This window comes from Camellia sinensis, chromosome 6 (genome assembly GCF_055761805.1).
Source record: "Camellia sinensis isolate YWXY chromosome 6, ASM5576180v1, whole genome shotgun sequence".
In the NCBI taxonomy this organism is placed as follows: Eukaryota; Viridiplantae; Streptophyta; class Magnoliopsida; order Ericales; family Theaceae; genus Camellia; species Camellia sinensis.
In genome coordinates, this window is record NC_138966.1 from 154745442 (window position 1) to 154817530 (window position 72089).

A 72089-nucleotide genomic window follows, 5' to 3' on the forward strand; every position below is an offset into this window, starting at 1 on the left:
AAATGAACAGAACGGGATTCCCTCCCGGGACGTTCGGGGACGTCTACAACATTGCAATATGACTTGTCAACTTGCCAAGTTGTTTTGGCATACATGCATCAGATGGATTTTGAACAATACAAGTGGCTCATTTTCATTAGACCAAATTGATGGCTTAAGCTCATTGGGCAAAATGAGTGGCAAGTTAGCCTATATAAATGGATGTAATCTTCAACTCCTGGGAGGGTATGCCTAAACTATTCTATTTACTTATTCAGTTTGATTTAGATATATGTTATCTAACTTCATCGTCGGAGTGCCCTCCGGTCGGCAACTGTCGGTCAAGAGGCACTAACTGTTTATTCTTTTTGTAGATTCAGAACAATGCGCCTCAATTCTTTGTTAATCTTTCTATTAATATATGTGGGATAATTTCTACTTCCACACACATTAAAAAACATAAATAACTATTTGCAATTAAAAAAAAAATTACCCTAAAAAAAATTAAGGAAAATTTTAAATATAAATAAACCTAAATCAATTTCAAAATATAACTCAGAACTTTTTTTCAAAACTCATAACCAAACAAATTTTCTCTTTTCAAAATTTATTTCAAAAATTTGTTTTTCAAAACACAACTCAAAATTCAAATTTCATTTAAAAAACTAAATCAAACGGATTATTTGTAAGATTTTTTTTTAATTTTTTTATTTTCAAACACAATATCTCTAAGATTGTTTCCATGAAACAACACAAAAGATTAATTTAAAAACATTAATTGTCCTAAAACATAACAATATAAAAAATACAAGATATCGTATGAAAGAACCAACTATTGATGGTACCAATTAAGTCATATCTCTAAAGATTGTTTCCACGAAACATAATAAAAAATTTATTTGGTTTAATTTTTTAAGTAAATTTTGAGTATAGAATTGTATTTTAAAAGATAAATTTTTAAAATAAATTTTGAATAGAGAAAACTTGTTTGGTTATGAGTTTTGAAAAGAATTTTGAGTTTCGAAAAGAATTTTGAGTTTCGAGTTATATTTTGAAATGGAAAATTTATTCATAAATCCTATATGGGGAATGTTGATCCATTTAGTTAGAAAAGTTTTCTTATGAACCAATTAGTCATTATTTTTTTTTTTATTTGTATTTATTTGACTTGGTATCATTTGAGTTTAAGTGAATGTCTTTTTGTGATTCATTTTTCTAATTTTCTAATTTGTTATGGGGATGAGAATGAAATTGTGAGACGTAGAAGATTCTTTTTAGAGAGATTGGTGGCAGAAATCTTGGTTGTCGAGCATGTAAATCTATATTTTGTTAGTGTGATTTTTTGGTGTTACATTAAAGAGTGCTACGTTTGGAAAAAAATACCCTAAAGAGTTTTTCTGTGCTACATTGACTGGAGCGTTACATTTGGAAAAAAAAATACACTGGGGAGTTTTTTTGAAATGTTACGTTATTACGTTTAAGAAAAATATATTAAAGAGTTTTTGTGTGTTACATTAATTGGAGTGCTACGTTTGAGAAAAGTACACTAAGAAGTTTTTTTTAGAATGCTACGTTAGAAAAAAGTATACTAAAGAGTTTTTTAGTGTATTATATTGGAGTGTTACGTTTTTCGACTATTACATTGAAATGTTACGTTTGGAAAAAGTCCATTAATGAATTTTTTTTTAAGTATTACATATAGTAATTTCAACATTTTGAGAAAACCAACATTTGTCACTCAACACATAACACATGCACGTTTATGTTTGACCCTTTATGTAATTTACAATAGAATGAGACCTTTGAGACTATAAGAAAAAAAGGAAGGACCAAATAATTCATAAGATTACTATTTGAAATTTATTGGCACTTCACCAATTTTAAAATTGTTTGGGTTTATTTATTTTTTTTAAATATTTAAAAATTTTCTTAATTTTATTTTTTTAGGGTAAATATTTATTTATTTTTTAAATGTACACTGTATTTATTACATTTATGCATTGTATTTTTTTTTAAATATTAAAAATTTGAATTTTTTTACTTTAAATATATAATTTTTATTTTTTAAATAATTTTTTTTTTGAATTTTTTTTTGAATTTTAAATAATTTTAGATCACCTATATATATCTAAATCATAGCAAATTATTTAGTTAATACTTAAAAAAAAGGGGTAAAACACTAATAAATCCCAAGTTTAGATAGTTTGAACCATTTAGTCCTGCAATTTATTTTGTAGACTGATTGATCCCATGTCAATGTTAATTACACTTGAGCTCACGAATGTAACGCATGGGTTGGTTATTTGGAGGAATATATTGACTGTTTAGATGATGTTATAGTTACCAAAAAGCCTAAAAGTATACTATAGCATTTTTTTCCTTTTTCCTCTATTGTGAACAAAACTAAAGCTCAAAAATGGGAACATCAACGTTTCCTTGACGATGTTGCAGTGTTGATCCTTAGTTTGTGTGAATTGAACGCTAGATTTGGGAACATTACACCTAGAATTCGTTATTTCCCAAATTACATTACAAAACCCCAAAAAAACCCTAGAAAATCATGGAAACCCTTTCTATCAAGTTTACAAAGGTGAAGCGACGTAGGTACTGAGACATCTTGGAGTACGATTAACATTGAGGACGTAACGTCGGCAATTTAAACTTAATCCGTCGACGGCATCATTGATCATGTGTTAGTGCGATGACAACAAGTATGTGTGTCTTTGATGTTAGTTTGGTTGTTTGTGGAACAATACGACATCAAGGTCAATACTCAAAATGGGTTTTTGTTTAATTGGTGCGTTATGTGGGGTTTTAGGTGATCTTGTTCACATTGCAGATTTGGGATTTACCATTGATTACAAATGTGATGTTGTGCATGTTTGTAATGTGACAGACACATGGTTTTGTTGGTTAATGTTGTAATATTTTCACGGGTTTGGGAGTTACCAGTGATTGCAAATGTGATGTTGTGCATGTATGTAATGTAACAGATGCATGGTGTTGTAGCTAATGTTTGTATGATTAGGTGTGTATTTTGTAATGTTGGGGGCTAGTGGGAGAATGTATGCCTAAAAGTGTTGGTGGGGTTTGGTGGTAATAGAGGGTAGTGGCTGTTAATTGTCAAGGATTGTCAGACTATGTCGATATTATGTTATGTAGTTGGTGTTTGGTGCTAATGTTATAGGTTGTTAGTGGGAGGCTTAATGGCACGACAATGTTATTTACGTAAATGTGAACATTATAACCCACACACCTCCCCAGAGAAACGCAAATGATTTAACGTCAATAATATAACACCAAACAAGTAGCATCAATAATCATTACAATCACTCATCGACATCCTTAAAAAAAAAAGAAGAAATGTTAAACCATACTTTATCCACATACACTCAATCCCCAAAAATAATAAAAAACATAATCACAATAAAGGACAAACTAGTAAACTCAAATATTACTAAATCAAATCGATAATACATACTACAAATAAAAAAGACTATTTGGTTTATAAAAAAACATTTAAGACTATGGACTAACATTTTCCCAAATGGGAACTATGAGTAATATTTCCTAAAAAAATGACAAAATATTTTTCTTCAAAAATAAAAATAAAAATTATTTTTTCAAAAATCTAAAATATAATTTAAAAAAACAAAATAAAAAATATATTTTTTAAATGTAAAATTATTTAACAAAATTGATATCGTTGAAACTACATGGATTAATCAAGTAATAATCCCAATACACAATAGTGTAGTTCAAATAGCAGATTGACAAGCTTTTGTTCACTTTATTGGGTATTTTTTGAAAAAAAATAAAAATAAAAATTATTGACTTATTAACTTATGAAAAATACTTAGTTGTCGATGGTTCGAATGTGTTAAAATAATGTCGTTTTACAATGACGTCGTTTTGACACATTAGAGCAATGAAATTTCGACCCACTTAACATTGTTGTTAACTTATTTAATTCATATTATTTTTTTATTTTTTTTACACATTTTTTAATGATACGCTGTTAAATTTAATAAATAAATAAATAAATAAAAAGCAGCTTCCAAAATAGGCCTTAATAAACAGTAATGTTAGGGATTATAAAAAAATATCATGTAAATGATTATAAAAGATTCTCTATCTTTAGATTATCCATATAATAAAACATCATACATTAATTACACACTAAGAGAAAAAAAATCTTCGTGATGAATTTTTTGATATATTTTCGATGATCTTTAGTATTATTGCTTAATAAATTGTTGCAGTTGGACTTGGAGCTACTCCCAAGCGACCATGGCTCTGATGCACTTTTGGCAAAGCTGTTAATCAGCTTCATCTCCTCCTGCGAGCCAGACTCTAAAACTACATTTATGACAAAACCCATACTTCCAATCCACCTCAAGTTCTTGAGAAATTGCCCAAAGCTCAGTTGCCAGCAACTTCAATTCTGTGCCAGAAACCAAACCCCTTCTCAAGGCAAAAAACTGCATGCCCACTTAATCAAATCAGGTTTAGACCAATGTGGTACTCTTCCCAACAACCTCCTTGACATGTACGGCAAATGTGGTCTCATTCAAGACGCCCTTCAATTGTTCGACGAAATGCCCCACAGAGACCTAATTTCATGGGCTTCACTTCTCACTGCCCACAACCAAGCCAATATCCCCCATCGTACTATCACCTTGTTCCCCAAAATGTTCGCTCTTGATGGGTTAAAACCAGATCATTTTGTCTTCGCTTGCCTCGTCAAGGCCTGTGCTAGCTTGGGTGCCTTAAAGCTGGGTAAACAAGTCCATGCTGGATTTTTATTATCGCTGTTTTGTGATGATGATGTTGTTAAGTCCTCCCTCGTTGATTTATATGCTAAATGTGGGTTACCAGATAGTGCACGTTTAGTTTTCGATTCAATTTCTAGGAAAAATTCAGTTTCTTCGACGGCTATGATTTCTGGGTATGCCCGAAGTGGACGAAAATTGGAAGCTGTTGAACTCTTGCGTGGTATGGCGGAGAAGAATTTGTTTTCTTGGACGGCTTTGATATCTGGGTTGGTACAGAGTGGACAATGGATTGATGGGTTTAATCTCTTCATTGAAACGAGGAGAGAAGGGGTTGATATTGTAGACCCTTTTATTCTTTCGAGCATTGTTGGAGCCTCAGCTAATTTAGCAGCGATGGAGCTTGGAAAACAGATTCATTGCTTAGTTTTATCTCTTGGTTATGAATCTAGTTTATTTGTTAGTAATGCACTTGTTGATATGTATGCTAAATGTAGTGACATACTAGCAGCAAAAACCATTTTTGATACTATGTGCCGAAGAGATATAGTTTCTTGGACTTCAATTATAGTTGGGATGGCCCAGCATGGACAAGCAAACGAATCATTGTCTCTGTATGATGAGATGATTTCAGCTGGATTAAAGCCAAACAAAGTGACATTCGTGGGACTCATATATGCTTGTAGCCATGTCGGGTTAGTTAGCAAAGGTCGTTATCTTTTCAAATCCATGGTTGAGGATTACAAATTAAGTCCTTCTCTGCAGCATTACACATGCTTATTGGATCTTTTTAGTCGATCAGGGCACCTTGATGAGGCTGAGAACCTCCTCAAGACAATGCCATTCAAGCCTGATGAGGCTGCTTGGGCTGCTTTATTAAGTGCTTGCAAGCGCCATGGGAATACCCAAATGGGAGTTCAAGTTGCTAATCATCTGTTGAGCTTAGAACCCAAAGATCCGTCAACTTATATTCTGTTATCTAATACTTATGCTGGTGCTTCTATGTGGGAGAATGTATCTAAGGTTAGGAAGCTGATGGGTGTCATGGAATTTAAAAAAGAACCCGGTTATAGTTGTATTGAGTTAGGAAAAGAGAGCCTTGTGTTCTATGCTGGAGAGACATATCATCCTATGAAAGACGAGATATTTGGTTTGCTTAAAGAGTTGGATGAAGAGATGAAGAGAAGAGGTTATGTTCCTGATACTAGTTTGGTTTTACACGACATGGAACAGCATGAGAAGGAAAGACAACTATTTTGGCATAGTGAGAGGTTAGCTGTTGCTTATGGGTTGCTTAAGACTGTTCCTGGGACAGTTATAAGGATAATGAAGAATCTCCGTGTTTGCGGTGATTGCCATGCTGTTCTAAAACACATTTGTAGCATTGTGAAAAGGGAAATTATTGTTCGTGATGCCAATCGATTCCACCATTTTGTGGATGGTAGATGTTCGTGTCGCGACTTTTGGTGATTGCGATTTTGGTTGTAAAGCTATGCTGCTTCTAAATGTAAAGAGGAATCGAAAACAATCATTTAATTACAAATTTTGTAATTAGTTTTGTGGTTAATTTGGTGCGAATGGTATTGTCGCATTAGTAACCATCAATTCTAGAAATATAAATTTTACTTATCCTATGAAGTTATATTAGCAAAACTTAAATATAAAATTTTTTAATTAGTAATTTTGTCTTAGGCTCATTTTAGAAAGTGGGTTAAAAGTCAACTTTTAACCCACTTCTCATCTCACATAAAAAAAGTCAAACAGTTAAAAAAGTCAAAAGAATTAATTTTTAACCATCTTTTCAAAACACTCTTAACGTCTTTTGGCTTTTTTTTTATAGCTAAAATTAAAAAAAAAAAAAAACTAAAATATTCAATAAGACAAAATGTCACATCAAACTCATAATTATTTCACTTTTTTCTTCACAAATATTACATTCAACTATAAAAAAATTGAACTATTTTTCTAAATACTAAAATAGACAAAAATTAAAATAATTAACTTCCTAAATGAAGTCATAATATAAAAATTCATATGGACCCACATAAATCTTTTGCGTAGAGACTCAAATAAGATAAGAGTCGTGCAGGACTATCAATTTGCAAGCATCAGCGAGATCGCCAAGATGGGAGGTGAGAATGAGTGGTTGGGATATATATGTTTGGGATAATATATATAGACTTTTTTTTAAAAAAAAATTATGCAATTTAATAAAGGAAGAAGATAAGTTAGAATTCAAAAAAAGTTTGAAAATTATTTAGAGCAGTTGCTCAATATGAAATTTACATTTAACTGTTTATGTTGGTGCTAAAGTAGTTTCATACCCGAATTGGTTATTTTAGTTGGACGTTTTAGTTTTTTGAATTTTTACAAAAGGACATGTAAAAAAAAGTAATGAAAGTAATGTGGTTTGGTGTTTTGTTTTAGGGGCAGCTTGTCTTTAGTCCACTGGACGGTATTGTTAGGCTTTTGGGGCCTATCATAGGTCTTGTTTCAATAATTCGAACCGTGAAATGTGTAGACCTCGTCGAGCTTTTTATTCTTGAAAAAAATCACATTAATCGGATATCGATAGCTATTTGATCGAATCACATTTTTATCAACTATTTATTTTGAAAATTATATTTACCGTTGACAGAATCTGATCCGATCAAGTAACTATCGATATCAATCAATGTGATGTTTTATAAGGATAAAGTATTTGATAAGTTCTACACATTAAACGATTCAAATTATCAAAACGGGACCCGTAAAAACCCCCACAGACTGAACAACATACTATAATCTAATCACGGACTGAAGAGAAGTCTAGTCTTATTTTATTGGCTATTTTAGTATGGCATAATCCATCCCAAAAAGGTGTTATGGCAAATGCTAATAAGTATTTCCAGACACTAATTAAATATTGATATTGAAATTAAAAAATGTTTTAAAAAAAAGTAAGAATATTAAAATTTTATGAAATTCATGAAAAACATTTTAAAATGAAAGAAAAACATCTCATACTCTTTTATGGATTAATCAGTGAAAAGTTTATTCTTACAGGCCAGGCATTATTTGGTCTAATATTTAATTTTTTTTATGATAAAGACAAGCATTGAAAAATTATCAGAAAAGTTGTTAGTGCCAAAAAAGTCATCGAAAATTGATCAGAAAGTTGGCAGCAGTGGCAGTGAGGTAAACATATAGGTGATATTGAATAAATAAGTGAATAGATATGTAACATGTATATAGATAGAAATATTTGAATATATATAGCTGGACAAATAGGTGATACATGTACAAATATGTGGTAGTTAAACAAATAGACAGATAGATAAGATTTGAATAAAAAGTATGTTTTGGGACAGCTAATGTTGTTTTGGCCCAAAAAAATTTAAATTTTGGTCTATTGGCCTAAGAATTTCAAAAATGAACTTCGGACCTGAATGGTTTTTTTTATTATTATTGTCTTAATCTCGCGCCCTAAGTGCACACAGAATAACATCAATAAATTTAGTATTTTAATAAGGCAAATGCTAGCAAGTACTCCCTAGTCATTGTTTAATGTTAGAAAGTGAGTAAAAAGCATTTTGAAAATATATGAAAATCTTAAAAAGTATATTGATTTTAATAAAAAACGAATTGTGTTTTTAAATTTTTATATCTATTATTTGTGTCCAATGAATCTTGTTAACAAGACATTTTTAATAATTGAACATACAATGAAGTTATTCTTTGGATTCAAAAAAATCCCAGTAGAGATTTTTGTTGGCCAAATCTTATGTAGTATTATTATTAAATAATGATGAGTTTGAGATTTTGCTATCCTATTTGACGCATAAAACAATCACTAGTTCTTATCTGTATTTCCAAAGACTGCATTGTAAAAAAACTGCCTCTGAATTCAAGTTGCCTTTAAACTTAAATTATTCCAAAGAACTTTATAAAACTCGTTAGCATTAGATCATCTTTCAATCGTTTTTGCATTTTACTAGGGAGGAATTTTTCAAGTTGAAAGTCAAATTTGACTCACATTAGAAAAGAAAAAATAGTCAGAATAGAGAAATAGAATGATTCAGATTTATCACCTCTATCCAAGAGTATTAATGTTTAAATTACATGTTCATACTGTATGATTTATATGCCATCATTCATTAATCAAGTAAATCAAGTAAATTGAGATTTATTATTAGAAGAAAAAAAAATTTAGTCAAAATATCAAAATTTATGACTCATTTAATTGGTGATAAAACTAAGTGAATTTTACTTCCAATAGTAAAATTCATGAGGTCTCTTTGAAAAATCAACTTTGTTAGTATTTGATTTAAAATACTGGTTCGTTGATAGTATCCATGAATATTTTTAAAATTAGAAGAGAAAAGAAAACTGACTTCCTAAATAAAATAATATATAATAATGTGGAGACATAATTTTTGAATGATAACACGTGGCCGAGGTGTCACCAAAGTGCCAGCTGAGGTGCCACGTGTCCTGATCATGATGCTGAGATCATTTCGCCTAGGCTGAGGTTATCTGCGAAGATATCGGAATCCGGGATAAGCAGATAAGGGACAAAAGTCTTAAAATGAGAGAGAACTTCAGTTTGGGTAAAGACAAGACTCTTAGAGAGTTAATCCTAACCCTACTGGGAGTCCAAGATTAGCAGTAACTCTAAATCCATTAGAGTTAGGCTTCTATTGGGATTAGGATTGTGTTAGCTATAAAAGGGAGGCACCCCATGGGTCTAAGGTACGCTTTTTTATATTCTGAATAGTAAGTTAAGCACTTTTGCTATCTTTGAGAGATATTTTACTGACTTGATCGTCGGAGTGTCCCCGGATGGACGAATCACCGCCGAAATCTCTTTTTTTTGTTGACAGGTCGTTCAGGTTTAATTTATTCTACCAGTGCTCTCCAGCTAAGTACTAGTTTGGCAGTGTGGTCAGAAATCAACACACACAAATAATATGGTCATTTCTTGATAATATGTATGATACTCTCAAATTTAAAAGTGAAAAAATACTTGATAAGAACAGACCGATTGAAATTAAAGAATTTAAATTGATAAAATTAGAAATTTAATTTAATTTAATTTAATTTAATTTTTTTTTTTGGTTATAAGATTCAAATTCTAATTTTTTTCATCAAATTTTTTAGTAATTACGGCCAATCAAGGCTTTAGTCAAATTCGTAAAGAATAAGTTTGACATCATTTACAATTTTATTCATAATAATATGATAACAAATATGTTAATTTTTAATTTATTATATATTTAATAATAATAGGTCCAACTCTCAGGATCTTACTATAAAAATTTATTAACACAAATATATAAATCTCTAACCTTACTGATTGATAAAAGGCCCTCACACCTTACTTTTTTCATCGATTGATGCCCGCACACTTTGCTTTCATCGATTAATTTGCGTCTCTATCTTAAAATGTTAACCTTTGATGGTGACAATATCCAATGATTAATCAATGAGAACTTGTCAAACAATCATCTGTATCCACATCATTAATCCTATACCTCACCCAGTTTAATTTAATCCACAAGCGCCACAAGGTGCACAAACAGAATCACCGTTGTCCACATACGTGGAGCAATCACAATCGTCTATGACACCAGATAAGGATGGGTAAGGAAAACTATCAGAACAATTCATTACAGTGGATACATCCCCTCTGGACATACTCAATATTCTGTATGAAAATAAGGTCAAGTTTGGCATATTTTAAATAATTCATCTTTTTATCTTTTTTCTATCACATCACCTCTCTATTTTTTTATCCTAAAAAAATAAAAAGTATACTTATTTAGGTCATCCCAAAAATAAATAATTCTATATATTCGTTCAAAATAAACATTTATCAAAATAATTTATTATTTCAAAAGGTCATGTTAATGATCACTCATTAGTGACTAAATAATACTAAAACAATTAAAATTTTAATTTTAATAAATATTAATAAATATATATTTTATATACTTATATCAATTTTAATTTCTGATTATTAGATGATAATTAAAAAAATTTATTTAAAAATACCACTCTTAAGCCTTTTCAATATCACTTTTCTATATAATTTTTTTATTAGTAAATTATTTTAAACATAACTAAAAATATACAAATTAAAATTATAGATTACTTTTTACATAATAATGCGACTTATAAATATTCATTTGCAAATAAAATATTTATAAAAATGATATTAACTTACAAGAATAATAATATTATCACATCTATATGATGAGATTTTTTGTAAAATATTATTATATATAAATAAAAAAATTAAATTATTTTCTTAAACATGAAAAAAATCACATTAAAATGTGATCAAAAAAGAAATGCATAATATTTTCTTCTGTAGCTTGAAGGTTTTATTTTATTTTTTTTCCTTAAAGATCTATTATGTATTTTGATATATTTATTGAAAGATTTATTGTCGAATGTACAATATATTTAAGTCGAAAAATTTATTAAGAAATCATCTTTTAAGTACTTATATCTCAATTAATTGATAACATATCATTATATTCTAATAAGTCCTATTATTTAGACATTTGATCCAATAAATCCTAATTATCATATTTAATATATTTTATGAATAATTTTACCTTTATAAATATTTTTTTTAATCCTTTAAAAAAATTTTTTTGGAACAAAATCTTTTAATAATTTGGTAATGTGAACATTCATGTTTGACAGTGTGAATTATTGGAAAAGTTACCGACGCCAAAAAAGTCATCGAAAATTGATTAGAAAGTCGGCAACAATGGTGGTGAGGCAAACATATTGGGTGATATTGAATAAATAAGTGAATAGATATGTGACATGTGTATAGATAGAAACATTTGAACATATAGCTGGATAAATTTGTGATACATGTATAAATATGTGACATTTAAACAAATAGACAGATAGGTAAGATTTGAATAAAAATGATGTTTTGGATCGAAGGAGGACGGCCACTCCGCCTAACACTCGGGTGCAGGTCTGTCTTATTTGTCTTATTAGTGATCGTCTTTCATTGGAGGAGGACGACCACTACGTCTGACACTAAAATGTAGGTCTGTCATGTGTAGGCCTTGTCTCTCTATACCTCCATGTCTCTACGTTCTGTTCAGACAGAGGGAGAGGAGTAGAGTTGTTTGTCTCTTGTGAGCCTAAGAAAAATCTTCAATGAATCGGCCTTCTTTAAGTTGGGCTACTCCAGAGTGGTTGTCCAACCAGGAGGTCCAACATGTTGCTCAGCCCACCTCAGAGTGGTTGTCTATCCATCCAGGAGGTCTACTATGTTGCTCAACCCATTTTGGAGTGATGCTCGTACGTTGGGCCAAACTCCTATGATTGTCTTGCTTCGAAGCAAGTGTTAGCCATAGGGCCGAGGTCCAACCTAGCTCAACCTCAGAGTGAGCATCACATTGGGCCTAACACCAAGACTTGATTAATTTTTATCCATTTCATTTGCCCCCTGGCTTGCGCTTTATGTTTAGCGAAGTGGAAGCCAATTTCGTCACCAACTTCGAAGTTTGGTTAGTCACAACTTGATTTGAGCTTCACGGGTTGGATTCAAAATTATTGTTCGACCCAAAATTATTGTTCGGCCCAAAATTATTCAAAATTATGAAGTGGGTAAAAATTAATCAAGTCTTGGTGCTAGGCCCAATGTGATGCTCACTCTGAAGTTGAGCTAGGTTGGACCTCGGCCCTGTGGCTAACACTTGCTCCGAAGCAAGACAATCATAGAAGTTTGGCCCAATGTACGAGCGTCACTCCAAAGTGGGCCGAGCAACATGGTGGACCTCCTGGTTGGACAACCATTCTGGAGTAGACTAACTTAAAGAAGGCTGATTCATTGAAGATTTTTCTTAGGCTCACAAGAGACAAACAACTCTGCTCCTCTCCCTTTGTCTGAACAGAATGTGGAGACATGGAGATATAGAGGGACAAAGCGTACACATGACAGACCTACATCTGAGTGTCAGGCGGAGTGGTCGTCCTCCTCCAATGAGAGACGATTACTTATAAGACAAATAAGACAGACCTACTCTCGAGTGTCAGGCGGAGTGGTTGTCCTCCTCCAATGGGAGATGACCACGAATAAGACAAATCGAACAAATGGCGGAGAGAAAAGGTCTTGGAGGACAAGCAACCTTCTCCTATAAAAGGTGAGCACTATTCATTCTCAAGGGATCCGAAATCCACACACTTAACATATATACACTCTTTGTATTCTCTCTTCTTGATCTCCTTGAGTCCCAGACTTTACCATCGGAGGGGTTTTCGACCAAACCTCGGTCGGACAGCCTCACCGTATGTTACTCTGTGCAGATCTTCAATTCCTAGAGCACGTTGTTTATCTACGAAGTTCAACCCTTCTTCATAGTGAGGAAATCACCCCCGCACAATTGGCGCCGTCTGTGGAAAAACCACTGCTTGCCCCATGTCGAACTCTGGCGATGGGAATCGAAGATATACCATATTCTGGGTTACTAGAGAGGACTCCAATGACGGAGAGGACCAAAGATAAGGGTTTGGCATTTCCTTCAGCACACGATGACCCTATGGGCTATGACGATCAGACACCCAACACAGCAGAGCGATGCCGTGTCATTGCCGTCGAATTGTCTCAGCTTCTTTTTGTTGAGAGAGACCACCATGATCGCATCATTGACTCAATGGGTTTGGAGATCACTAAGCTCGCACCTAATTAATACAGTTCATGACGACCCCCACGGAGCCAAGAAAGTCCACTAGAGGACCGTCGTGAAGGAGACGTACTCCTTCGCCGCCTCACAAGGAGCACTCCAGCCGTGGCCCTACTCGTGGAGAATGTAGCCGGTCAATTCCAGTGCGCAGTGAAAGGGCTAGCAGTCGGACAGATAACCTCTGAAAAAATAACCTACAAGAGGATTCTCATAAAGGCAAAGGACCGTCAGTCGCCTATCCGAAACTCTTTCTTACCGTCACTACGAGCGGCCGCACGATCTGAGAAGTTGGCTAAACGACAACAGAGAAGAGGAAAGATGGCTATGTAAAGAAGAGGAGCATTGGCGAGATAGAGAAGATGAGCGTTGGCTTGACAGGGAGAGGGACCACTTGGATCGGTCCGTACACCAATGAGAGCGTCGTGCTTTGGATCAGTTGGTGGCCACCCCCTTCTCCGCTCTGCCTTGAGATTGAAGCTGTAGAAGCTCTCTCGAAGTACAGTCCGTCAAAATGCATGCCCTAGTCCCTTGGTCACGAATAGGGCGCCAAGTGGTATAACTTGGTGGAATTTGTGCCAAGTATCGTTACTTGAAAGCATGGTCCATGGTAACAACTTGCACTTAACAAAAAGCCAAGTTACACTCTCTGATAAGTTTCTTTTTCATGTGTTGTACATATTTCACTCAACAATTGAGCAAGCATGGGTTACGGGTCTTAACCTACGCCCCAGCCCGAAAGCTCGGCCCTTTGGTCGGAATAGGGTGCCAAGTGGTATAGCTTGGTGGAAGTTGTGCCAAGTATCATTATTTGAAAGCATGGTCCATGATAATAACTTGCGCTTTACAAAGAGTCAAGCTACACTCTCCAATGAGTATAACTTGCCCAAAATTTTCTAAGGCACAAAGCCTAGTCTGACCGATGAGATGCCCCGTTCGCCTTTAAAACTTTTGATCGGCTAGGGGCATGGAAAATTCTTTCCTCAAAAATTTTCGAAGGCACAGAGCATGGTCTGACCAATCAATCACCCTGTTTGGTCTTGGAGCCTCTGCTCGAATAGGGGGCATAAAAAGTTCTTTTTTCAAAAAATTTCTAAGGCATGAAGCTTGGTCTAACTAACCAGACGCCTCACTCAACCTAGGAGCCTCTGCTCGGTCGGGGGCATGGAAAGTTTTGTTTCTTAAATTTTCCTGAGACACGATGCCTGGCCTGACCGATCAGACGCCCTACTTGCCTTCGGAGCCTCTATTTGGCCGAAGAGCACGGAGCCCAATTTGACCGAGCAGATAACCCTTATTGCCAAGAATCTTCTGCTCGGCTAGGGGCAAGACAACTGACTTCAGTTAAGGCCAAACGGACAATTTTGCAAGGTTCCCCTATTACTGCTCGACCGGAAGAGCAACTTGACTTTTCAAAGGCATAAGGTGAAGTCTGGCCGAACAACCAACAATGTAGGGTTACATCCTTGATACTTAGTTAGAGGGCAAACAACATAAACATAAAGAAATTGAAAGTGCAAGTTACAAGTCTAACACTTGGCAAATTTCAAAAATACTTCATTAATTTAAAGTTTCATTACAAAAAAAGGAGCTTAGCTTAGTGAAGGTGCTACGAAGCGGAAGAGCTACGAAAAGGAATGAACAACAGAAGTTGGTTAGACGCCTAACACTTGGGCCAAGCAACAGAAGTTAGAGATACACCCAACATTTGGGCCGACCAATATAAGTTGGTCAGACGCCCAACACTTGGGCCGAGCAACAGAAGTTGGTTAGACGCCCAACACCCATTCCGAAATGGGCCGAGCAACAGAAGTTGGTCAGACGCCCAATGCCCACTCTGAAGTAGATCGAGCAACAAGAGTTGATTGGATACCCAACGCCTACTCTGAAGCACGCCTTGAGCAACAGAGGTTGGTTGGACGCCCAACGCCCATTTCGAAGTGGGTCGAGCAACAAAAGTTAGTCGGATGTCCAATGTTTGGACAAAACAACAGAGGTTGGTTGGATGCCGAATGCCCACTCTGAAGCGCGCCAAGCAATGAAAGTTGGTTGGACTCTGAACATCCACTTCGAAGTAGGCCGAACAGCAGAAGTTGGTCAAACGCCCAACGCTTGGGCCAAGCAATAGAAGTTAGTTAGACACCTAAAGCTTGAGCCGAGCAACGGAAGTTGATTGGACGCCCAACACCCATTCCGAAGTGGGCCGAGCAACAGAAGTTGGTCGGATGCCCAATGCTCACTCTGAAGTAGACCGAGCAACAAGAGTTGGTTAGACGCCCAACGCCTGGGCTGAGCAACAGATGTTGGTTGGATACCCAATGCTTATTCTGAAGCACGCCTCGAGCAACAGAGGTTGGCTGGACATCCAATGCCCACTCTTAAGTGGGCTGAGCAACGGAAGTTAGTCGGACACCCAATGCTCAATCTGAAGTGGACCGAGCAACAAAATTTGGTCGAACGCCCAATGCCTGGGCCGAGCAACAGAAGTTGGTCGGACGCCCAACGCTTCAACCAAGCAACAGCAGTTGGTTGGATGCCCAATGCCTACTTTGAAGCGCACCGAGCAACGGATGTTGATTGGACGCCCAACACCTATTCCGAAGTGGGCCGAGCAACAAAAGTTGGTCGGACACCTAATGCTCACTTTGAAGTGGACCGAGCAACAAAAGTTGCTTGGATGCCCAATGCTTGGGCCGAGCAATAGAAGTTGGTTGGATGCCCGATGCTTGGACCAAGAAACAAAAGTTGCTTGGACGCCCAACGCTCGGGCCAAGTAGCAGAAGTTGGTCAGACGCCCAACGCTTGGGCCGAGCAACAAAAGTTGGTCAGACACCCAACGACTGGGTCGAGTAGCAGAAGTTGGTCAGACACCCAATGCTTAGGCCGAGCAACAAAGGTTGGTTGGATGCCCAACACCCACTTTGAAGCACACCGAGCAACGGAGGTTGATTGGATATCCAACACCCATTTCGATGTAGGCTAAGCAATGAAAGTTGGTCGAACGCTCAATGCTCACTCCGAAGTGGACCAAGCAACAGAGGTTGATTGGACACCTAACATCCACTCCAAAATGGACCGAGCAAAGGAAGCGGGTCAAAACTAGCTAAGGCAAAACCGAGTTTCATAGCTCGAGTAAACAACCAAAAGATTGACAATAAACAAAGTTGGAAGTGCAACATTCTACCAAATAAATACACTACAAACAACAAACAAAGGTCGAAGGAGTGCAGTGCCTGACGAGAGTCAATATTATCGAAGTTGATACCAAGACTATAATGACTATGTAGTAGACAACTCTCAAGATAAGAGGTGCTAAGGTTGACAGTAGCTTAGTGGTAGAGCAACCAAATTAAAAAATGCAAACTCGCAACGCCAAAGCTGCTAGGGCTGACCAAGCAACTCGGTGATGAAAAATAAAAACTATGCAAACAAGCTTCTACGGCCGACTAACTAAGTGATAGATAATTCTTAAGCCAAAGGTAAAATGACCGACCAATATATGAAGAAACGAGCTGAACAAATAAACGTGCTAATCATGTCCAAACAAGAAAATGGTGCAGGATCCGCATGACCGAGCAATGTTAGCAAGCTATGCTTCGAGACTGAACAAAGTGGAGGGGCAGGACTTGGCCGACCAAGCATTGAGACTAACACCAATTTATCTCCTACAAGTAGGACCGAGCAAAAAGATAGCGAATATGTCTTTCAAATTAGAACAAAGTTGTGATAAAGCACACTTGGCCTGCTTTGAAGCGTCGCTGTGTTGCTCGGCCCAGTCAACGAACACCGCAAATATATATATATATATATACTATTCTGCATATATATTTTCAAGTCAAGCAACGACGCTCGTCCGACTGAGAAAGAACTGAGCTAGGCAATTACGAGATTTATGATGATGCACATGTTCGGTTTGGGGACACCACCAAGCTACGAAATACTGAGCAAAAACCAAGCTAAACCCAACACAATCTTGAATCCAACCCGTGAAGCTCAAATCAAGTTGTGACTAACCAAATTTCGAAGTTGGTGACAAAATTGGCTTCCACTTCGCTAAACGTAAGCGCAAGCCAGGGGGAAAATGAAGTGGGTAAAAATTAATCAAGTCTTGGTACTAGGCCCAATGTGATGCTCACTTTGAGGTTGAGTTAGGTTGGACCTCGGCCTTATGGCTAACACTTGCTTCGAAGCAAGAGAATCATAGGAGTTTGGCCCAACGTACGAGCGTCACTCCAAAGTGAGCCGAGCAACATGGTGGACCTCCTGGATGGATAGATAACCACTCCGATGTGGGCTAAGCAACATGTTGGACCTCCTGGTTGGACAACTACTTTGGAGTAGACCAACTTAAAGAAGGCCGATGTATTGAAGATTTTTCTTAGACTCACAAGAGACAAACAACTCTGCTCCTCTCCCTCTGTCTGAACAGAATGTGGAGACATGGAGATATAGAGGGACAAGGTGTACAAATGACAGACCTACATTTGAGTGTCAGACGGAGTGGTTGTCCTCCTCCAATGAGAGACGATCACCAATAAGACAAATAAGACAGACCTGCACCCGAGTGTCAGGCGGAGTGGCCGTCCTCCTCCAATGGGAGACGACCATGAATAAGACAAATCCAACAAATGGCGGAGAGAGAAGGTCTTGGAGGACAAGCAACCTTCTCCTATAAAAGGTGAGCACTATTCATTCTCAAGGGATTCGAAATCCACACACTTAACATATATACACTCTTTGTATTCTCTCTTCTTGATCTCCCTGAGTCCCTAACTTTACTATCGGAGGGGTTGCCGACCAAACCCTAGTCGGGCAGCCTCACCGTTTGTTAGTCTGTGCAGATCTTCAATTCCCAGAGCACGTTGTTCACCCATGAAGTTCAACCTTTCTTCATAGTGTAGAAATCACCCCGCACAAATAATGTTCTTCTAATCCAAAAAATTTTAAATTTTGGTCTATTGGCCTAAGAATTTCAGAATTGAACTTGGACCTGAATGGTTTTTTGTTATTATCATTGTCTCAATCTTGCGCCCTAAGTGCACATAGAATAACATCAATAAATTTAATATTTTAATAAGGCAAATGCTAGCAAGTGCTCCCTAGGCATTGTTTAATGTTAGAAAGTGAGTAAAAAATATTTTGAAATTACATGAAAATCTTAAAAAGTTTATTGATTTTAATAAAACTATATTGAATTTAATAAAAAATGTATGGTGTTCTTCAATTTTTTTAATCTATTATTTGTGTCCAATGAATCTTGTTAACAAGACCTTTTTAATAATTGAACATACAATAAAGTTATTCTTTGGATTCAAAAAAATCCCCCAATAGAGATTTTTTGTTGGCCAAATCTTATATAGTATTATTAAATAATGATGAGTTTGAGGTTTTGCTATCCTATTTGATGCGTAAAACAATCACTAGGAGACTTTGTACATTTGTAGTTCTTATCTGTGTTTCCAAAGACTGCATTATAAAAAAAAAAAACTGCCTCTGAATTCAAGTTGCCCTTAAACTTAAATTATTCCAAAGAACTTTATAAAACTCGTTAGCATCAAATCATCTTCCACTCAATCATTTTTGCATTTTTACGAGGGAGGAATTTTTCAAGTCGAAGTCAAATTTGACTCTCATTGAAAAAGAAAAATAATCTGAATAGAGAAATAGAGTGATTCAAATTTATCATATCTATTCATGAGTTTTAATGTTTAAATTGAGAGTTCATATGGTATGATTTATATGCCACCATTCGTTAATCACGTATATGAGGTAAATTGAGACTTATTAGTAGAAGGAAAAAAATTTACTCAAAATATCAAAATTTACAACTCATTTAATTGTTGATAAAACTAAGTGAATTTTACTTCTAATAGTAAAATTCATGATGTCACTTTTAAAAATCAACTTTGTTATTTGATTTAAAATGCTGGTTGGTTGATAGTATCTATGAATATTTGAAAAATTAGAAGAAAAATGAATACGGACTTCCTAAATAAAATAATGTATAATAATATGGTCATTTCTTGATAGTATCTATGAACTCTCAAAATAAAAGTGAGAAAATACTTGATAAAAACAAACAGATTGAAAATAAAGAATTTAACGTGATAAAATTAGGAATTAATTTTTTTTTTTGTTATATGATTCAAATTCTTTTCTTTTTTTTTTTAATTATAATTTACCTTCTTTACTTATTAGTATGTCATCAAATTTTTTAGTAATTGCGGCCAACAACGGCTCTAGTCAAATTCATAAAGAAAAATGTTTGACATCTTGAAAAAGTGTTCATAATTTTATTTATAATGATATGGCAAGATATATGTCAATTTTTAAATTATTACATATTTAATAATAATAGATCCAACTCTCATGTCACTACTTTATTGTGAGTGAATTTATTACTCATTCCGTCCTAAAATATTAATTTCTTATTTTATTTTGTATTGTCTTAAAATACTAATTTCTTTTTAAAAATTAATGATTAAAATAATATAAAGTTCTTATTTTATCATTCTTTTAAATCCATTAAAAATATAAAAACTACAATTATGATCATTAATATTCTTAAAAAAATATATTATCAAATATTAATTTTAGAAAATTAATATTTTTAAAATATAATAATTATATTATTAAAAAAATAAATTTCATAAAAGAAACTATTATTTTGAGGAGTAATGATATACAACAATGTTAGAGGGCTATAATTTTTGTGGTCACAATGGCTCAAAACTGTCAAAACGATGTCGTTTTGGGTGCAAAACATGCCAAAACGATATTATTTTGGCAATTTTAAGTCATTGTGGCCACAAAAATTGTAACTCTCAAACATTTTCTAATGATATATCTCTCTAATTTTAAAATTCTAATTAAATTCTAATAATGTGATAGAGAATAAAATAAATAAAAATAAATAAAACCAACATTAAAATATTACATCACAATAATATTAACTCCCATTAAAAACATATGAGCTCATTTAAAGCTCCTCATTTTTTTTATTTTGAGACGTGTGAATGTCTGTCTACCCTACTCATTGATAAGAAGCACTCACACCTTGCTTTCATCAATTGATTTGCGTCTCTATCCTAAAATGTTATCCTTTGACGGTAACAACATCCCCGATGGTTAATCAATGAACTTGTCAACCAATCATCTGTATCCACGTCATTAATTCTATGCCTCAACCCATTTGAATAATGTTATATGTGATAATTAATGTACATATCAGTTTATTAATCGGTGATATGATATTATTGGTATGATTTTAAATGTTTTGTAATTTATATAATAAATGTGATCAATAATAATATCATAATACTAATTAATACACTAATATATATATTAATTAATATTTATAATACCACTGCAGTCTATTTACATACATCATATTTAAGTGTAATGATAGAAATTTTAAATATTTTATATAAATATGAGATTTACATTAAATTCATCTGATATAAATTTCACAACTTTTAATAAAATGTTCAGAATTTTAAACATTTTTTCAAGTTTAATCCACAAGCGCCGCAAGGGGCCTCGACAAACACAATCGCCGTTGTCCACATACGTGGAGCAGTCACAATCGTCTATGATAAACCTTAAATAATTTATTAAATTTTTTATATGAGGTAGGATTCACATAAATCACACGTGTATAGATTTTACATAAGCAACAATGATTCATCCCACTAAAAACATCACCACTAATAGCACTAATGCATTAAAAAAGTAAAAAAAAAAAAAAAAAATACAACTCCAAGACCAAAACATCACATCATTACTGACGGGACCCACTGCCACCTAATTAGTGGGAGCACTAATTAGTGCTCCCAAGCATTATTCTTTACATAAGTTTGATAGAAAATTTAGTAAATTATTTGGATCTCTAGTATAACTCTATTTTATATATTGTATGAAAATAAATAAAAATAATGGCTGAAATTACAAATATATCATGAGATTTGATTAAAATACAAATCATCCTCTGTAATTCTAAAAATTACATTTCACATCTGAGATTTCTAATTTCATAACAAATCGCCATTTTTATTAATAAATCACCAAGTTAATTAACAGTTTTTAATGATATTAAAAATACATTTCAATTAACAATTTAGGTAATTTTATTATTGTACAAAAGAGCAATTATGAATTTCATTTTTTAGTTAATTCTGTTAAATAACAAATTCGAACAAGGGGGTATTTATAATTTTTGAAACTATATGGGACAATCTGTATTTTAAGTAAATCTCAAAAAATGTATTTGTAATTTACTTATAAATATTTCTATATATTCATTCAAAATAAACAGTTATCAAAATATTTTTTTTTTATTTTAAAAGGTCGTGTTAATGATCACTTATTAGTGACTAAATAATACTAAAACAATTAAAATTTTAATAAATATTTTTAAATATATATTTTATATACTTATATTAATATTAATTGTTGATTATTAGGTGATAATTAAAAAAAATTATTTAAAAATACCACTCTTACGCTTTTTCAATAAAACTTTTCTATATACTTTTTTTATTAGTAAATTATTTTAAACATAACTAAAAATATACAAATAAAAATCATATATTACTTTTTACATAATAATGTGATTTATAAATATTCATTTGCAAAATAAAATATTTATAAAAATGATATTGACTTACAAGAATAATAATATTATCACATCTATATTATGAGATTTTTTGTAAAATATTATTATATATAAATAAAAAAATTAAATTTTTTTCTGAAACATGAAAAAATCACATTAAAACTTGATCGGAAAAAAAAAAGCATAATATTTTCCTCCGTAGCTTGAAGGCTTTTTTTTTTTTTTTTTTCCCCTAAGATTTATTTTGTATTATGATATATTTATTGAAAGATTTATTATCGAATGTGCAATATATTTAAGTCAAAAAATTTATTGGGAAATTTTCTTTCAAGTACTTGTATCTCAATTAGTCGATAACCTATTATTATATTGCAGTAAGTCTTATTATTTGAACATTTGATCTATCAAATCCTAATTCTCATATTTAAAATATTCTATGAGAATTTTACCTTTATAAATATTTTTTTTAATTCTTTAATAAATTTTTTTTGAACAAAATCCTTTTAATAATTTAGTGATGTGAACATTCATATTTGGCAATGTATATGTTCACACTGTCAATGTGAACATTAATGGATATTTTACCATATTATTATTAGAGATATTTTAATTACTATGTAGACTTATTAGATATAAAAAAAAATTCATACCAAATAAAATATAAATAAGTGAAGAGATACTGTATTAAGGGGTGGTTTGAGATGATCTAAATAAGTGTACTTTTTAGCATTTTATGAAATATGGATTGGTATGAGTTGGGTTTGAAGTGATGTGTTAGAGACAAGATGTGACTTAAATAAGATGATGTGACTTAAATAGAATAGTGACTTTTTGACTTTTTATCTTTTTTAGATCATGCTAAACAAGGCCTAAGTATGATATTTAGGCCTCGTTTGGAGACTGAGTATTTTAGTCAAAAAGCCATTATAAATTATTATATCATTTTTTTTTGCACATTTCTTTTTAAATAAATTCAAAAAATTATTAAAATAACTTATTTTTAATCATAAAAATAAAATTAAAAATAGAAGAGTTTACTTTCCATTTATATATTGTACTGTATTGTGTGCATAATTCCGCCCACATGCACCCAACAACAATAATAATAGGCAATCTGCCTCCGAACGTGTGGCCAATTATAATTGTTCACCGTGCCACCTCAGACCAGCGGTGGTTATAAATAAAAGTTCACATTTTTCCCCAGAGAGAGTGAGAGAGGGGGTTATCAGTGATTTCAAGTGGGTTTTCTGATCTAGTGTTGCAATTGTACAGAGAGAGAGAGAGAGAGAGAGAGAGATGGCTACAGATATGGTGGTGATGGAACATGGGTCAATTGCAGAGAAGGAGGTGAAGAACAATCATGGGTGTTGCGAGGGGGGACCTGGGTACTCATCACCACTGGCCGCTATGTCTGGTCCCAGAGAATCGCTCATCTATGTCACCTGTGTCTACACTGGTAATAATCTTCCCTTCCCTTCTCTTTCTCTTCATGTTTCTCAGATCAGCTCAGATTCAGAATTTACTTTTTTAATTTTAATTATGGGGATTTTTTTATTTTTTTATAGTTTATCGTGTATGTTTTGTTTCATGATTGGTGTGGGATCATGGTTGGTAGAAGTTAAGGACATGTTTGGGTTACTAGTTTTTTAAGTGTGTTTGTTTTATATCTATGTATCTCAATTTGTTTCAGTGATTGTAATTTTAAGGATATTTAAGTCATTTTAGCTATATGCTTTACCATAGTGGGTGAGATTTGATGCCAGTTTTTTAATGATTATTTCTTTGTTTTTCTTTTTCAAAAAGATTTTCTCACTCTCTATTTTTCCCAAAAAAATAGTCTTGGAGTTCTTGGACCCATGTCAATTGAAATCTTACAGGATTACCTAATACCATTCAATTATTGATTGTCTTTTCTAGTTTGGAATATGAGTTTGTTATTGAATTTGCCAACTTCATACTTATATCCTCATAATTCAGATTTCTGTTGAGTTTCACTCGTGATTGTGCTAATTTACTTGTCCCAATTCTAAGTTTTTAAGCAAACAATATATATGTGTGGCAGCAGACAAATTGAATGAGTGAATTTTCTTAATTTTATTTAGCTTTTGGCTAAATTTCCCAATTTACCCTGTTATATCAGCATTCCCAATTCACCGTGATTTTCTTTCTAGCTTAGATTAGGTGAATTTACCAACTTCATACTCATAAAAATAGAAAAGTATAAAAAAAAAAAAAAAAAAAATTGTGGCTTTATTATTATTATTATTATTTTTTTCATTTTAGAAGTTAATTAGTACTTGGTTACCCAAAAGTGGGGTATGAATACAGTCTACTGTTCTGGTTTCACTACTGTTTCATAACCACAATTGTTTTAGCCTATTTCTAATATATAGAGTGGAACAAAATTTGTTGGCACTATAGAGCAGATAAGCTGGATTTAATTCTGCATGATTAATAGAAAGGAAAATATAAAAGAAACGAAAAAAAATGTATGATTGCCCTGTTGGTGGTATTTTCTTCAGTTTATGGCATTTAGAGTTAGCAATATATTTTGTCAGTTTTTTTTATAGAAATGGTATAATTGGAGAGCTTAATTCTATATTTTCTTTCGCAAATATGTGTATATGACAAATATACATCGGAAAACTATTAAGGGAAAAGATCACAGAGCAATCATATATTTAATAACTAGATGGAATAAATTAGAAATTTTTTAGAGTTAAACGTGAAATGAGATGTATAGTACTCTTTCTTCATGGAACTTGGTTGGGATTTAATTTTTATGGGGCTATGGAAACCATTTTTGCCCAAGGTGAAAGTGGATCTTCATTAGCATGATTTTAAAGTGGCAAGTGGTGGCAGACAGGTGGTTGGAGGTGGCCCGGTGGTGGGGGTGGGTGGGTGGTTGACTGGCATCTTTTTTTAAGGTTGTGTTTTTGGGTGTTAGAATAGTAGAGAGAGAGGAAATAATATGTATAGTATTCAATGAATTTATCCTATATAATAGAAGGCCTGTATATATAGGCTGAGAAAGTGTATCCTACTAGAAACCTAATTATAAAAAAGAGTATCTTACAAGAAACCTAACTATGGATATTTCCAAATATATCTAGGAAATCAGTACCTGATATATTTAGGAATATATACCATATATACATTAACATCTCCACTCAAACTCAAGGAGGATAATTTAACATCTTGAGTTTGGAGAGAGAAACTAAAATATGAAATAAAACTAAATAAAATAAAAGACAAATAGATTGCAAAATCCGAACGGAAGTGCAAGGGCGCTTGAAATAAATCAGAGGCCGGAACTAATGCCGGGAGACAGTTTATGGTCGTGTCGGACCATTGTAGGAACTGACCGAAACTAATGCAGGGACAGTTTAAGGTCGTGCCGGACCAATATAGAAACTGGTTGGAACTAATGCCGAGATCAGAGGCCGGAGCTAATGTCGGGAGACAGTTTATGGTCATGTCGAACTGTTGTAGGAGGTAACCGAAATCAATTTCGAGACAGTTTACGGGGTCATGCTGGACCGTTGTAGAGATTGGCTAACCGGAATCAATGTTGAGACAATTTAAAGGGGTCATACTGGACTGATGTAGAGAACTAGATGTTGAACCAGAAAACGTGACACACACATAACTTATGACGTGGTGTTGAACGATGATGGCAACAGAAGACTCAGTGCGCCAGGGGCGGCTTGGATGGTGCGCAAGGAGTAGCTTAGGTTATGCGCCAAAGGTGGCGGTTTGGGGCTTAGGTGGTTCACATGGTATATCACCATGCTCACCATAATATAGGTATAATACTCCTCTCAAACTCAAATAGGTTTGAAGATAGAAACCTATTAGAGGTTGAAATAGAGGGAAAGACAAAATAGAGCAAAAACACACAAAAAAGTGGATTGCGAGTAAAAAAAATATGGTTAAGATATTTGGGATAGGAATAAATTAGTGGACAAAGGAAGGGATCACCACAAAGCAATACTGACAAGAAAATATGACAACGAAATAGGCTGAGGTCTACGCGGGTGGCACGCCCTCCGGTAAGGCGAAGAACATCAAGAGCTTAACCTATAGCTTTTATACCATATTAGAATAGTAGAGAGAGAGAGAGAATAATATGTATTGTATTCAATGAATTAATCTTATACAATAGAAGGCCTGTATATATAGGCTAAGAAATAGTATCCTATTAGAAACCTAACTATAAGAAAAAGTATCCTACAAGAAACCCAACTATGGCTATTTCCAAATATATCTAAAAAATCAATTCCTAATATATCTAGGAATATACTATGTTACATGGACTCGTCACTTTGGGGCGAAGTACCCGTGTCGACACGACACAACACGGGTGCGGGTGTGAGATCTGTGTCGGATTCGCTTCGTCTCTCTCGGACACGGCACTTTATAGATAGCAAAGAAATGAAAGAGGAGAAAGGAAGAGAACCCGGTCACTGTTGGCTTCAATCATCGATCACGATTAGGGCTCTCACTATTGATCACGATTGTCTTCGTCTAGGGCTTCAATCGTCTTCGTCTAGGGCTTCGATCGTCTTCGTCTAGGGCTTCGATCACTGTCGATCTCGACCTCGAGCTCGATCGTCTTCGTCTCTCTCTTCGTTTCTGCTTCTCTCTCTCTCTCTTCGTCTCGTCTCTGCTTCTCTCTCTCTCTCTTCGTCTCTCAATCTGTTCTGTCTCTCTTCGCCTCTGTTTTAATGATCATATATATTGATCATATATAATATATATAATATAATTTATATAATTTATCATATATAATATAATTTATAAATTATAATTTTTACCATATATAATAAAAACATCTAATTATTATTTCTTAAAATATCATATATAATAATAATTTTTATAAATTATTATTCATATTACATTTACATTAATATATAATATATAGTATAAATTACATTAATATAATAATATGTAATATTATTCATCTAAAAAAAATTATATAATACAATAGATATTATATAAATTATATAGATATTATATAATAATTATTGTATAACATATAAGATATTTATAAGATAATATATACTTATATATATTAATAAAAATAAATAAACACATATATGTAAAACAATTATTTGTTATTTATATAATATAACTCATCTTAATAACTATATTTAAAAAATATATATATTTAACGTATCCCCGTACCCGTATCCAAATTTAGATACATATCCACGTATCCTTAATTTTTAATTTTGAAGTGTCCGACCCCTAGATACGCACCCGCACCCGATCCTCGTACCCGCGTCCGTGTAACTTAGGGAATATATACTATATATACATTAACATTGGGAAAACAGAATGAAGTATAAGTTAAATTTTGTTCACTTTTCCCTCCCTATTCCTTTCCCTTCACAAATCTCTCCTCAAATTTAAGATCTAAACACTACCTAAAGGATAGATCAATTGACCAGGCATGTCTTCCTCTAGTTGATCACTAGTACTGTAATGATTTTTTTTTTCCTTCTCATTTTCTTTAGGTAACTTATTCTGATCTTATTTTACACAGGAACAGGGATGGAGAAGCTTGATTACCTGGCTACAGTAGATGTAGATCCGAACTCTCAAACTTATTCAAAAGTCATCCACAGACTGCCTATGCCTCATATCAGTGATGAATTACATCATTCTGGATGGAATGCGTGTAGCTCTTGCTATGGACCGAAGCCATAGTAACTCACATGTCCCATGAGCCATGGCGCGGTATTTAGCTTCAGCAGATGATCGAGAAACTACCGCTTGTTTTTTGGCTTTTCCATGACAAAAGATGGGTACCACGGAAGGTGCATACTCTAGAAGTGGAACGCCTATCAGTCAATGAACTTGTATAGTCTGCATCCGTAAAACAGGACAATCCTGTCTGAATCCCACCATTGAAGAATAAATCCAACCTTGGACATGACTTGAGATATCTCAAGATGTGGTGAACAGCATCAAGGTGAGCAGTACGAGGCGAATGCATAAACTGACTAACCACACTTACAGCAAATGTCAAATCTGGTCGTGTATTAGTCAAATAGATCAAACGTCCTACCAATCTCTGGTAGCGAGTTGGATTAGAAAGCAACTCACCAGACTTAGCTGAAAGTTTCAAATTTGGATCCATAGGAGTAGATGCAGGCTTGCACCCCATCATACCAGTGTCTCGAAGAAGATCCAAAGTATACTTCCGTTAGGACAATGATATCCCACTGCGAGAACGAGCTACTTCAATCCCCAAGAAATATTTGAGAGGACCCAAGTCGTTGATGTCAAAAACTCGACTAAGCTCCTATTTTACCTTAGCAATACCAATGGTGTCATCTCTTGTAAGGATGATATCATCCACATAGACCAACAAAGTAATACATCGACCAGTAGGCTGATGACGAATGAAGCATGTATGGTCGAAGTGTCACTGAGTAAAATCCATGGATAGGATAACAGAGCTGAAACGATGGAACCATGCACGAGGAGATTGCTTCAAGCTATAGAGAGACTTACGCAGACGACAGACCTTTCCAGCATACTCCCCCTCAGCCCGGAACCCGGGTGGAGGATCCATGTAGATCATCTCAAGTAAGTCCCTATGGAGAAAAGCATTCTTGACATCAAGTTGATGAAGGTGCCAAGAAGAAGAGGCAGCCAAGGAAATAAGTAAACGAACAGTGGTCAATTTAGCAACCGGTGCAAACATAGCCCCAAAGTCCTTGCCAGGAACCTGTGTAAAGCATTTAGCAACAAGATGAGCCTTATGGCGGTCCACTGTACCATCGGTCAAGTATTTGACAGTAAAAACCCACTTGCACCCAACAATCATCGCACCGAAGGTAAAGAGACAAGATCCCCAGTGTGATTATGCTCCAAAGCAGCTATTTCAGGTGGCAGAGCGGCGACCCATTGGGGATTCTAGAGAGCCTCAGACACAGACCGCGGGATAGAAACCGATTCAAGTTGGCCAAGAAAAGATCGATGAGAAGCTGAAAGGGCATCATAACATAAAAACCGGGAAATAGGGTGATTAGTACTACTAAACCAACCAAACCGATTAGGGGGACGGTGTTCACGGGTTGGATAGCGGGAAGGAGCTGGGGAGGGAATAGTAGAGGGTGTACTTTGGCCTGAGGGCGAAGAAGATGCTTGAGGGGGTGGAGCACGAGGGCGACGAGAGTATGTCTGTAATGGCGGAGGACTAGCCGGTGCAGATACAGGCGATGAGGAAGGAGCAAAGGAATCAATGATAAGAGCAGGGCGAGCACTCAGTGACATAGCAGGAGGCAGTGCACGCGAGGCAGAATCCTAAAACACAAGGTTAGAACCAAAAAATGACATATCTTCGCAAAATGTGACATCCATAGAATGATAAAAACGACGAGACAACGGATCATAGCACCTATAGCCTTTAGAGTGAGCGAAATAGCCCAAAAAGATGCATTTAAGAGACTTGTTATCTAACTTGGTCCGAGTTGGACTACGATCTTGAACAAAACAAGTACAACCAAACACACGAGGCACAAAAGGAAATAACATGGTATCTGGTCGAAGTAATTGAAAAGGGGTCAATCCGTGAAGAATCCGACTAGGTGTCCGATTACTGAGGTAAACAGCAGTAAGCACAACCAGTAGGACTTAGGGACATTCATCCCACAAAGAAGACACCGGACAACAGACATAATATGATGGTTTTTATGTTCAGCAATCCCATTTTGTTCAGGGGTGTAAGTACAAGTGAGTTGCTGCAAAATTCCTTACTGATTAAGTTGGAAGCGAAATACATCAGAGATATACTCCCCCCCCCCCAATTATCAGAACGAACATTGCGTACAACGGTGTGGAATTGGGTTTTGACCATTTGGAGAAATTGAATAAAAAGTGGAAGCACATCAGACTTCTTTTTAAGCAAATAAACCCAAGTATACCTAGAATGGTCATCTATGAATGTTACATAATAGCGATGCCCAGAAAAAGCCAAAAGAGGAGAAGGACTCCAGATATCAGAGTAAATAAGGTCAAACATACAGGAGGCACGATACATGCGAGAAATATAAGAAGTACGAGTATGTTTAGACAGTTCACAAACAACACAATGAAACTGATGATCCTTGCAAGCTTTATTAAGTGACGGAAAAAGTAAACATAAATAATTAAAGTTTGCATGTCCTAAACGAGCATGCCACAAGGCTAAAGTTTGAAAAGAAAACATATAAGAAGACGACTCAGGTAACACAGCTGCTTGCAGGCCAGAAGTGGTAGGATGAGAAGGTGGTGGGTCCCCAAAGTAGTATAGCCCATCGCGCTCAAACCCCTTGCCAAAAATCTTCTTCGAAGTCAGGTCCTGTAATAAGCAATGAGTAGGTAAGAAAATAATAGCACAATGAAGGTTTTTAGCAAGGCGATTCACAGAGAGAAGATTATAAGCAAAACGGGGCACATGTAAGACAGAAGTAAGTGTAATATCAAACGACAAGGACACATCACCCTTATGTTGGACATGTGAAATAGACCCATCAACAAGACATATAATCTGAGCAGTAGTAGAGACAGGAGAGGATAAACAAGAGAACTCACCGGTCATATGATCATTGGCCCTAGAATCCAATACCCAAGTAGGTGCAGTGCGAACATGAAAGGCTGTAGGAGTACCTATAGCGAGTGTAGCAGTGGAATGAACACTTGGAGACATGGTAGTGAATGAACCAAGTTGCTCTTGAAGGCGACCAATCTAAGATTGAAGCTGATGAAGATCAATAGGATGAGTCGGTTGAGCAGTACTAGAGGGGTCTGCAATGATAGCAGTATGGGGAGAGCCTAAAGGGCGTGTCCTTGTAAAGCATTGCTTTAACTCAGGATGAAGCTTGAAGCACCATGCTTGGACATGGCCAGCTGCACCACAATGATGACAAATAACCTTGCTACTAGAAACACGAGAACTAAACTTGGCAACAAGAGCCATCTAATCTGAAACGGAAGATGAGGCAAGAATAGAGGAAGGAAGTGGAGCCACCGGTTGAATCAATCAACGACTACGCTCCTCACTGTCAATAGTAGCAAAAACCTCATAGAAGGATGGCATAGGTGATGTGTTCAAAATCTGAATACGAAGATACTCGAATTCAGGTTTTAAACCCATCAGAAATTGATAAGTGTGCTGACGAGCAAGACGAGCAGACACAATAGAAGCGGCAACAACTGGAAAATCACTTAATGGCTCATACTATGCTAACTCCTCCCAGCGAGATTGAAGATACCCAAAAAATTCAGCAACGGTAAAACCCAGTGTTGTGAAAAGCGCGCCTAGGCGCCAGGTGAGGCGAGGCGAGGCGCACCGTTTGTGCCTGTGCAGGTCCTAGGCGAGGCGACTTGAGGTAGGCTCGCGCCTTAGCTGCGACTTGAGCCAGGCGACAGAGGCACAAGGTGCACGACTAGGCGCGCTTGATTTATTAGCCGCTAGATCTGATCTAACGGCTACGGGGTGTGTGTTCGAATGGCTGTTAGCCACAGAGGATAACAACTCATGTACAATATGACCAAATATGACTGAAATGAACCCTAATCTATGTCGTTTTACCTCTCTTACCTCGCCTTCGACTTCAACAATGACTGGGCTTGCTCGATTCGACTTCGACTTCACAGCGACTTCGACTTCGCACAGGTATGCTTCGCTTCGCCTCGCCTCGCCTCGCCATCTTCTTCTTCTTCTCCTCCTCTTCTGGTCGTCTGGTCTGGTCTTCGACTTTGATTTTTTTTTTTTTTTGCTTCGACCTTGGATGGTCTTCTGATCTCACTCTCTCTCTCCCCTTCTTCTTCTTCTTCTTCTTATGGCTTCGATTCGACTCTGTTTTATTTATTTTTTTTATTTTTTTTCCTGAGTTAAATAAATAAATAAAGAAAGATTCGACTCTGTTAGGAAAAAAATAAATAAATAAATACAAATACAAAATAAATAAATAAATACAAATACAAAAATAAATTCTGAAAAATAAATACAAATACAAAAAATTTATAAATAATTAATTATCTGTATTTATTAAATTCTGTATTTATCTGTTAGGGAAAAAAAAATTCTTTATTTATCTGTATTTAATAAATTTTGTATTTATCTGTATTTATTAAATTTTGTATTTATTAAATTCTGTTTTTATCTGTATTTAATAAATTCTGTATTTATGTGTGTTTATTAAATTCTATATTTAATAAATTCTGTGTTTATGTTTATGTTTTTAATTTATTGAATGTGGATTATTTTATCTTTGAAAATTAGAATGTTATGTAATATGTATTTTCATGGCTTTGAGAATTATTTTATATTTTGTCTTGAATCTTGATTACCTTTTTATTTTAAAAAAAATTATCTTAGTACTATGAATGATTAGTCTATGTTAATTTTTTTATTTTTTACTAAGACTATGCGCCTTAGTTAATAAAGCCCGCGCCTCGCCTTGCACCTAGGCCCTGAGAGACCTTCAGCGCTTTAGTGCACCTTAAGCCTTTAAAAACACTGGTAAAACCCAAAGCTTCCTGAAAGGCATGAGAAATATCCTGATAGAGCAAGAAAATCCTAGCATCATTGTGGGCATGTGCATACATCTGGGTAAGAGCACTCCACAACCGAGTAACTGTATCACAGTACATAAACATGTTGTAGATGCGTTCTTCCATGGAGTTGAACATCCAACCATGCAAGGTGCAATTGTCAATACCCCATTGAACCTGCTTAGGATCATCAACGGGAGGTTGTATCTCGCTATCCAAAAGCCATCCAGATTTGCCTCTACCCTCAAGGTAGAGACGTATAGACCGACTCCAAGCAGCAAAGTTGCGACCAGTGAGCAACACACTGGTAATCCGATGAACCGGAACATGGGAGGCCAAGGAAACATCTGAACAAGGCATAATACTCTGAGTTTGTGTAACAAAGTTAGACATGCTGAAACACCACGAAGCCGAAGTAGCAGCGTCACACAAAAGGGATGCTACCGAACACACCCGTAGCCCAACATAACAGAAAATCAAACTGGAAAGTGCTTACCACATCAGCACATGAACCCTAGAAGGGTAAAGAGAGAAGAACAACACCCAGGAGGGGAAGCCGCACTAGACCCAAGGCAGGGAGGGTTTAGTCGGCACCTAAGGAAGCTGCGGCAGTGAGGAAAAGGGACTGTCGAGGGGCTAAGAAGGAAGAGGAAAACTTTCGGCTGGGTGGAGGGAAGAAGAAGGGCTGTCGGGTGGCTAGGTAGGTGGTTTAGGGCTGCCGGCAATAGAAGACAAGGGTGGTGGGTGGCTAGGGTTTGGCTCTGATCAGTGTTGTCAAAGGCGCGCCTAGGCCCGCGCCTAGGCGCAAGGCGAGTCGAGGCTCAACATCTGCGCCTGTACAGGTACCAGGTGAGGCGAATTGAACCAGGCGCTCGCCTTAGACGCGACTTGATCAAGGCGAGAGAGGTGCAAGGCGATCGCCTAGGCGCGACTCAGTGTTCAAGTCGTAGATCTGATCTAACGACTCAGATAACCTTTCGAATGGCTCGTAATCACAGAGGATTACGACCCATGTACCATATGAGACAAATAGGACTCAGATAACCCTAATCGATCGATTACGAACCTGTGTTCAAAAAAAGAAGTCGTCTCTTCCTCTTCCCCTGCAACTACGACTTCGATCGACTTCTCGCAGGTTCGACTTTGCAGGTTCTCAATCGACTTCGCAGGCTCGAGTTCGACTTCGATCGGCTTCGCAGGTTCGACTTTCTCTCCCCTTCTCCTTCTTCGTCTTCGATGAATTTTTTTGCTCTTTTTTTTTTTTTCTTTCCTTTTACCTTCGTCTTACGAAGCTGATCTGTTTTTATTTTTTATTTTTTTTTCTTTTCTTTTCTTTTGATTATGATAAATAAATAAATAAATAAATTCATAAATAACTTAATTAATTGATTATGATAAATTAATTAATTCATAAATAAATAAATTGATTATGATAAATAAATAAATAATTTTTTTTTTTTAATTATTTGACTTTCATAACCCTGATTATTACATAAACAAATAAATAAATAAATTAATTCATACATACATACATAAATAAAAAAATAGATATATTACATTTATTATGATTATACTAAAATTGATTCATCATTATACTGAAATTAATTAATTCACCATTAATTAAAAAAATAGAAAATTGATTCATAACATTAATTAATTCATACATTACATACATTAAATTACATACATTAATAGAAAATTGAATGTAACATAGGAATAAATGTAATGGAATGTAATGTACATTAATTAATTAATTCATCATTAATTAAAAAAATATAAAATTGATTCATACATTACATTCATTGATTAATTCATCACATAACATGCATTACATTCATTATACTGAAATTGTTTTTTTGTTATTTATTTTTTGTGTTGTGTAGTAAGTACTAAGTAGAAAATAACATCGGAAAGTAATAGAAAAGATCCGGCGTGGCAATATGCTCATTTGGTGGAGGAGAATAATTTAAACAAGTTTGAGTGTAATTTTTGTGGTAAAGTATCAAATAGAGGTGTTTATCGGGTGAAACAACACCTTGCGGGAGGTTATAGGAATGTCACTGCTTGCCCGAAGTGTCCTTATTATGTAAGAGAAGAGATTAGAGAGTTCATGTCCAAAAAAAAGACACAAAAAGAAGAAATGAACATGTTGCCTGATTTCGATGACATGGACATGGAAGATGAAGATGATGATGTCGTTGAGATTAATGTCAATCAACACCACAAGTTGACAAGTAGTAGCCAAGGTTCATCCAAATCCAAATCCAAATCCAAATCAAAAATGCCAAAGAGAAAAGGGCCTATGGATATTTACTTCACACCCAATCCTGAATCAGTGGTGAAAAATCGAAAAGACCAAGCAAAAGGGAAACAAACCAAAATTGATGCAAATGACCCTTACAAAAAAGAAATGAGAGCTCGGGCACTGCAAAGATTTGCAAGGTGGATGTATGATGCTGGCATCCCTTTTAATGCCGTAAATTATGAGAGTTTTGGACCAATGATTGAAGCCATTGGCCAGTATGGTCCTGGTATGAAGCCACAAACATACCATGAAGTGCGGGTTACCCAACTCAAAAAAGAAGTGAAACATACTGAAGATTTGATGAAGAATCATAAAGAGGATTGTGCAAAATACGGGTGCTCCATAATGGCAGATGGTTGGACTGATAAGAGAGGAAGGACATTGATTAACTTTTTAGTTAATTGTCCAAGAGGAACCATGTGTGTTGAGTCGGTTGATGCTTCTAGCTATTCAAAGGATGGGCAAAAGCTATTTGAATTACTAGACAAGTTTGTGGAGAAAGTTGGAAAAGAGAATGTGGTGCAAGTTATCACTGATAGTGCTGCAGCTAATGTGTTGGCGGGTAAGAATATTTCCTCATTCCTTACATCAAAATTGTTTACTCATAGTTTGTTTTGTATTTAAATTTAAAAACTTGAAAATAATAATTCTTCATTATTGTTACATTATAGGGAGGTTTTTGGAAACTAAGTATGAACACTTGTATTGGACACCATGTGCTGCTCATTGTTTGGACTTGATGTTAGAAGACATTTTCAAGATACCTAGACTGAAAAAGACATTTGAAAGGGGTATTGCAGTACATGGCTACATTTATAATCGGCCTACGTTGCTAAAAATGATGAGGCGCTTTACAAATTTGAAGAATTTGATCAAGCCTGCAAAAACTAGATTTGCAACCGCCTTTTTGACTTTGTCTAGGATGCATCAACAAAAAAACAATTTGAGAAAGATGGTCACCTCCGAAGACTGGACCTCAAGCAAATGGGCAAAGGAGCCACAAGGTAAAAGAATGGCACAAACTTTGTTGATGCCCTCATTTTGGAATACTGTTGTGTTTGCCCTTAAGGTCTCGGGTCCTCTTGTCAAAGTGCTTAGATTGGTTGATACCGAGAAGAAACCTCCCATGGGATACATTTATGAGGCAATAGATAGGGCAAAAGAATGCATTGCAAGTTCATTTGATCATAAAGAAGAGAAGTATAATGAAATTTTCGAAATCATTGACAAAAGATGGGATGTTCAATTGCATCGACCTTTACATGCAGCTGCGCATTTTCTTAACCCAGAATTCTTTTACCCAAAAGCGTTAGAGGTGCAAAGATATCATGAAGTGACGAATGGGTTTTATGAATGCATGCAAAGGTTGGTCCCGGATGTCACTGTTCAAGATTTGATCACTAATGAGATGAGTATTTATATGAAGGCTGAGAGTCTTTTTGGCAAGTCTGTTGCGATTAGGCAAAGAAATACAAGAGCACCAGGTAATATATTATAGACTCATAGAGTTTATTTTTAGTAATACTTTAGTAAAACTTAATACTTGGTAACAATTATTTCTAACTAGTGGATTATCGCAGCTGATTGGTGGGCATCATATGGTTCTTATACTCCAAACTTGCAAACTTTTGCCATAAAAGTCCTTAGCCTAACATGTAGTTCATCGGGTTGTGAACGAAATTGGAGTGTATTCGAACATGTGAGTATTTAACATTCTAACTAATTTTTTGTTCAATTCAAATATTTTTTATTCTCATTATATAGAATTTAATATCTTTTTAATAATTGCAGCTTCATAGCAAGAAAAGAAATAGATTGGAACAACAACGTCTCAATGATTTAGTGTATGCCAAATAAAAATAGAACATTGAGATTTAGGTATGACATGCGCAACACTCTTGATCCCATATCTTTGCAAAATATTGATGAAAGCAATGAGTGGTTGCTTGGGAGGATGGATGGAGAATCAGATGAAGATAATGAGCATGTGTTTGATGATGATGATGGCTTGACGTGGGCCACTGTTGCTAGAGCTTCTGGAGTAGAAGAAAGTAGCCATGCAAGTAGAGCAACAAGTTCACGCTCAAAGGCACAACCGAGGATATCTAAATCATCAACATTGACTCCACTTCAATTAATAGATGAAGAGGAAGCGGGCTCAGATGACACAGAGGAGGAAGATGTTGAGGGATACAAATCAACTGATGGAGAAGAAGATGATAGTTTGCTTGCCATTGATGTTGAGGATGATGATTGACTGACACCGACCTAACCTATCATTTCTTTTGATATTGATGTTTTTAAGTGTTAAGACATATATTAGTATTTGTTGGATATTTATGTTTTGGATGTTTAGTGTTTATGTTTTTATTTTATTGAATGTGGATTATTTGATCTTTGAAAATTGAAATGTTATGTAATATGCACTTTCATGGCTTTGAGAATTATTCTATATTCTGTCTTGAATCTTGATTACTTTTTATTTTTTAAAAAATTGTCTTAGTACTATGAATGATTAGTCTATATTAATTTTTCTATTTTTTACGAATACTGTGCGCCTTACTTCAATAAAGCCCGCGCCTCGCCTTGCGCCTTGCGCCTAGGCTCCAAGAGACCTTCGGCGCCTTAGTGCTCCTTGAGCCTTTAAAAACACTGGCTCTGATACCCAGTTGAAAAGCCCAACCCACACTTCTCCTTAAAACCCAGATATTACGGAGAGGGAAACTAGAGCCTTATAAATAGCACAGATGGGGCAACTCCAACCGACGTGGGACACATTCCAACAAAGACTAATTTATATATCTTAGTGGTTTAATGGTATTCTAATCTCATGCCTGGATGACTTGCTTTATTGCCTTTGTCCTCTTCTTGCATTCAGTTCTGTGACTTTTCTACTTGTTTCTATACATTACTGCAGTGGTATTCAAAAGCAGATTTCTACGAGCTCCACTGCTCACATGCTTGTTGCACTTTTCTTTATAAATATTAGTTTGGCATACATGGACTTCAAGAGAATTTATGAGGTTGGCACTTTCATTTTCTTTCTCTCTATATATATTGTGCTCTTTCAATTATTTCATGTGCTTGTGAGTCATCAACATGAGCATTTATCTTATTAGTGTTTCTCATTTTTCTGGAGTGATAATCACAGACTCACTCTGCGATTAGGAGCTTTAGCCCTATTATAAGAATCGATTAGCACAAAGACTAAAAGGATAAGGTATTAAGGATCTAATAAGAATCTTTTATTGAGCCTCTTTCTCTAAGGTTAGTAACCATTAGCCTGTGCTCTATCTCTGTTGATCTTTTTTCCCTATTCTTGGATCTTCTATTTCTGTTCAGTATTCCACGTGAAAGATCCCTTACCTTGAACTACATCAACTTAGTTACTAACAATGAGCCTATATGGTTGTTTGGTTTGGTTTGGTACGGTTTTTCTACCAATGCACTCCCATCTAACGTGAACAACTCACTGACAAGAACATAACTTTTCACCAACTCATACAATCATTTATGTGAAAATTGAGGTCACAAACATTTTTGTATCAATAGAGTATAAAGATCCACCAGGTGTTGGGTCCAATGCAGCAAAATCAATTTACTTGTATTACTTGTCATCTGACTACATTTTTCCTACCCATCTGTGCTTTTCTTGTGGGATGATATTTGTTTCCTCTTCATATATTGCTTAGTTGATTTTGTCTGGTTTGCAGGGGAAATATCTTGCAAAAAGTCAGAAGCAACCTTCATATCTTGTTTCAGCATTGGACTGGTTATGGGCAAGAATAATTTCTCTGATATTATGGCCAGTACATATTTTGGCCAAGAAACTTGTTTATAACAAAATTCACTCAGCTATTGGAATATCAAAGGTATGAGTTAATGTTTGCTGTTGAGTATGACTTCTATCTTCTTCTCTCTTTTTTGTCCATCTGGTTTTCTTTAAGCTGGTGAATTTGGAAGGAAGAATCTGTCACATCTTCCAAGACAACCAGGACATAGGATTTGTATGATTTCTTGAAGCTTCTTTCTTCTTTATTTTCTATTTACTCTCAAATAATCCGACAAAATTCTGCTAAGAAGGATTTAATGGAAATAATTAAGCAAAGCCTTTTGTGATATTCTACAGGCTGGCATAAGTGGAGGTGGTAGATTGCCTTCACATGTTGACAAGTTCTTTGAGGTAAGATGCTTCTGTTTTCTTAGGCTTAAGTAGGGAGATTTGTGAAGTCGTCAGTTCTTACTTCTTTTTTCTTCATAAATTTTCCCTTTTTTATGTACTCACAGGCAATTGGCATGAAAGTGCAGAATGGGTATGGTTTAACCGAGTCATCTCCTGTTGTAGCTGCTCGACATCGTGCCTGTAATGTAAGAAACAAATCCTATTTCTTCTAAAATGTAGGAATTCTACTTGTTAGTTGCTTTCAGCTACAATCATGTCACCCAATGCATACTACAAACTTAAAGCCCCGTTTGTTTTGGGAAATAAAGGTGGGATTGGGATTGAGATGGAGGTGGGACTCACTATATATTGTGTTTGTTTTGGGAGATGGAGAGGGAATTCATAATTCTATGGGATTAGGATGGACTTTGGTGTTGAGATTGAGATGGAAGAGGTGGAGATGGTATTAGGGCCCCGTTTGTTTTCCGTTATCACAATCCACTCCGGACTGTGATAGATGAACAGTAACCATGGTTGCTATTTGTTTTGATTTTGGGGCTCTGGATTTGTAGTTCGAAGGGACTGTAGATAGGCCTTGGAGAGGGTATTAGCAATCTGGAGTGGGAGATGGTATTAGCAAAGTAGTCCGTTCGGATTGGATGTTACCGGACGTTCGGCTAATCAACTGGTCAATTGATTTTTTATTTTTTATTTTTATTTTTTATGCTTGTTGGACATTTTTTTTTAAACATTAATGTTTAATGTTTTTGTATTTTTTATTAAGTAAAAATCATAATTTTATTTATTTTATTATTTTATGTAAAAATAATTTAACAATCCCCACACTAACAACTATCATTAAAACAAACACAATTTTACTAATTCCCTTACTAACAATCCCCTCACTATCAATCTCCTCCATTCTACCTCTGAAAACAAACGGGGCCTAGGAAATTAGTCCCATGGGATTAAGTTTTTTTATTTATTTTATTTTTTATTTTTTTATTTACATGTTGGACATTTTTTTTAAACATTAATGTTTAATGTTTTTGTATTTTTTGTTGAGTAAAAATCATAATTTTATTTGTTTTAATATTTTATATTTCTTTTATAGGGTAATAATTTAACAATTCCCACATTAACAATTATCATCAAAACAAATACAATTTTACTTAATCCCCTCACTATCAATCCCCTCCATTCTACCTCTGAAAACAAACGGGCCATTGTGTAATGATGCGCACTAATATTATTATTCTCCTTTTCATTTTGGCTTCTTTTGTTCTCCTTCACATTTTTTCTGTTTTAGGGTTTTGATCACAGTATGGTTGTTGAGTTCTTCACCTTTTGCTGGTTTTCATCTTTGTCTTCCACTGTTTTCTACTTGGTTCTAAGGTTTTCACTGGGTTCATTTCGTCAATTTTTTTGTCATATCGGTTTTGGTTGGAGTACAAGGTTTGAGATAGGACGGTGATTAGAAATAGAGAATAGGGGTTTGAAAATCAAAGACTTGGGTGTACAGGAAGTGGAGGCGACCCTTGTTAGCTCAAGGGGTGAATTTTTGTTGTGGCGGGGTAAATTTTGTAGAGGGTGGTGGCCATATAGGGGCTGGAGGGGGCGGTGGAAGTAGATATTATCTAGGAGGGTGGTGGGTTCAGTTATTGGGAGAGAATTGAGGAGCTTATTTTTCTTTTTGATTATTTTTTTTGATTTGTCGTTGGACCTCAGTGGTCAATTGGACTTGGGCGCTTTCATATCAGATAGGGGAGGCTGCTCTGAGAAGATGGTGGGTGCTTCTTCTTTTCAGGTCTATGGTTTGGGCCAGGCCTAGAATATAAGTAGTATGGAGAAATGGAGAGGTTGGGCCTAAGTTTTTAAACAGGCTGGATGGATGACCTTTAAAGCTTAGAAGATTAAGACCGAATCAGAGTCTATTATTGGGTGGCTCAGGTAATGGAAGATATTATTGGGTTATGAAAGCAAAATGGCCTGCCGGTGTAAGATGCAAAATAGAGATAAGTTTATTAACCCAGTGGAGGAGGTAACATGCATAATGTTTCTAGGAAGATGGGTACAGGTGTATTGTCTTCCAGGAAGTATAGGCACTTTAGAAGGCTTCATGCTTGGTGAACTATGACAGTCATTTGAAGAAGGGAAGTGTGGGTAAGAGTGATGTTAAGGTTATTGATGGAAGTTTGGGTAAGATTAGTAAGGGTTTTAAGGAGCATGTTAGCATCTACTATGTGTTCATGGAAGATTTTAAGAAAAGGTTTCAAAAAAGGCATCAGGATGTCATGTTAGTTGTGTGTGTGTGTGTGTGTATACCAACTTATTTTGTTTGCTTGGCATAAGTCCATTATGCAGACTATAGTTTTATTCTAATTTTGATTCTTTTAACCATTTGAATAATAAATTCTGAGTGTTGATTTCTAAAACCCACTCTAAGCTTAATTCCATTCATCTAGTTTTTATTTATTTATAATTATTCTAGATAGAGTAGTATACTAGTATATCATTTGACATTGTCACAGATTTAACTTTTGAAGGTTCTTGGCTCAATTGGGCGTCCACTTCGACATACAGAAATTAGAGTTGTAGATTCTGAAACGGGTGAGGTTCTTCCTGCAGGTTCAAAGGGCATTGTAGAAGCTAAGGGGCCACAAGTAATGAAGGGTTACTACAAGGTAAACTAATTCATTTCAAATAAATTTGGCATCTGAATTATAGCTATGTACATGTACTTAATAGGCTTGATACAAATATGTATTGGGCAATTTATTCTAGAATCAGTTAAAACTTAAAAACAAATTTTTTTAGGGATTATGTTATCCTCTTATTTAAAAATGTTTCCTTCTGTGCTTAACAAATCTAAAGGACTGGAAACTGCAAAGAAAAGTGGTTAGACTTAAATCTCCTGTTCCATTACGTTAAAGTTCGGATTTCTTTCCTTTGAAAGGAATTTTTTTTTTCTCTTTATTTTTGTTGTAGTCCATTCACTCGCTGAAAGCTACACTGCTTCCATTCAGAACTTGGTATTAAGGTGGCTGAAACTGTACGTTACACAACTGTTAGATGATAGGCAGCTTTCAGGTGTTAGTAAGATTTCAGTCTAACATCTCAGGACTGTGATGCTCTTCTTTATTAGGGCACTAAAGATTTTATGATCGGTGGACCATTGTTTTAAGATGATAGGCAGCTTTCAGGTGTTAGTAAGATTTCAGTCTAACATTTCAGGACTGTGATGCTATTTTTTATTAGGGCACTAAAGATTTTATGATCAGTGGACCATTGTTTTAATCTTTGAATTCCTACATTTTAGTCTCTGTGGTTCATGTGAGTGGGTGATCTATCTTCTGTCATGGAAAGTTCATTTCATATTAATTATGCTCTTGTTGGATCGGAATGAATCAACCACAAAACAAGTCTTAGATGTGGGTGGTTGGCTAAACACTGGTGATATTGGCTGGATTGCACCTCACCATTCAATAGGGCGAATTCGTCTTTGCGGAGGCATGGTTGTACTTGAAGGATGTGCTAAGGATACTATAGTTCTTTCAACGGGTATGTCAGATTTCTGTGCTATCTCTTTTAAGAAGCTGTGACCAAAGATTCCTTCTGATAACAAGTTGGGACTTCCAGTTTTTTTCTTATTCTGTTTCATTGCGTTTATAATTCCATCTATCCATCTTTGTTTCGAAAAAAAAAAAAAAGAAAAAAAAAAGAGTCAAAATTTGTTTCAGTTCCAACCATGTTTTCTCAGTTTAGAATATCATACCATAGATCTACACCTTTGATATACTCTTAAATGAATAGAAGTTTTTACTATATTATAATTGTTTGCATTTAAGTGTCATAATTGCTGTAGATGTGGCCTTTAGTTTCATTGGGCCAAGGATACTTTCTTGCTATAATGCTTACCACTGGTAAATTTTTCCATTTCACTTGTACTGAGTGGCATCTTCTTTTAACTGTTTGCATTTTTTATATGAACATTTCACAGTTGACCAAGAATAAATTTCATTTTTGTATAAATTTTGAGGTTTGGCATTGTAATAGTGGTGGCTACATCCATTTGATAATTCATTATAATGCTTCTTAATTATCAAAAAAGAAAAAGCTTTTAATATTTCTTTAAAAATTATGTGTGGTCTCTTAAACAAAGGCCCTTCTTTTTTTTTTTTTTTTCGTTTTTATAACTTTACAATTGCACCTTATGTGCAACTATGTGAAGTTCCCTTGAAACTATTTGCCAATCAAAAGTTTGTTCATTAACTGATCTACTGTGTTGGGAAAAATTGGTGAAAATGTTGAGCCATCAGAGCTTGAGGAAGCTTCCTTGAAAAGTAGTTTAATGCAGCAGATTGTTGTTATTGGCCAGGTGAAATTTAATCTTTCTTTTGAATTGGGTTTTTCGCTCTTTATTTCCTTTTATTGTACTTGTGAAAAAACTACCACTCTTGAGGTGATGTGTAACTTTTCCTTTGAAAATATTCACGTGTAGGACCAACGTCGTCTTGGAGCTATAATTGTTCCAAACAAAGAAGAGATTTTATTGACCGCAAAGAAGTTGTTGATTGTAGGTGCGGATGCCTCTGAACTTAGTGAGGAAAAAATGACAAGTCTATTATATGAAGAGCTGAGGAAATGGTGAGGAAAAAATGACCATTCTCTTTCTATTTAGTTTTATCCCCCCTCCCCCCCCCCCCTCCGGTTTTCTTCACTTCAAACAAATGTCTAACTAGATTTTCCTTCACTCAGGACTTCTGGGTGCTCGTTTCAAATTGGGCCAATCCTTCTTGTTGATGAGCCTTTTATGGTAAATGTTCACACTTGTATAGCCATTCACATATCTGTTCTATCTAATTTTCTTCAACAAATCTTTTTCGCATGCAGATTGATAATGGTTTAATGACTCCAACAATGAAAATTCGGAGGGACAAGGTTGCAGCTCAATACAAAGAACAAATAGATAATCTGTACAAGTGAATTCCCTTATCAGCAACAATGTTGTAACTTTATTGCAAGCTTATTCTCAGAGAAAAATAGAGTAATACATTGAAAAATTGCTACTTGGCTACAGACAAATAGTATGATTTCCCTTTCATGTGAAGGTCTTAACGTGGTTTTGTATCTGTACATGGAATAATTATATGTGGAGCAACTGTATGCCTCATGAATTTGTATTTGATATTATTTCTAATAATTTTTTTGGCTCAAAATATTCAAGAAATATTGTGGTTCTGTGTAGCCGCGAGATTATAGCTGTACTGATTTTTTATTATTATTATTTTTATAGTACACACTACACAATACAAGAGGAATCAGTGAGGAAATATGTTAGGTGTTTTTTTTTTTTAATCAGCAAAGAAAAATTTCATTTAACAGTATGAAATTAAAAGTACAAGAAGATGAGATGCATCGAGAGAGATTTGGAAGTATAAAAATACCCCTACTACTGCTACTCGCATCCATACAACCAACCCCTAAGCTTCTCGATTTTTTAAATTAAAAAGTTAAGAACTTAACTAGGAAATTAAAATAAATGAATCTCCACATAAAAACCCGCAAAATCACCCAAACCAAACAAAAAAACAAAACAAGACCCAAAACAAACTAATTAACAAGAACTAAACTACAAACACCCAAGCAGCCCGAACCCCTCCAACCAACGTCCAATCAGCAACCCATGCCTCTGCCAAGACCCACGTCTCTGCTGCTACAGCTCCCCATGCCTCACGCCTCTGCTGCATCAACTGCTCATGCCTCTGCTGAGTCAACACCCCACGCCTCCCAACTCCCAATGCCCACTCCAGCCGAGCAATCACCAACGCCACCACCGGGAAGAAAACATCAACTCCACTGCTGTATCAACTCCACCCAAAACCCTCTGCCAAACTCCAAAACCAACAAGTCTACAATCTCACGCCTCTTTACCCCTCAAACTCTCCCTCCAGGAGGAGCGCTCGAGTGACAATCAGACAGAACTGGATCGCCTACGATACCCTTGTTTCTGCCCAAAAAGCGCACCCCTCAAACTCTTGCTCTCCAAAGAGCGCTCGAGTGAAATACCAGGACGCCCCTGAGATTGACAGACTGATGACATGAGAACAAACTGATAACAAAACCAGGACATACCAAACACTCACCCGCAGCAACGAAACACACCTAGGTGGGTAGAAACGGGGGACTCAAGTTTATAGAAAAGAAAAAACTAACAAGACAAAGGAAAAAACAAGCTAGGCCAGCCGACCGCCATAGCCAAAGGTGGCGGCCAGCAGGCCCAAAAAAGAGGCCGAAGAAGGAGGTTTTTAGAGAAGGAAAAGAGAGATTTTTAGAGAGAGGTTTTTAGGAGGACATTATAATAACTAAAACATTAGGTGTTGTTAAAGTTGTGGGTTTGAACTTTATGACCATCATTTATGCAAAATATATGAAAGATAATAAAATTCAAAATAATAGCTTATTTTCATAACTTCTCTATAATTTAATAAAATTATATAATTACAATAATCAAATTGAATTAATTTTTTTCTTTAATGATCTATGTACAGAGATTTAAAAAAATAACTCAATCACCAAAAACAACTCAATCACCAAAGTGAACCGGTTGAGGACCACAAGCCCAACAATAACTCAGATTGAACATCTCTCCAATCATGAAGAAGCTAAATACCAAAATGAAGTATTTGTAATTTATGTAAATTACAAACACACTTCTTGAAATTTATTTAAATTATAAATTATTCTTTGTGATTTTAAAAATTACATTTTATCCCTAAGATTTCTAATTTCATAACAAATAGATCATTTTATCAATAAATTATCAAGTTAATTAACAATTTTCAATAATATTAAAATTTTATTTCAATTAATAATTCAGATAATTTTATTATTGTATAGGTAAACATTAGAAATTTCACTTTTTTAATTAATCCTGTTAAATAAAAAATTCCTAATATGAAGGTATTTGTAACTTTCCAAACCACGGGAGATAATTCGTATTTTAAGCAAATCTCAAGGATTGTATTTATAATTTACCCTTATAATTTTAAAATTATAAGTGATTTTAAGCAAATATATTTGTAATTTATTCATATTAAGAAAATGTGAGCTGGCCCATTACAGTTGATGTTTTGGTGACAATTCTCATCATCCTCCTCGGTCACCGAAGCCGGCTCCAGTAGTCACTGAACCATAGTACCAGGTGGACTTGCCTCCGTTGTCACTGAGAATCAGACACGTCGCACACTTCTTCACTTTAAAAGGTGGCGGCATAACGAAAGAAATCTCGAATTGTTCACCACCTTTAATTCTATACCCAAAATATTCTTCAACTTTTATCCAGCTATTCCAAAGATAATCTACACAACTCCCAGGGATGCCGAAGAAGGTTGGGGTATAAGTAAAATCGATGCCATTAATTTTATCAGTAATAATGACATATGGATAATCATCTAATTCCATGGAGCAGCTTTCTTCATCCTCAGTTCTATAATAAACAACTTCCACATTGAACCCTGAAACGTAACTGTGTTTCCTTCGCAGTACTGGCACTTCTAAGGATATTGAAGAAGACCCTGTTATTTCATAGCTGAAATTATACCTGAAGTCACCAGTAGGGAAATAGCTGCTCATGATGAAGTAGCTACCAGTACAGAAATAGTCGCCCACGGTGAAGTAGCTACCACCAAGAAGACGCTGTCATATGAATTTCTATTTAGTAGAGTGCTAGACGAAAATAAAAAAATTAAAATAAATTTGCAGATACAAAATCAATAATATAAAATATAGGTAGAATAATTTGAGAGTGAAACTGTATATTTTATAATAAGTCCTACTCTTTTCATGTTATATGTATGATTAAGATTATGTCATGTTTATTTTGTATCCCTATAATCTTTGTTTGAATTTTTTTTTTACATCAAATTAATACAATGGCAAGTTTTAATTTTATCATTTAGAATTAAAAGACTTATCAAAGTTATTTATATTTGAAAAAAGAAATGTTATATATGTCACATATGTTTTTAGAGATATGTTTTTATCATTGTATTGTCTACATTTAGAGATAATTATTAAGAAATTAATACAAACAAATAACATATTTTCATAGAGAAATGCTATATATGACCAATTATTTATTATTATTTTGTGTCACCGTCTATATAGATACTTATGATTAATTCTCTTATTTGAAAATAATTATTAACAAAGTGATGCAAATAAATGACATCTTTCCAAGTAGGTTGGTGATATAAAAAGATGATATAAACCTGTAATATATAATCATCTAATATATTATCATGTAATAGGTAACAAAAACAGTGAAAAAATTAGTGAATCCTATTTTTAAAATTCACTACAACAAAAAACACAGACGGCGACTAAAAAAAAAAAATTCGTCGCTGAAAGTGCATCAAATGGCGACTAAAATGAAATTAGTCGCCGAAAAGCAAGGTTTTAGCGACTAAAAGAGTATAGTCGCCGAAAAGCAGGGTTTTAGCGACTAAAATGAAGTTTAGTCGCCGAATATATGGTTTTAGCGATTAAACTTTGTTTCGTAGCCAAAAGTCACAGTTTTTAGCGACTAAAATAATTTAGTAGCGAAAAGGTAGGGTTTTGGCGACTAAAAACAGGTTTAGTCGCTGATTGTAGCAGTTTTGCCGACTAAAAGCAATTTAGTCGCTGAAAGTGGGGGTTTTGCCGACGAAAATCCATTTTAGTCGCCCAAAGTAGTGGTTTTGGCGACGAAATTTCTGTTTAGTCGCCAAAAGTGCTGATTTTTAATTGAGAACTTGTTTTTTTAGCGACAAATAAATAATTAGTAGCCCAAAATAATACAATTAGCGACTAAAAAATGGTTTTAGTCGCCAAAAGTCGCCCAATTTTTTTTTATTAAATAATTTATTTTTTGACAAAAATTATATTGAATTAAAAAAATTATATTTATAAATATTATTTTGTATTAATTGCGGTTAATATAGTATATAAATAATATATATTGCATATATGATCATGTGATGATGTACTGGCATAGTGGAGGGAGTGTTGTGCAAAGGGTTTGGCGTGTGCAAAGGGACATCGCAAGTTCGAAACCTGTTGGGAGCAGCGGAGGCGAAAATTTTTTTTTTTTCTGAAAATACTTTCAGCGACTAAAGTGAATGGTCGCCAAAGGTATTAATAATAAAATAAAAATGAACTATTGGCGACTAAAAGTTTAGTCGGCAAAGGTATAATTTCCAATACAGAAATTGACTATTGGCGACGAAATATTTAGTCGCTGAAGACATATATATTGGCGACTAACAGTGTTTTAGTCGCCAAAGGCATTCGCGACCGTTTATTGGCGACAACACGGGCGACTAAACTTTTTTGTCGGGAAAAGTGAAATTTTGACATTTGGCGACTAAAATCGGACCTTTAAGGTGTTTTTTCTTGTAGTGATTGTTACTGCCACATCATTCAAGTGAAAAAATTCAGTAAGAGTAAGAGCGTCCAACGCTTCATCTTTTGTTTCATCAAATTCAAATTTGATGATAAATATACAAAATTGGTGCTCCAACATTATCATCAAATTAGAATCAAATTGAGAATATCTTAAATTTTTTATCAAATTGAGATGCAAATTGAGGATGCTAGAACCTTTCACCAAATTACTGTAAAGAGCCGTTAACTTTACAAATATGCATGAGCACCGGACGACCGGCCAGTTGTCTCCCCGATCAATCGCCTCCTTGCAATATTTGTTTCAGAATTTTGAAAAATTTACACTGGCCAGTCGATCGAGGGGATCCCCAGTCGACCAGTGATTTGATAAAATCCCAAATTACTCCGTTGGAACACGCAATATCAAATGAAACTTTTACTCAAATTTAATAAATAAATAAATAAATAAATAAACATTGGAGATGCTTTAAGATATTATTTTCCATATCTAATAAGCAACTCCTCTCTAGTCCATGTTGTTTAGGTCCATGGGACTCATAGATTCTGTTTTTATAATTTGAACTATTCATTTTGTTGAACACTTCATCTATTTCATTCACACAAAAATTAAATTGATTCAATAATCGTAACCTATTTAATTTATTGCATTTATCACCAAAAAAAAAATATTATTTAATTTTAAAAAGCAATTGTCATCTTTTTTTTTCTTTTTTAAATTGATTCGATAATCGTAACCTATTTAATTTATTACATTTATCACCAAAAAAAATATTATTTAATTTTAAAACGCAATTGCCATCTTTTTTTCCTTTTTTTTTGGTGTGTGACAAATTTGATGAATTGAATATATTATAATTATTGAATTGATCCAATTTTTTTGTTTTTTTTTTATGAATAAAATATACGAAATGTCCAATACAATAAAAAATTTGGATTGTTAAAATAAAACTCATGGTGGACCCAATGGTTGATTCCACAGACCTAAAGGGCGTCCTTCAGTCCATATAATCTTGAATGGATGGAATCCACCCCCTTTGATATTATATAGGTCAGATCCAAAATAAATTTGGTTTCACACATTTCACTTAATTTTCAAAGAGATATTTTTTGCTAAATTATTGCACCTGAGAGAGAGAGAGAGAGAGAGAGAGAGAGAGAGAGAGAGAAACCTGAAGGGGATTTTGTAAGTTGTTGAACCTGTCAAAGGGAATGATTCGTGCACCTTCAAAACAGTGATGTTCTTCTGTTCCATCCCTATTCCGATTTGAGAGACAATGCTCAAAGTGAATTCGGCGGTGGTTATTGAACCACATTCTTAGAGTCATCAGTTTTGATAGATCGGATATTTTTTCAAGTGATGTACAACCATGAGCCCTTACTTCCAATAAATTAGGAGGAAGATTTGAGATAGATTGAAGACCTTTGCAGTTATCCAACCCAAGGTCTTCTAGCTTGGATAGATGACTGAAGCCATATGGTATGCTATGAAAATTGTTTCTCCCTAAATCCAACACTCGCAATGAGGATAAACTCCTAAGATCAGCTGGAAAATCTCCTTCAGACAGATTGCAATCACTGAGATCTAACTTTGTTAAGGAACACAAACCTAAAACAGAGGATGGTAAAGATCTTATGGAGTCAGTATTCTTTCTCAGTAAAACCCAAGATGAAATGAGAGAAAACCAGGATTTAGTTGTCAATTGCCTATTACATCCCTTCAACGATAACAACCTAAGATTCTTGAGTAGTTCAATAGAGAAAGGTAGTTGTTTAATGGCTGTTCCATCTGCAAGAACCTCTGTTAAGCTTTCCATATGTCCCAAGTGCTGTGGAAACTCCTCTAGTTTTGCACAACCAATGAGATTTAGATGTTTAACAGACTTTAACTTGCAAATACTACTTGGAAGATACCTGAGGTTCATACAATCTTTCAAATTCAAGTGAACAAGTTTATCTAGAAGTTCAATTGATTCATGGAGCTCCATTAAACTTGTACAACTTTCAAGCAGTAATTCTTTGAGCATCAATAGTGCGCAGAAGATAGGGCTCTTTGTTAGGGATTTGGAATTACTAAGATTTAGAATTTTCAAGCTCTTGAACTGCAATTAAAACCAAGAAACATATACAAAATTATATAATTTTTTTTCATCATGATCCACTACATAATTTATCCAAATCCCAAACAACAATGAATTTGCTAAGAATGTCATACCTTGCCATCTATCCGGAGTGTTTTAAATCTACTGAATTGCATGTCCAAAGCAACAAGTTTCTCTGGATGAAAATTGGATGGTAAATACTCCAATGGGCAGTTATGCCAATAGAGCCACCTTAACTCTTCAAATAGATGTTCAAAATTTCCACTGAGGTGCACATGATTTATTTGAAGCAGTCTTAGCTTATGCATCCCAACAAATGCTTTATTACTCCATTGTATCTTCTTTAACATGGGTAGGGTTAGGATCACACCTTCAACTGCTTCTGTTCCCTAATAAAGTAATATTTAAAAAACAAAATGTAAAATTAAAAAGAAGAAAGACTATTAAATAACTGAAATTAGCATTTCAATCCGAAAACTTACTAACTCACTAGAAAGAATTAAGATTCGACTCTGACCTTGTTTTTTTCAAGTACATAGCATACATCTTCATGAAACCACAATCTACTGCGCTTTTCAGGCTCCTTTGGATATTTTTCACGAATAATTTCCCTCCCCATATCCCGAAGTAGATCATGCATCGTCAGCTTATTTTCTTTATTAATTCTCAGTAAACATCTACTAATCAAAACACTAATTCCAATTTCTGCGAAAAAACCACAACCATTTAATATAGTAATGACATAGTCTCTGTCCATTCCAATGAAAAAACATGCAATATCGAGGAAGATATCCTTCATTCTATCATTATCTAGCGAGTCAAAACTTATCCTAAGTTTTTTTTGAATTTGATTATGAGGAATTTGTTGTAATTCATCAAGTGCACTTTTCCATTCTAAGATGTTTCTTCCAAACAAATAAGAACCCAAAATTTCAAGAGCTAGTGGAAGCCCTCCAGCATAACTTACTATATCATTTGCAAGCTCTGCAAAATTTTCTAATGGATTAGTTTCTCTAAAAGCATGCCAACTAAAAAGCTGCAGAGACTTTGCGTGATTTAATTCCTTAAGCATATATCTTTTATCAACTTTCAATCCTGTCAACAAGTGCTCATCTCTAGTTGTTATAATGATTCGACTTCCTAAACCAAACCAATCATGGTGTCCTGCTAAGGAATTTAACTGACTTAATTGATCCAAATCATCAAGAACAATGAGAACCCTTTTAGAATAGAGCCTTTCTTTTATCAAATTCATTCCTCTGTCAACACTGCCAATCTTTAGATTCTCTATCCCTAATAATTCAAAGAGAAGTTGTTCTTGCAATTGAACTAGGCCATTGAATTGTCCTGCAAATTCTCTAACATTTGCAAGAAAACAACTCCCTTCAAATTTGCGAAAAATAAGGTTATACACAGCTTTTGCAATGGTTGTTTTGCCTATTCCACCCAAGCCGTATATGCCAATCATGCGAACATCATCTGATCCAATGCTCAACATCAAATTTATGTGTTCAACACGAGAATCTATTCCAACGGGGTGAACAGCAACATTTAGGAATGTATGTTTCAGTTCACATAAAACATCTTCAACAATTTTTCGGATGAACTTCACTTCATGCCTGCCAATTTTGATCCAAATTAAAAGTAAAGCAAGTGTTAGTGTATATTACGGAAATTCAAAACCTCACAAACCCCACTCCCAATATGCAGTTAAGAAAGGTAAAATTCAAAACATCTTAGAACTTACAAAGTGAACTAAGTATACATGATTTTTTTTATATTTTATTTTTAAATATTAAAAACAATAAGGATAGGATTTTCTAGTTAAAGATATAAATTGATAGGAGCAGTAGCAGCAAAATGAGAAGGATGTTAAAAATTACCCATTAGCAACATTTTGCAAATCCCAGCCTGATAAATTAGCAGCTTCAGAGAGGGCAGCTCTCCTCACCTCCACCTTCTCCATCTCATCCGCAAAATGCTTTTCATGTCTTCCAAATGCTTCTCCAAAATACCCTATTTGGCCGCGTACGTGGGATGGATCAACACCGTAGAATATTGGGAGAACTAATTGCCCAATTGTTTTCTTGCAGTCAATGATCTTCACGAGCTCATCCAAGCACCATCTCGAAGAAGCATAGTTTCTTGAGAAAACAACGATGGAGATCCTCGACCCTTCGATTGATTTGAGAAGTTCCGAAGAAATTTCACGTCCTCTCGGAAGTTCATCATCCCTGAAGGTGTGAATTCCAGCTTGAACCAAGGCCTCGTAGAGATGATCGGTAAAGTTTTTGCGGGTATCTTCACCTCTGAAACTCAAGAACACGTGATAGCTCCAACGAGGTTGTGTCGCAGATGATGAAGAAGCAAAACAAGAAGAATGATCCGAGGTTCTTTTAGAAGCCATGGATGATCAAACCAAGATCAGAGATCAAAATCAATTGTAGGCTGCAATACAGTGTGAGTGAATAGTTATTCGGCCGAAGGTAAGAAAGAGTTATTTGCAAATTGCATTGCAAGCTCCTCCATCTGATGGGCTTATGAAGGATCTGTGGAGTGGATGCAACAAAAGAGTGAAGTTAAAAATAAAATAATAATAATAGTAATCAGTTAGGATAAATTGCACTGACTTTTTCTTCCACTTAAAAATATGTAATAAGTGTTATAGTTTTATATAATTATATTAATATTAAATTTTAATATAATTAAATAATCAAAATGAATATAAGTATTGTAATGTAAAAAAAATAATAATATTTTTTATTTATATAACTAATAAATTATTATTAAAAATAAGATTAAATATTATATAAATTATAATTATAATTATAATAAAATTTCAGGTAAATTACAAATACACTATGAGGTTTGCTTAAAATACAAATTACTTTCTGTGGTTTGAAAAATTACAAATACCTTCCTGTCAGAATTTTTTATTTAACAGAATTAATTAAAAAAGTGATATTTCTAACTATTCACCTACACAACAATAAAATTATTTGAATTATTAATTAAAATAAAATTTTAACATTTTAAAAAACTGTTAATTAACTTGATGATTTATTAATAAAAGGACATATTTGTTATAAAACTAAAAACCTTAGGAGGCATAATATAATTTCTAGAATCACAATGAATGATTTATAATTTAAGTAAATCTCAGGAAAATATATTTGTAATTTATCCTAAAATTTATTATAATTACATCAAAATTATAAAATTTTCCTTCTTTTTTTTTTCAAACTTTGTAGTCCAGATTGCTTTGTTGGAATCCCAATTCTCATATGGCTAACCAATTTCTTGAATGCTTTTTTTTTTTTTTTTTCCTTTAACAAAAACAACCTCAAAGCATAACCTTTAAAATTTATTCTTACAAATTAAATTTTTTAAAAAAATAAACAAATTCATCTAGACGGTCAGGCTGCTACTTAAATAATAAAAAATTTGAACTCTAATCGGTGAGAAGAAGAGCAACTCCCTTCCTAGTTAGGACAGTGCTCGGCGATCTTGGATGCTTCTTGGAATCCCACCGTGGAGCAGGTAAAATGGTTACTATCATTTCCCTATTTCTTGTTGGACGTTTCCCGCCTCCGACGCTATTCTTATTTCTGGGATAGAATCCAACCATCCCACTACACTATGAATTTAAAATATACACACACACATATATATACTAGTATATGTGTAAATAATGTTAGGATTAAAATGCAGTTATCATTTCTACGTATAATGTCAATTAATTAATTAATTTAATGTATCCTCAACATTTAAGTAATCTTGGGGAATATGAATATATTAGAAACATTGTATGCTGCCATCACACATAAGCCAATCTTGTTTGAATAATTTTAGGTATCATTAAAATTTAGAAAAAATTACCAAAAATAAAAAATAAAACTTAGAATTTAATACTTATAAAAAATAAACTATTGAGTTTTTAATTTTAGAAATTTAAATATTAAATTTTTGATTTATTTTTAATCTAAACTATTTGCATGTTTTCAATCTGAACAATCAGAGATTTTTTACGTATTTTACTAAATAATAAATAAATACCATTAACAATCCAAGCAATTTGTCGGTAGATAAAAGTAGCCATTAGTCTTTTGCGGGGTTTGTCTTTCACATATTTTTTTGCATTCTTATTGAAAAAAAAATAATATATCAACACATTTTGCATTCCTATTGAAAAAAAATAATAATATATCAACACAATTTGAATAGCACATAAAATAAATAAAAATATGATAGATGGTGTTTGTTTTAACTTTTCAGAGCCAACTTATGGTTTTTAGCTTTGAAAAAATTATTTTGGACTGCTTGGTTAAACTTATTTCAAATAGCTTCTAATTCTAATAGCTTATTTTAACTAAAAAAAGTTGATTCTGAGAAGCTGCTCACTCCTTACTTCTGATTATCAGCTTCTGCTGTGGACATGTTAATTTATGGTTATACTCTTAAATTTTTTTATTTTTTATTTTTTTAAAAATAGAAAAAGACTCAAATGGATTATAGATTATTATTATTATTATTTTTTATGAAAAATCTAGACAAACAAAAAATAAAAATTAATTGAAAAAGTTATTTCACAGCTTATTTAACAAACACTACTCAGCTTATATATATATATATATATATAATATTTTTTTTTACCACACTCTAATTATTAATAAGATTTTATTAATATGTACTTTAATAACACTTTAAAATCACCTTATTTATTTATAAATCTCTTGTGACCTACTTATATTTCATTTAATTCAAATTATTTTTTTATATTCTAATAAGTTTTATGGGTAATATAATTATCAAAATATCCTTAATAATAATAAGGTGGAGCGTTTATTAATATTCATATTGACATTATGAATGTTCCATGAAGTAAACATTCTGTCAAGTTTATTTAAACTTAATATTTACATTACCAAGTTGTTAAGGGTGTGTTTGGTAACGTTTACGTTTTCAGTTTATATTTATAAAAATTTTATAAACTGATTTTTGTTTATTTTTAAAAAAACATAAACTATAAACGCATTTGGTAATTGACGAAATGTTTAAAAAAAATTAAAATATAAAAAAGAGTAAGAAATGGCAAGTGGTGGCAAGTGGCAGTGGAAAGAAGGTGGTGGAAATGGTGACGGTGGGTGGTGGGTAGCTGGTGGTGGGTGGGTGGGTGGTGGTGGTGGTGGTGGGTGGGTGAGTGACGGTGACGAGTGGTGGGTGGTAGCGAGTGGATGGTGGTGGTGGTGGTGGTGATGGTGGTGGTGGGTGGTTGATGGTGGTGGCAAGTGGGTGGCGGATGGCGGGTGGCTAGTGATGGTGGCAAGTGGTGGTGGTGGGTGGGTGGGTCGGTGACGGTGGCGAGTGGTGGGTGGTAGCGAATAGGTGGTGGTGGTGGCGGGTGGTTGGTGGTGGTGGTTGTGGTGGCAAGTGGGTGGCAGATGGCTGGTGGGTGATGGTGGTGGGTGGTGGGTGGGTGGGTGACGGTGGCGGGTGGTAGCGGGTGGGTGGTGGTGGTGGCAGGTGGGTGGCGGATGGCGGGTGGGTGGTGGTGGCGGTGGTTAGGTGGCGGTGGTAGTGGTGGATGGATGGGTGACGGTGGCGGGTGGTAGCGAGTGGGTGGTGGTGGTGGGTGGTGATGGCAGGTAGGTGGATGGCGGATGGCGGGTGGTTAATGGGTGGGTGGGTGACGATGGCAGGTAGTAGGTGGTAACGAGTGGGTGGTGGTGACGGTGATGACAAGTGGGTGGCGGATGGCGGATGGTGGTGGTGGTGGTGGTGGTGGGAGGTGGTGGCAGTGGTGGGTGGGTGAGGGACGGTGGCGGGTGGTAGGTGGTAGCGAGTGGGTGGCGGGTGGTGGTGGCAGGTGAGTGGCGGGTGGGTGGTGGGTGATAGTGGTGGTGGTGGTGGCGGTGGCGGCGGCGGCGAGGGGTGGGTGGTGGTGGCGAGTGGGTGGGTGGGTGGTGGCTGGTGGTGGTGGGTGGTGGGTGGTGGTGGGGGGTGGGTGGTGAGTGGTGGTGCCGGAAGATGGTAGTGGAAAATGGTGACAGGTGGTGGCTAGTGTTGGGTGATAAAAAAAAAAAAAAAAAACTCAAAACGAAAACACATTTTTTGTGTTTTCATTTTTTGGCCAAATTTATAAACTGAGACCACTGATTTATAAATCAAAAATTTTACCAAACAAGTTTTTATTTGAGTTTTTAAAATTTTTGTAAATATAAATAGAAAACTGAAAACGTAAGTGTTACCAATCGACACCTAAGTGTTTACAAAATATTTATAAGGATAAAATTGTACATAAAATATCTGAAATATGAAAATTATAGCTCGATTATTGAGTCATACCCAAAAAAAAAAAACAATTGAATTATAATCAAACATCATATAAGATATAACTAAAAAAACTCTTGTATCATACCCAAAATAATATCATAACTAATATGATAATGAATTATAACTAAAATCATAATAAATCATACAAAAAAAAAAAAAAAAACCAAAGGTGTATCTTATTGAATCCACAGTATGGTGGGGGCAAATTATTGATAGCAACTTTGTTTTATATTCACTTTGTTTGGTTTTGATTGATTTTTTGAAAATTAAAAAAAAAAATTCATTTTTTTTCTTAGTGATTTTTTTTTAATATTTTAAGTGATTTTTTTAAAACTTTTTTACTTAATATTGATATCAAGTCTTTTAATATTTTAACCTAAATATACTTAAAAAGTAAAATATTTTTTAAAAAATATTTTAAAAAATCAATAAATATACAACAATACAAAAATATGCTGAATTTTTGTATTGTGGTATTTAGTGAATTTTTTCAAAAAGATTTTTCATAAATATTATACATTTTAAGTATATTTATGTTAAGTATATCTAAAAATTAAAAAATATATATATGAATTTTTTTTTTTTAAAAAAGTGAGTTTGGAATTATTTCCATGAAACACCACCACAATAAATAAAAAAATAAATAAATAAATAAAAATTATTTATATGTAAAATTTATATAAAGATAATACAACAATGCCGATTTTATAAATAAATTTATTATTATAAATATTTTGTTTTAAAATAAAAAATACACAATAAATCATATTTTGTCTTCTTTTATTTTTTTAATTATATATCATTACTCAACTATCCATCATCACATCTCACACTTTCTTATGTTACTTTTCATGGAGTTGTGACCTATTTCATTACATATTTATAATTGGGGTATTTTATTATATCAATAATAATTATAAATATATTTTTTAATTTAAAGTAATTATAAATTTATATTCTTATTTTATAATTATTAAATTTAAAATCAAAATCATCTATTACATATAAGAATAGAGTGGATCAAATTCCTTTATGCCTACACCATGATAATCAACAGGTCAATCATTTACTCATTCCTAACATTTTCTGTTCCTTTTTCCCACTCTCTTATCTATATTTTTCTATTAGAAGACCCAACAATTGATAGCAACAATCAAGTCAGTCTCTAAGATTGTTTCTACGAAACACCACAATAGATTTATTTAAAAATATTAAATTATCCTACAACATAACAATGTGCTTATTTGGCAGAAATTATTTACAGTTTATTTCAGTTTTCAGCTTAATTTAAGCTATTTTGATGTGTTTGGTTTAACTTATAGCTTATAGCTTATAACTTTGTGGAAGTCAGAAATCAGCTTATTCTTTGAGTGGGGCAGGAGATGCTTTAAGAATAAGCTGGAAATCATCTTAAGCTGAAAGTTATAAGGTATAAGCTGTTTAGGCATAAGCTATAAGTACTTTCTCACAGCTCTACCAAACAGGGCTAATATAAAAAAGAAAAATATCCATTTCTACAATTTTATCTTATAAAATATATTTTCAGAAACTTTTACCAGTAAAGAGTTTATCGCTATAGATTGAGTAAATAAATTTTTATAATTTATGAAAAAGTACTTTTATAGAACAAAATTGAGATAATATGCCATGTTGCCGATAAAAAAAATCAAGACATCATGTGAAATACTCAACTAGTGATAGCAAAAAAAGTCTTATTTTATATTTCTAGGATTGTTTCCACGAAACATCATAAGATTAATTTAAAAATATTAATTGTCCTGGTAATCAACGGGTCAATCCTCGCTCTTTCTTTACCCATTCCTAACACTTTCTTTTCCTTTTTCCTACACTCTTATCTATATTTCTCTCTGGGAAGACCCAACAATTGATAGCAACAACCAAGTCAGCCTCTAATATTGTTTCCACGAAACACCACAATAGATTTATTTAAAAATATTAAATTATCCTGCAACATAACAATATAAAAAAAAAAAAAATGATCCATCTCTACAATTTTATCTTATAAAATACTTTTTCAGAGACTCTTATCGGTAAAAGCTTATCGCAATAGATTGAGTGAATAAATTCTTACCGATAAAAATCTATGAAGAAGTGCTTTTATAAAATAAAATTGTAAGGATATAATACTGCCGATTAAAAAAAATAAAGATGTCATGTGAAATACTCAACGATTGATACCAACAACCAAGTCTTCTTTTTTATTTCTAGGATTGTTTCCATGAAATATCACAAGATTAATTTAAAAATATTAATTGTCCTCAAACATAACAATATAAAAAATGACAAGATATCAAAATTAATGTAAGTGTTGTAAAAATATAAAATATAAAATATAAACATATATTTTATGTAAAAAATATAATAATAATATTTTTATTTATATAATTAATAAATTATTATTAAAGATAAAATTAAATATTATATAAATTAAAATTATAATAAAATTTACTATAATTTTATCAAAATTATAAAATTTTCTTATATTTTTTTTCAAACTTTTTAGTCCAGATTGCTTTGTTGGAATCCCAATTCTCATATGGCTGGCCAATTTCCTGGATGCTTCTTGGAATCCCACCTTTGAACAGAGGGTGATTTTATTTACACACCACTTATTTGTTCAGTACTCATCTTTTTTCAATTTTTTTTAATTACAATTCTATTCCTAAATTACATTTTTAGACAAAAATTTCAAACCTTACTTTCTCATTACACAGATTTTTTGTCACTCCAAACCCTAGCCAGTATCGGTACCAGTACCAACGCTGGCAACACCATCACTCGCCTCCTCTAGTAGAAGAAATTCTGTGTTGGGAGTGTTGTGGTAAAAAGGTGAGGAGGGAAGAAGGGTAGCGGCGGGCAGAGCTTAGGGTTAGGTTAGGGTTTAGGATAGAGAGTTGAAAAAGATGAGAGTAATTTAATTATTTTTTTTTTAAATTACTGATGTAAAGTGAGAAGAAATTAAAGAATTAAAAATGTATAGTGTGCGTATTGAGAAAATGATATTGAGAGGGTAATTTATATGAAAATTGGGCCGAGCTGGGTAATGGGCCGTTATGGGCCACAGTACGAAGGGCTGAGTAAAAATGCCATAAAGTTACGCCGGTCCAAAGGAGGTATAAAGATTATTCCGGTGGAAAGAAGGCCTAAAGTTACTCCGGTCCTAAGGAGGCTTGAAGTTACTTCGGTCCAAAAATGAGGCTTGAAGTTATTCCGGTCCCAAAGAGCTACGGTAAGCTCAGTAATCACACACAAATTTATCCCGGTCGGAACCACGTTATTGGTTATCCCGGTCGGAACATACTATGGTCAGCACTGAGAAAACCGTAAAAGGAGCAGTGAATGGAAGAACCGAGGTAGAGTTATCTCGGTCTAGTCTGCGGCTTAGCATAGCCATGCTTACCTCGGTCATGTTGGAGTTCGGCCATGGTAAGACCATCTCACTTGGTTTAAGCAGTGAGGGGGCGTGTTGAAGGATAAGCATTATCTTTCAGGAGAGTGAATCTTAGGAGGACTCTACATGGAGGAGTGAAAGTCCTATTAGGATTGTGCCACGCGGAACCTATAAAAGCTTATAACATCACCTATGGAGAGGTAACACAACTTTGATTCCTGAATACACAGAGTTTTTTGTCTACTTGTCTATTTTGCTGACTTAGGCATCGGAGAGGTTTCCGGCACACACACGCCGGCTAGCTCACGTTTGTGTTTTCAGGGAGTAAAGCGACGACGTACGGAGGAGCGCAGACTTGATCAACAGGATTATATGAGAATGTTTATTTCTTTCCCGTACAATTGGCGCCGTCTGTGGGAAGAACAGACAGAACAAAACCTCTTGATCAAGTTTCCCTCGCTAGTTGAATGGCGCACAACAAAGATTTACCACAGTCCGCCATTGATAGACAAACACCAGAAGGAGGTGGAAGGCGCGAAGGTTTGCCTCCTGTCCCTCCCATGGCGGACTTGGAGCCCCAACGACATAACCCCAGGAGGGATGCTAGGGGGAGGCGGAATAACAGCCTCCGTCACTCTCATCCACAAAGTCCTGACAGACAAAGACGGAGGATTGATCTGCAAGTTTTGGAGGACCGCATAAAGGAGCAGGACGAATTAATACGACGGATGGCGGCGGACATGGAGATTATGAAGCGCCAGATGAAGGGAAAATGAGTGGCGACAGGAGAGGGGCGCAAACACAAGACGCCCCCTCGCCGCTCAGAAGACCGTGGCAGGCATTCCACACCATCACAAGCAGAGAGTAGAAGCCTCAAGACAGGCGATACTCAATCCAGAACCTCCAGAACTCGTTACGCCAGGTCTGAGAGAACGAGATCATTGAGGTCTTGCACTGAGGGAAGTACCTATCGACCCTCGCGCTCACACCAGACATCATCCAGGCAGACGGAGTTGCCAAGATCATCCGATTTGCGGACCATGCTGGAAGAAAAGGCACGATGGAAGGAGGATACTAGGGCGCGCAACCCTCGCAGGGTATCTGCCCTTCAGCGGTTGGCTCCTCGGATGCATGGAAACGTCGAGGTCGGAATGTCGTTACTACACCCTGCCTACGAACCAACGGACAAAGCATTAGCAAGGCTGCAGATCTCGCCGTTCATTCCGGCAATTGAAAACGCGCCCCTACCTTCAGGCTTCCTTCAGCCCAAATTCACCATGTACGAGAGGAAGACGGACCGCTACATACACCTGAGCCACTTCCGCCAGGTTATGGCGGTATATCGGCGAAACGAGGCTTTGATGTGCATCCTCTTCCCATCAAGCCTTGGTGACCTAGGCTTGACTTGGTTCGAAAAACTTCCAGAAGGCAGCATAGCCTCCTGGGCACAATTGGCGGAGGCGTTCGTCACAAGGTTCAGAACGAACACCAAAACCCCGGTGGAGATTGACCAGTTACTCTCCATTGACATGGGCGAAAAGGAGACACTAAGATCCTACAATAGTAGCTACTGGGAGACATTCAACCAGATTGGGGACTACCCCACCAATCTTGCCATTGCACAGTAAAAAAGAGGCCTTCCAATCGGGAACAAACTAAGGGACTCAATCACCATGACACCGTCCCTCACCATGAAGGCCTTGATGGAAAGAGTGCATCAGCACATCAGGGTGGAGGAGGATAGCGCCCGTGCCAAAACAAAATTTGGCACGACCGCAATACCAGAGAAAAAGGCCTCAGCAAAGGTCAACACGGTAGACCGTCCGAGTAGGAACGGAAGCGGCAGGCGAGACAATGGAGAGGACCAGGATAAAAGATGGTTGAGAGTCCGCACTACCATAACCACGGTATTCAAGAAACCGATCTATCGGATTCTGAGCGAAATACGCGATGAGCCTTTCGTCAGAGGGCCAGCTAAGCTAGGAGAAGCACAGAAAGACTACGACGAAAGATCGCGATGCACCTTCCACAAAGAAAAAGGGCACCGCACTGAAAATTGCATGCCATTGAGACAGCATCTGGAGGAGTTGGTGGCAGCCGGTCACCTGGATAAATACATTGAAGGAGGGACGCAACCAGCCCCCCAGGACCACAATAACCCCAATGGAATGCCAATTGATGCCCCACCTCAAGGTGTGATCAATGTGATACATGGAGTATTCGAACCTAAGCGTGTATGCGAGCTCAGAGGGTCGATCAAGAAGGCTGAGCACTTAAGGGAGGTACTAAGCACTCAACCTACCATCAAAAAGGGGAGAACAGACCCAACGAATGCCATCTCCTTTTTAGACAGAGACTTGGAAAGAATATATTGCCCTCACAACGATGCACTGGTCGTCACCCTCCGCATCAAGGATTACGACGTCAAGCGAATTTTGATAGACCAAGGTAGCTCGTGTGAGATAATGTACTATGACACCTTCAAACAACTGAAATTGGAGGACAAAAACTTGGCACCGGCTGTATCCCCCCTGATCGGGTTCAACTTAATGCCGGAGTGACCAGTCGGCAAGATTATCCTTCTAGTCAGAGCAGGAAGCGTGACAAAACAAGTGAAATTTTGGGTATTGAAGGTCCCTTCTACTTACAACATAATCGTGGGTAGGACATGGCTACATGCCATGCGAGCGGTAGCTTCATTCTACCATCAAGTAATGCGATTCCCCAACGAAGCCGAGATAATTGAAGAGGTCTTTGGAGACCAAATTATGTCCAAGCAGTGCTTCGTCACGGTTAATGGCAGCCGTGTTGCCAAGGGATATGTTCATTCGGTGGAAGAACCTGAAAGCAATGAACTGTTCGCGGATGTCGGCAAAGCAGCTGATCAAAAAGCAGTGGAAGACTTGGTAGAGGTAAGAATGGATGAAAAGAACCCGGATAAGTTCTTTTTGCTCGGTTCGTCGTTGTCTAGCACTGAGAGATTAGAGGTCTTGGAATTCTTGACCTCTAACGTCGAAGTGTTCGCCTGGACACCCTACGACATGCTAGGCATTGATCCAAACTTCATCTGTCACCAACTCAATGTCCATCCATCTGCCAGGCCAATCATTTAGCGCACCCGCAGATCGGCACTTCACCACGCCGAGATAGTGGCGGAAGAAGTGGGAAACCTACTGGAGGCAGGAGCAATCAGAGAGGTGCACTACCCCAGATGGATTTCCAACACAGTCGTGGTGCCCAAGAAGAATGGCAAATGGCGTGTCTACGTCGACTATAAGACAGTCAATAAAGCATGCCCAAAAGACAGCTTCCCCCTACCACGGATAGATCAACTGGTTGACCTAACGGCGGGGCACAACTGACTTAGCTTTCTGGATGCGTACAGAGGCTACCATCAGATCGCCATGTACGAACCAGACCAGGAGGTCACGTCCTTTACAACTCCAAGAGGATTGTATTGCTACAAGGTCATACCCTTTGGGCTAAAGAACGTAGGGACAATATTCCAGAGAATGGTCACCAAGATGTTTAAGCCGTTGTTAGGCAGAACAATGGAAGCTTACATCGACGATATGGTGGTCAAAAGCAAGGATGAGAACGACCATCTAAGGGACCTAGGTGAGATGTTCTAGATTCTGAAGAGGCACAAGTTGCGCCTTAATGCATCCAAGTGTGCGTTCGGTGTAGGATCTAGCAAATTCTTGGGCTTCCTAGTGACCAACCGAGGTATTGAGGCAGACCCCTCCCAGATCAAAGCAATTCAAGATCTGGAGAGGCCTAACTCAGTAAAAGAAGTGCAGTCTCTCACCGGCATGGTAACTGCACTCAGCCGATTCATTAGCCGGTCGTCAGACAGACTACGACCATTTTTTCAAGCATTAAAAGCCAAGTTCAAGTGGGACGAAGAATGCGACCGCACTCTGGAAAACTTGAAAGAATATATGTCTTTTCCACCACTGCTTGTCACCCCAATACCTGGAGAAGAACTCCTTCTGTACCTGGCAGTCTCTCAGCACGCAATTAGCACAATGTTGGTCCGTGCGGAAGGAATCCAACATCTGCCTATCTATTACGTTAGCAAGACATTGCTGGGTGCCGAAACAAGGTATTTGCCACTAGAAAAACTGGCCTTAGCCTTAATGATGGCATCAAGGAAGTTGTCGCACTACTTTCACGCCCACACCATAGTTGTCCTCACAGCTTTCCCATTAAAAGCTCTGTTTGAAAGGACGAACTTTTCGGGGAGAATCTTGAAGTAGGCAGTAGAGTTGGGACAATTCGACATCAAGTTCCAACCCAGAACCGCGATAAAGGCCCAAGCTTTGGCAGACTTTGTCGCAGAATTTATCCTACGAAGTCATTATATCTGCCTAGTCAACCTGACTGACACAACCGAATTAGGGATAGAAGTTGACGCCGGAATAGCGCAACCCCTGGTACAGGATAATCAGTCAGACCCCAAGGCAGACCAGAGTAAAGACAGCAAGGAAGAAGCGAACCAAGCTACACCAAGCCAAAACTCACCAACAAATAAAGACTTGGTACAATCAGATAGCGAGAGGCAGACAGCAAGCATGGACCTTGAAGAAAACACCAGCAACATTCTTGACCCCACGGCATCATTTGACCCCTTCACTTGCTGGAAGTTGTTCGTTGGAGAGATGTGGGAGCTCTTCGTGGATGAAGCGTCCAACCGACATGGTGCAGGACTTGGTATAGTCCTCATCTCACCAGACGGTCTAGTTGTGGAGCAAGCAGTCAACCATGACTTCCCAGCATCAAACAACGAAGCGGAGTATGAAACGCTTCTTGCAGGTCTCAAATCAGCATCCTACATGAAGGCCACAGAGCTAATGGTTTACAGCGACTCACAACTGGTGGCAAACCAAATTTCAGGCGACTACGAGGCAAAGGATGACAGGATGGCTAAGTATCAAGACTTAGTCAGAAAAGACATCAAGAAATTTGAAGTAGTGAGGATAGAACAGATTGGCAGGGAGGAAAACAGCAACGCAGACGAACTAGCAGGCTTAGCTTCAATGGTAGATACATCCATCCCTCATCCGTTGCTAATTGACTACTTACCAAGACCAAGCGTTGAAGACCCCGAAGTAGAAGAGGTATGTTGCGCCGAACTAGGCCCCTCATGGATGGATCCTATCATACTATTCTTAAAAGACGATGTCTAACCATAAAAAAAAAAGAAGCCAACAAAATTAGAGCAAAGTCGCAGTGATTTTGGCTCTCCCCATCTATGGCATTGTACAAAAAGTCATTCACAGGACCTTATCTAAAGTGTGTCCACCCCAGCAAAGTGGAAGCATTCCTGTTCGAGATACACGAAGGCGTGTGCGGAAGCCACCAAGGAGGAAGATTGTTAGCTCACAGAGCCATTTCGCAAGGATACTGGTGGCCATACATGCAAGCAGACTCAGAGAAGTATGTGAAGAAGTGCGAGAAATGTCAAAAGTTCGCACACCAAATACATCAGCCAGCCAGAGAGCTCCTACCATTGACCAGCCCATAGCCTTTCGCAATGTAGGGCTTGGACATAGTAAGACCCCTTCCAACAGCACCCGGAAACAGAAAGTTCTTTCTCGCAGCAATGGATTACTTCACAAAGTGGGTGGAAGTAGAAGCATTGGCATCAATCAAGGAAAAAGATGTGAAGAAGTTCGTCTGGCAGAATATCATTACTCTATTCGGCATACCTAAAGCCCTAGCATCAGATAACGGCACTCAGTTTGATGGCAAAATCTTTAGAGGCTTTTGTGAAGAATACAAGATAGAATTCTACAATTTCACACCGGCATATCCCCAAGCCAACGGCCAGGCGGAAGCATCAAACAAGGTCATCTTGGATGGACTGAAGAAAAGGTTAGAAAGAGCAAAAGGCAAATGGGCTGAGGAACTTCCTCATGTTTTATAGGCTTACCACACCACACCTCGACGATCAACAGGAGAAACACCATTCTCCTTAGCCTACGGCATGGAAGCAGTAATCCCGCTGGAAGTTAGCCTCCCCACAATTAGAAGCGAAAATTTTGATCCAGACTTGAATGGAGAAGCCATTGCATTGGAGCTCGACCTCGCCGAAAAAAGAAGAGAAAAAGCACTGGTTCACGTTGCCTCATACCAACAAGAGTTATCCAGGAAATACAACAAGACAATACATCCAAGGCAATTCAAAATCGGAGATTGGGTACTGCGCAAAGTGATGGGAAACACCTTGGTACCAGGAGATGGCAAATTAGGTCCTAATTGGGAAGGACCTTACAAAGTGGTCGGATTAGCAGGAAATGTGCTTACCACTTGGAAGACGAAGACAGCAAAGCAATTCCCAGACCATGGAACACTGCCAATCTCAAACTATTTTATTTTTAGCTTTTCTTTAGAATACTTGTAATTTTTCTTTTCCCCAATAAAACAAGTAGTTTTCTTTTCAGTATAAGTGTTTTTATCCTGTAAAAGTTGTTTTAGTAGACTAGGGGCATTGAAAGCATAGTTGGCCGGAAAAACCAACTTAGAGGTTGGCTGGAAAAACCAACACCTTCCTAAGCCCAGGATAAGGATCCAGGCTGTAGGACATTTGGTCGGAATAAACCAAGCACTTTACTCTAGGTTGGCCGGAAAAACCAACTTAGAGGTTGGCTGGAAAAACCAACACCCTTCCTAAGCCCAGGATAAGGATTCAGGCTGCAGGACGTTTGGTCGGAATAAACCAAACACTTTACTCTAGGTTGGCTGGAAAAACCAATCTAGACGTTGGTTGGATTAAACCAACTCTTGGTACTTTTCAGCTGAGGTAAAGATCTCGGCTAAAGAGTGGTTGGCTGGATTAAACCAACTCTTGGTACTCTTCAGTCGAGGTAAGGACCTCGGCTAAAGAGTGGTTGGCTGGATTAAACCAACTCTTGGTACTCTTCAGCCGAGGTAAGGATCTCGGCTAAAGAGTGGTTGGCTGGATTAAACCAACTTTTAGTACTCTTCAGTCGAGGTAAAGATCTCGGCTAAAGAGTGGTTGGCTGGATTAAACCAACTCTTGGTACTCTTCAGTCGAGGTAAGGACCTCGGCTAAAGAGTGGTTGGCCGGATTAAACCAACTCTTGGTATTCTTCAGCCGAGATAAGGACCTCGGTTAAAGAGTGGTGGGTGTAGATGCGCCCGTGGGCCTCGCTACTACAGTTCGGACTCGATTTGTGTCACGGTTCTTAATCTGAACCAAAGAGTCCAAATCCGAAAAATCGTTTTGAGAAAATAGATTTTTTGAAACTGTAGACGCACCCGTGGGCCTCGCTACAGTTCGGACTCAATTGGTGTCACGGTTCTTAATCTGAACCAAAGAGTCCAAATCCGGCAAATCGTTTTGAGAAACAGATTTTTGAAAAGAAGTGCCAAACATGGACTGCTTTTCCAGATACAGAGTCGCCACCTAAATATTTTTTATGGGGGAATTTAGGAAACCCTGACTCGGTGCCAAAGGCCACGTGTCCGTCATCACCAAAGTTGCCTCGGCTCGGGAACTAGAGTACGATTGGGGAAGGTCAGCTATGAGCACCCCCTCTCGCCCGATCAAAGATCGGCCTCTACTAACCGTGATATCTAGTTTTGAAAACGTTATGTGTTCTTATTCCATTTATTAGCCTAGAATTACTATGTTATGCGCGCAGCAAACAAGTATAGACCAAATTGCCTAAATTGGAACAAAACATTACATTTTCGTTTTGAAGATGGTTTGCTACTCGCAAGTAGGCTAAAATGCAGGTTTTGCCACCCTCGAGTAGGCTTTTAGAAAAGGTGGTTTTGCCACTATCTAGTGGGCTTAAAACTCACAGTTTTAATGCATTATTCCAATTTAGGTAATTCAACCTCCACCCACAGGCATTCAAGCAGTTATATCACATAAGCAGCTAGCCTCATGGTAATCATGCTGTCATGGAAACACTTACACGCATGCAAGGATGCTAAAGCATAGAACTTACAGAGTACTCCAAGGCAAAACATAAACTAGTTAGTAATCACATGCATGATCCTAGTTCATGTTAAAAATGGCTAGTGCAACACATGCAAAGATGCAGTCTAGACAGGCTCGGCTATTCTAAGATGGCATGTGATGATGATACAACTAACACGTATTCAACTTGGAATTGAAGTACAATGCAGTTAGTATGATGCGCCGAGCCCGATACATGCAAGACAAATGTATGGATGCATGCATGCATAGCATAAGGTATGCTAAATTAAACATGTCCTAATACTAACCATCAAAAGCAGGTAAGTAAAAGGGAGAAAGAAGTGGGGGTTGGAAGACATGCACACACGCACCCACACTTATTACAAATTCACCCTCGCTCGGAGGGACCAAAAGAATAATACAAATTAATTAACCTACAAGCTAATTAATTATTACAGATCAATTAATTAATTAACAAATTAACTAATCTAATGAAAGTAGTAAACGGCCTCGGGAAGAGGGCCCAATGCAATGCGCGCTCGGCTCCGCTCGGAAAGTCACTGCCATGCACAAGTTTGCCTCTGCTTTGACTATTCTGCTTCTCTGAAAATTGCACAACTTCCAAGGTTGCTTCTCTGAGTGTTGTGGGATACTACCGGCTGAGTGAGATCATCACCGGCCATTTAGAATGGTCATCAGCTAAACATTATGCTCTCGGCCAGACCTGTTATGCCGGTCGGCACCCAACACTGCTGGCCGGCCAATTCTTCTTGCTGAAACCTGTTTGACAGCAGCAGAGGGCAAAACATGGCATGGCAATGCATTTCAAGCAATGTTTGCACCAACCACACTCCTTCTCATGTTTATGACTCAAAGGAGGATGGTGCTTGACCCTCGGACCACCAATCGCGCATTTCAATGCGTGATGGCCCAAGAAACCAAGTTGTGCATTTTGATTTCAAATGACATGCAAACCAATTAAACACATAAAGCCCAACCTCTATCATACTCAATTCAAGAGGCAAAGCATGCATGCTCTATGCAATGCAACCTAGGCATGGAGGCTAAGTATACAACATGAACATGTGAATATGTATAGCATGCAACAATCATGCAAAATGGAGCAAGGATGTGACAATATGCAAGACAAGCATGCAACATCATGCAAAGATGGACTTAAACTAATATAGGTAGCTCTCAAGCATGCCAAAATCAGTGGCCAAAATGATGTAACAAAGGCATGAAAACTCACACACAAGCATGCATGCACAAAGGCCTAAACATGGAGCATAAGCTATCAACTCTTCAAAGCATGAAAAGGGATGGAAAATGCAAGTATGAAAGCATGGAACATGGACTGAAATATTGTCTCCAATGATGCCAAATCATGAGAACAAGCCAAGTAAAGCATGCTAGTGACACACACATCCAAGGCTAACAAGCTAGAATGCAAAGAGGCTATACAAAGCATGGCAAGCATGACCAAAATGACACCAAACAGAACTTAAACATGTTAAAACATGACTAAAAACTTCACAAAGCTAAGCCAAAACATGCAAGCATGGTGGTCCAAATGCAAGATGCCTTTCTAGGCAAAATAAAGGAATGCAAGACAAGTGTAAGGTGCATGTAAGGGACCATTAAACCAAGAAAAAACAATAACATGGTATGTCAAATAAGCCCCAAAAACCCATGGAAACAAGGTCCACACATGCTAGAATGGGGTGTTCCTTTGAAAGGCCAACAAGAGAGTTACTCTACACATGCAATAAGGACATTCAACAAGACCAAACCAACTCTGGAAATGGCTTGTGGGGGTCCTAAAACCCACTGAAAAATGCTTGAAAGCATGCAAATAGGAGCCCCTTTGGAAGGCCAAAAAGGGCAACAAGCAAGGCAACAAGGGAGAGGGTCATCCCTCTCCTTCTTAGGACCTTAAACCACCATCCTCACCACTGAAATCCCTCAAGATTTCAGTGGTGGGGAGGCCCAAACAAGGTGGTCCCGAAGCTCACCAAAAATAGCACAAAATGGGGCCAAACAAGGCCTAAGAGGGAGTTAACGGCCCCAAACACAAAATTGGCCTTAATGAAGTATCTTAAACACAAAAAAAGGAACTTTTTTTATGTTATACATAAAGCCCAAATCCGCAAGAAAGACAGGCTAAAAACTTGTACAAAAACGGGGGATAAAAGAGGGTTAAAGGCTCACCCTTGTAGACCAACGAAACCAGCAGCTTCTTGGACAAAAAAACAGTCCCTTAGCCTCTGAAAATGGCCTCCAAGCTCCTTTGGTTGATGATGGAGGTGTTAGGCTAGGGGTTGGTGTGCAAAGGAGCCAAGAACCAAGCAATTTGGAGCTAAAATGGAGGAGATATGGAGAGAGATATATGTATGGAGCCTTAGACCAATTCTTGGAACCTCTTGAATGGAAGGATAGGCTCTATATTTATAGAGCAAGACAAGATGCCAAGCTTCTTAGAGCAGCTAACAAAAAAAGGGGTCAAGGGGGTCAAGCTTCCCTTAGAAGCTTGGAGTAAAAGGGTCAAGAAGGCCAAGCTTCTTGGAGAAGCTAGACAAAAGGGCCAAGCTTCTTGGAGAAGCTAGACAAGGGTTCAAGCTTCTCTTAGAAGCTTGGAGCAAAGAGTTCAAGCTTCTTGGAGAAGCTAGAACAAAAGGTGCAAGCTTCTTGGAGAAGCTAAAACCAAGGGTTCAAAAGGTTCAAGCTTCCTTAAGAAGCTAGAACTAAGGGTTCAAAAGGGTCAAACTTTCTCAAGAAGCTAAAAAGGGTCAAGCTTCTTGGAGAAGCTAAAAAAGGGTCAAAAGGTTCAAGCTTCTTGGAGAAGCTAAAAAAAAAAGGGTCAAGCTTCTTGGAGAAGCTAAAAAAGGATCGAAAGGTTCAAGCTTCTTGGAGAAGCTAAAAAAGGGGCAAGCTTCTTGGAGAAGCTAAAAAGGGTCAAGCTTCTTGGAGAAGCTAAAAAAAGGGTCAAAAGGTTCAAGTTTCTTAGAGAAGCTAAAAAAAGGATCAAGCTTCTTGGAGAAGCTAAAAAAAGGGTCAAGCTTCTTGAAGAAGCTAAAAAGGTTCAAGCTTCCTCAAGAAGCTATAAAAAGGTTCAAAAGGGTCAAGCTCCCTCAAGAAAAGGTCTCGCCTAGGAAAAATGGCCGATTGATGAAAAACAGTGGCCGGCCGACCAAACACAATGCCGACCGACCATCAATAGTGCCGACCGGCCATCACCAATGGCCGGTGGCCTCAAGCCATGGCCGGTGAGGTGTGGGGATGGCCTACAAGCTACTTCCCACCCTCAGAAGCAAAACCACAAGTTTTTGATGCAAAACCAAACACAAAACAAACAAGTCGAGAGGTCTTGAGGTAAGGCGCGTAGCCGAAACCTCCGAGAACTCAAGACGAACACAAACAAGAGTAATCATCGAGTGTTCAAACGATGACGTCCAAGTCTTGAGGACGGTCAAAAGTGGGGTGTCTACAGTTGCCCCTCTTTGACAGAACTCGAGAGTCATAAAAATGACGGGAGTGAGTGTCAAAGCCCAGAGACGACCCATTTTTGACAAGGGCGAAGACTTAGACAAAAGCATACAAGCTACAAATAAAGGTATGCGCCCGAGGGCAGGGGCAAAATTCAAGACAATGCACAAAGCCGAGCATAACATATGATCATGCAAGAAACATAGGGACGTATCCCGGTGTTTCGGAAATGTATAAGGATTGGAACGTATTCCAAATGCTCTTAACCAAAGAGGGAGAAAC

At 36.3% G+C, this 72089-nt stretch overlaps 3 protein-coding genes across 10 annotated transcripts; 2 read left to right on the top strand and 1 right to left on the bottom strand.

The window, feature by feature from the left end:
- The first annotated feature begins 4208 nt into the window (after positions 1-4208).
- LOC114282896 (pentatricopeptide repeat-containing protein At4g14050, mitochondrial) lies at positions 4209-6425 on the top strand. Its single transcript, XM_028225666.2, has one exon. It carries the CDS (start codon positions 4347-4349, stop codon positions 6219-6221), a length of 1875 nt encoding a protein of 624 aa, XP_028081467.2. The 5' UTR covers positions 4209-4346; the 3' UTR covers positions 6222-6425.
- Positions 6426-23123: 16698 nt separating this feature from the next.
- On the top strand, positions 23124-44306 carry LOC114277369 (putative acyl-activating enzyme 16, chloroplastic). Of its 8 annotated transcripts, XM_082872724.1 has the most exons (12): positions 23124-23514; positions 27607-28035; positions 37832-37937; positions 38628-38786; positions 39044-39097; positions 39202-39282; positions 41623-41759; positions 42477-42636; positions 43374-43454; positions 43578-43723; positions 43835-43892; positions 43970-44306. In XM_082872724.1, exons 3-12 carry the CDS (start codon positions 37872-37874, stop codon positions 44060-44062), a joined length of 1035 nt encoding a protein of 344 aa, XP_082728850.1. In that variant the 5' UTR covers positions 23124-23514; positions 27607-28035; positions 37832-37871; the 3' UTR covers positions 44063-44306. The 8 variants fall into 8 exon arrangements, with proteins under 8 accessions (XP_082728850.1, XP_082728851.1, XP_082728849.1 ...); XM_082872725.1 differs by lacking the exon at positions 27607-28035; XM_082872722.1 differs by lacking the exons at positions 23124-23514; positions 27607-28035 and adding an exon at positions 31001-31728 and having other exon boundaries at positions 42477-42637; positions 43396-43454.
- Positions 44307-44484: 178 nt separating this feature from the next.
- LOC145792146 (disease resistance protein RUN1-like) lies at positions 44485-53122 on the bottom strand. Its single transcript, XM_082872716.1, has 5 exons — positions 52506-53122; positions 51140-52241; positions 50736-51011; positions 49693-50622; positions 44485-46774 (listed from the first exon to the last, which is right to left on the bottom strand). The coding sequence occupies exons 1-5, from the start codon at positions 53027-53029 to the stop codon at positions 46226-46228; spliced, it is 3381 nt and encodes a 1126-aa protein (XP_082728842.1). The 5' UTR covers positions 53030-53122; the 3' UTR covers positions 44485-46225.
- Between the last annotated feature and the right edge of the window lie 18967 nt (positions 53123-72089).

Bases quoted from the DNA above. Each gene is read 5' to 3' on its own strand.
- LOC114277369 (XM_082872720.1), top strand. From the start codon at position 34,720: ATGTCCAAAAAAAAGACACAAAAAGAAGAAATGAACATGTTGCCTGAT. The intron at 36,399-36,494 runs GTAATATATTAT...GGATTATCGCAG, and splicing joins AAGAAATACAAGAGCACCAG to CTGATTGGTGGGCATCATAT. The intron at 36,614-36,705 runs GTGAGTATTTAA...TAATAATTGCAG, and splicing joins ATTGGAGTGTATTCGAACAT to CTTCATAGCAAGAAAAGAAA.
- LOC145792146 (XM_082872716.1), bottom strand. From the start codon at position 53,029: ATGGCTTCTAAAAGAACCTCGGATCATTCTTCTTGTTTTGCTTCTTCA. The intron at 52,242-52,505 runs GTAATTTTTAAC...CAAAATTGGCAG, and splicing joins TTGCAAAATGTTGCTAATGG to GCATGAAGTGAAGTTCATCC. The intron at 50,623-50,735 runs GTATGACATTCT...TTTTAATTGCAG, and splicing joins CACTCCGGATAGATGGCAAG to TTCAAGAGCTTGAAAATTCT.
- LOC114282896 (XM_028225666.2), top strand. From the start codon at position 4,347: ATGACAAAACCCATACTTCCAATCCACCTCAAGTTCTTGAGAAATTGC.